General features: G+C 43.8%; 2 protein-coding genes across 2 annotated transcripts; both read left to right on the top strand.

Annotated features, from left to right (window-relative positions):
• Positions 1-23,474: 23,474 nt before the first annotated feature.
• On the top strand, positions 23,475-47,020 carry LOC149318915 (ribosome biogenesis protein BMS1 homolog). The gene is made up of 8 exons (XM_089507923.1): positions 23,475-23,601; positions 28,020-28,226; positions 30,887-30,966; positions 32,167-32,355; positions 34,756-34,898; positions 37,829-37,950; positions 40,817-41,013; positions 46,408-47,020. Exons 2-8 carry the CDS (start codon positions 28,148-28,150, stop codon positions 46,510-46,512), a joined length of 915 nt encoding a protein of 304 aa, XP_089364049.1. The 5' UTR covers positions 23,475-23,601; positions 28,020-28,147; the 3' UTR covers positions 46,513-47,020.
• A 762-nt stretch (positions 47,021-47,782) lies between these two features.
• On the top strand, positions 47,783-69,855 carry LOC149318914 (uncharacterized). Its single transcript, XM_089508364.1, has 4 exons — positions 47,783-47,928; positions 63,122-63,259; positions 64,225-64,320; positions 69,653-69,855. Exons 1-4 carry the CDS (start codon positions 47,883-47,885, stop codon positions 69,853-69,855), a joined length of 483 nt encoding a protein of 160 aa, XP_089364490.1. The 5' UTR covers positions 47,783-47,882.
• The last annotated feature ends 2,015 nt before the right edge of the window (positions 69,856-71,870 follow it).

Raw genomic sequence — 71,870 nt, 5'->3', positions numbered from 1 at the left:
AATAGAGCGCAAATTGGAAATCAACCTTCTTGGGGTACGATAGAAATGACACTTTCCATATGCTGGACTGTGGTCAGAGGCAGGCTTGGAGAAATCTGCCAGTCCAGTAAAATCTCATTGGTGGGCCAGGAATGTAAGATCATCAGGCTTTGTTGCCAATGACCCAAACAGGCAGCCAAGCAGCTACTCCCCTTGGGCAGCTCAGCGTTCAGACTCCTACCAGAACAGCCCATATGTAGGTGCTATTGACTTTCTTTGCTAGTCTTCACAGACCAGAGCAGAGTTCTACTAACCAAGGAGATTATCACACTATCTTTCCTGCCAGCCTTGGCACGAGCTGAAACTTTTTAAAACTTTTTTTAAATGGGTGTTACTGCACACCTCCGTGCCCAGTCTGGAGGCATCCCATACAGTTCTTGGCATCTCGTACTCAATCCGTACATCTCTGGCACTTTTTGAAAGAACCGGAAAATCTTTACACAAACCCAGGTGCCTAGCTCACCAGTTTTATTTAACCTGGGGGCAATCTTTTGTTATTCTGTTTACTGCAGATATTGATTAGCAAATCAATCAGTAAATGTTGTGTCATGCTCAATGTAAAACTCCTTTCAAAGGCAGAGTTGGAAGAACACCCTATGCTAACACAGGCTTAAATATTCAAAGACAGGACTAACAGTGATCTCTGACAGATATCATATCTTGTAATACCCTTTACTAGTCACCAGGGTAAGATGAATCACTGGCTGTAGGAAATCAACAGTACAGTAGGGGAGGGATTTGGGGGCAAGGGACTGGATTTAAGGCTTGGAGACCCCTATGGGAGGTATTACATCTTCCAGCACCCTTAATTTTTTTAAGGGTTGTCTGACAATAGTAGAAGTTTAAAATTCCAGCCTGTGAAGGACAGTCTGTCCCAAGGTCACCCAGTCAGTTGCATGTGTTGAATGGGAACTTGAACCTGGGTCTCCCAGATTCCCAAATGCCAAATTGGCATTATACAAACTTCAGGGACATTCTTAACAAACCAGAATGGGAACAGGATAAGATGAAGAGGCAGGGCTTAATTGGCCGTATCTCTAGTCTCCTTGCCAATGGAAATTGAATATGTTTGGGTTCAGCACAGGAAGGTGGGATCAAATACTAGTGATTTTTTTTTTTAAAATTTGAAATTAAATGTGATATGCAATACATGGCTCCACAGGATTTAGAGATCATTCTAGACCCCAGTCTCATGACATACCTAGCACAGAAAATAAACAGGTTTGCCAGATGGAAACAAGCAGCAGTGTAAAGAATCAGATATTTCTAAATAGTCAAACTCTTACAGTTAAGAGGAGGGGGAAATAAAAGAATTAAGAGCACCTGGTTTCCAACTGTCCATGTTACTGCATTTGTACAATATAGGCATAGATCACTAGGACCACTGAGAACTTTATCTAATTTGAAACTATGGCCTGTTACAGACTGCCAAAATAAAGCTGCTTCGGGTCTCTTTGGAGGTATGCTATTTAAATGATGCATGCATCCTAAGAATCCGGAAGCTGCACCAAAGCTGCACTCCAGTGCTTAGGAATGGAGTATGGCTTTGGCGCGACCTCCGGACTCTTAGGACCCATGCATCATTTAAACAGCATACCTCCAAAGAGACCCGAAGCAGCTTTATTTTGACAGTCTGTAACAGGCCCAAATGTATAAATAATTCCCTTGAGACTGGAGGTTTAGTACCAAGTGCATCCTCTATGATAGTTTCATAAGTCTTAGAATTTATGAAACCATCAGAGAGAGTGCACAAAAAGACAAAAAGTGGCAAAGCTAAAATGGGAGTAAAACCTGAGAAAGCCTTGTTTATGGCTGCTCCCAGGTTGTGGAACTCCCCTCCATACTATCTTTCCACAAAGATGTTGTTATTTAGGCAGGCCTTTTGAATTTTAATTATGGTGTTCTAGAGGGTGTGAATTGTTGTTTGCTGTATTTAAAAAATAATATTGATATTTAATTATTTTTAAATTGTAAAAATTTAAGCTTTGCAATAAAACGTTTAGCGGTTTTTATTTTTTTAAATATTGCAACCTGCCTTGGATACCATTTTGAGAGAAAAGTGGGATATAAGTTCAATAAATAAGTAAATAAATAAATACATAAATATGGTCTGGCCCTAGAGTCCATGGCTGTGCACCCTTGGCCCTCACATACTAATGGCTGTACGTTGTCCAGATTCTTGCAAAGACTGGATTTGTGGAGCTTGTGTTGATCTAGAGAAGCACTTTTGTGCTTACACAAAAATGTACACTCAGTTACATGTCACATAAAGTATATAGTATCAGTTATCTTAAATGTCTGTAGATTCTGTGTGTGTCTTCCAACTGTAATTTTATTTTAAAAGTTCATAAGCATTCAGAATATTTGAAGCAGGACAGAATGGGTTTGTTTCATACAATGGCAAATCATTTTGTCTGCGTTAGAGAAAATACACATTGTCTGCTGCCTGGAGCGACTGGCTATTGAGAAATAACCTCACACATTATCTACGTGTTAATAGGTCAGCCAAAGTCTTTGGAAATGCAAAGCATGCCAGCTAAGAGATTAAGGGTGGAGGAACTTCTATTAAATGCCCATTTCATCTGAAGGCACCTAGCCCTCTCCCACTTTGGGTCCTAAGTATTGTCACCCAGCTAATGATAATAATAATTAATAATTTGTTTTATTTATATACCGCTATTCCAAAGATCATAGCGGTGAACAGCAAGTTTGTTGGGTACTCATTTTAGTGACCTCGGAAGGATGCAAGCCTGAGTCAAGCTTGGGCCCTTTTGCTGGTCTTGAACTCGCAACCTTGTGGTTTTGAGTGAATGGCTGCAGTACAGGCATTTAACCACTGCGCCACCAGGGCTCCTGATGTCAAAGCACCCGCTGCCTAGACAAGGGACTGCTTCCTTTAAGGAGGCTTTTTAAAGGAGGAAAGTTACTTTTTACTCTCATCTCATTCTCTGAAGATGCCAGCCATAGATGCCGGCGAAACATCAGGAATAAACTCTTATAGAACATAGCTACATAGCCCGAAAAGCCCACCCCCCAAAATTGCTTTTTACTGCTGATCCATCTATCCAGAATAAATAAATAAATAAAGCCATGAATTTATTATAGCTGTGATTGTGCAGCTGGGTATCTAAGAAAACACCACTAGCAAGTGTTGTCCTTCTAATTGGATCTTATTTCAAAATTTGTGGGAGTTCCTCTCCTATTTCTAAACATTAAACATTTATGCAGATAAAATCCAACATTCTTTTATGAAGGATCCACTGCTGAAAGACTGCAGGTTATGCCAGTCCTTCAAAGTATCCCATGATTTTATATTGCCTTTGTTGGTGGCATTAGAGTGCCCTATGAAAACCCTGCAGTGTAGTCTAGTGTTGTGATCCAGTTTTCTGGTATGCTGGGGGTTTGGATGGAAACAGGGATGTAGTTAGGATTTTAGGAAGGGGGGGGCGGTCCAGACTAAGTGCCACCATTATAATGGGGCTTGGGTGTGGTGGCGCAGCAGCACACACCATTCATTTTTCTAATGGAAGGGGGGATCTGGACCCCAAGAACTCCCCCCCTTGGCTACGTCCCTGATTGGAAATATAGTGCAGGAAGGAGGGGCTGTCTATGGATCTGATTGTAGTAGAAGAGTATATTATCTATGTATGGAAGGCACTGTGTCCCGTTATATGTGTGTGTGTGCATGCTAGCACATACCAAGTACTGCAGGAAGAAGGAAGAAACTAGAAAAACCACCTCTGAGAATTCCTTGTGCAATTCTATAAAACTCATGGGGTCCCTGTAAGCTGACAGGCAGGTTGAATTCACATATACACACAATTAGTTGCTGCCAAGTCTTGTTGTTCCTGGACCTCTCTACACCTTTCCTCATCCAGATGGGCCTATGACTCATATCAGCACAGACAGAAAAACATGTTTTAGTCAAGCATTCCCTCAGAAGACTGATGCTAAGGGGGCTGTTGCAAAAGATATGAGACTTAGGGGTGAAGCAGATGGCCAAAAAGGAGCGGCCAGAAGCCACTGCCAGCCCACTTGCCCCGGGGCCATGGCAAACAAACATTATGGCCCCAAGAGCACCTCCTGCCACAGTCCCAGACAGGAGTGGAAAAGATCTACCCTTTCTGGAGCTACTTCTTTCCGCCTGTCTGTTTCGGGACTATGTCTGCAGCTGCATTGCAGAAATAATGCAGATTGACGCTGCTTTAACAACTATGGCTCAATGCTATGGAATCCTGGGATTTCTTTGTTGTGGCATCAGGGCGCTCTGACAGAGAAGGCCAAATATCTCACAAAATTACAAATCCCACACTTCCATAGCATTGAGCCATGGCAGTTAAAGCAGTGTCAAAATACCGTACATTATTTCTGCAGTGCAGATGAAGACTAAGTAACATTTTGTATTCTGGGCCATGGAATGGGCATTGCCGAAAGAAAAAATGGTATGCTGTTTAAATGATGCATGCACCCTAAGAGGCCAGAAACTGTGCCAAAGCCACATTCCAGTCCTTAGGTTGCAAGATCAGTAGTGAAATATGCAGCAGCCAGATTGGTGTCAGGGGTGCATTTTAGAGACCAGAATACACAGGTCACACAAGAATGGCACTGGCTTCCAATTTCCTTCCAGACTCTATTCAAGGTGCTGGTGTTGATTTAAATGACTTGGGGCCAAGATAGCAAAAAATACTGTCTCTTCCCATATGAGCCTGGAAGACATTTGAGAACTTCAGAGGACACCCTGTTGCCTATCCCAGCACCTGGTGAAGTCAGCTTTCTGGATACATGCAGCAGGACTTTCTATGTAGGAGCTCCTGGACTGAGGAATTCCATACCCAAGGAAGTTAGGCTGGCTCCATCTCTTTTTAGCTTCCAGTGGGAAACCAAACCAATGTTTTTTTTTCCCCCTGTAGAATAGTCAATGCTTGAAATTGCTTGAGACAATGCTGTTACAACTGTTTCCAAAGTAGATTCTGGGATTGTTTTTAGACTGCTTTCCAGAGTTTTTAAAGAGTATTTAAAAACTGCACACTTTGGCTTTTTGCTCTGTTATGTAGAAAGAGATGTAAAACATGAACTCATGCAGGAGAGGCAAGAAGATAGATGTTAGGTCTATGCTTTGTAACTGAAGAGGAGCTCCCAACAAGCTATTACATGTCCTGTGTTTTTAAAATATTTTTAATATTGTATTTTTAATTGGTTTTTATTTGTTCATTGCCTCGGGGGCCCTTGTGGATTGGGAGGTGATACAGAAATGCTTTACATAATAAATAAATAAAATCATTTAATAGTTTTTTGTGGGTTTTTCGGGCTATGTGGCCATGTTCTAGTAGAGTTTCTTTCTGACATTTCACCAGCATCTGTGGCTGGCATCTTCAAGAGAGTGCTTTGCCTGGAAAGAACGTCAGAAAGAAACTCTGCTAGAACATGGCCACATAGCCCGAAAAACCCACAAAAAACTATGGATGCCGGCCATGAAAGCCTTCGACTTTACATTGAAAATAATTTAAAATGAAAAATTATTTCTGATCAGCAGCAAATTCCATTCTGATTCTTTAGGCTGGAAAAGGGAATGCTTTTAAATGAACTCAAAATGTGAAGTGCTGCATTTGTTTGGCCTTTTGTTCTAAGGTACCAACCAGTTATGTAGAAACAGATGTGAAACATGAAATCATGAAGGAGGGGCAAGATATATGGTGTATGCTCCATAACTGAAGAAATACACATCTGCAGCTCCCCTCTGGCCATTAAATGCAGTGGTAATAGGCAGAAATCCATCACAAAGAGCTTTGTATTTCAGGAAAACTTTCACCTGCTTGAATAGTTACTTGTCCTGATGTTACTAATTTTCCTCAAAATGAGACAAGACTGGGCATGTTCAAGGGGGTATACTCTTAGACAACTGTTTTATCTTTTTGTAACCCTGTGAGGATTTAACAAAGATCACCGAGATTTTTGAAGTTACTTTTCGAAAGTAAGAGTTACAGTTGCCACTGCAAAGTCTACCCAAATAGTTAATTACCATTGGAATCACCTATCTCTTAAAAGAAATGCTTTATTTTATTGGTGTACTTCAAAAACAAAATGTGCAAGAAGCAAGACCACATGTAACCACACATGTAACCAGAGCTTGGAAAAGGTTGTTTTGCAATTATAGGCCTGTTACAGACTGCCAAAATAAAGCTGCTTCGGGTCTCTTTGGAGTTATGCTGTTTAAATGATGCATGCATCCTAAGAGTCCAGAAGCTGCACCAAAGCTGCACTCCAGTGCTTAGGAATGGAGTGTAGCTTTGGCGCGACCTCCGGACTCTTAGGACCCATGCATCATTTAAACAGCATACCTCCAAAGAGACCCGAAGCAGCTTTATTTTGGCAGTCTGTAACAGGCCATAGTAAAGGTTGAGGATTTTGAGAGTTCATGGTGGTGGAAAAATGTGAAAAGGACACATTCAAGACCTGAACAGGGCAGTTGTTGATGGGGCAGGGCTCTTGAGGCTCTCTCATTCATAGGGTCACTATAAAGAGAAGACAACCAGGCTGGAAATAAAATAAAAAGGAAGTTTGCACTGTTTCCCTCCAGAGACACCCAACTGGAACCCCAGGGTGGGAAATGCAGTCAAATAAAATTTCTTACTCTGTTTAGTATTGCTATTTTGTTTACCATTGCTCTTGATAAGCAAATAAACTGGTGTTGCAACCTATGGCTTTGGTCAGTTCATTTGAAAAGTACACAATTGTGTTGAGTTTTAGATAACCTCTGACATTATGCTTTACATTTTTTTTGTAAGCATATGGAACATTGTAAAACGTTCTTCCCCTTTAGCCAATGAGGTGCTAAGAAGAGACTGGGTTTAAGTCCAAACCAAAAGAAAGCCCAGTGGGGGATGGGAAGAAAAAGCTCTTGGAAATTAAACCAAAGTTGGGAAGGAGTCTGATCCGCCCTTCAGTCCTCATTGGAGGAGGAGGAGGGGTCAGGGAACCATACGGTCATGAGGTTATAAAAAGCAGGCCCCTGGCATTTGGCATGGCAAACTCTTCTCTGGAGTAAACTGCTTGCAACCTCTGAAGAACACTGCCATGCAGCCTTCCAAGAGGGATCATGCCACCCACAGGACAGAAGATAGTGAAGGTAAACCATTGAAATCATTTTACTTTTGGCCCTTTTGGGGCATGAATTGATATATATTGGGTTAGGCGTGTGGGGTCTCTTCCCTTTTTCCACTCCTGCTGCCCTCTCCAGCCAGCAGTAAAGGCTTTGAAGGGCCAGCAAACATGGGGACCCTGTTGAGGTCACTCTTGAATAACCTTAAATAAAACCACTCCCCAAATTAAGACCTCAACCACAAGCTGTCAGGTAGACAATGAAAGGACCTATGAAAGTCTGATCCTATACTTAGGAAAATGAAACAGAAGAACTGAATGGTGTTTAATGGGGCTTCTGCTCCAATGGGGAACATTAAGGTTGATTTTATTTGGGAAAGGGGGTCTAGCATTGTGAGGCATGGGATGCATTTTATAATTCCAAAGCACTGGATGTATTTTATAAGTGTGTTGGTTTGTTTCTTGCAGAAACCACCACTGCACCAGAAGAGCAGAGACTGTCTAGGCGACGGAAGCGGACCAAATATGAACCTCACCAAGTGGAGGCTCTGACAACCTCCTTTAATGCTCATCGCTATCCAGGCTTCCACGAGCTGAAGCGTTTGGAGGAAAACCTTGGCATCCGCGAGGATCGCCTGTCGGTAAGAAGAGGAGCAAAGATATTTCTCCTTGCCCATTCCCATCCTCACCTATATTCCCTGCCTAAGGGCCCAAACACACAGACCAAAATAAAGCTGCTTTGGGTCTTTGGAGGTATGCTATTTAAATGATGCATGCATCTTAAGAGCCTGGAAGCTGTGCCAAAGCCACAACCCAGTCCTAAGGACTTGAGCAGCTTCTGGCTTCTTAAGATGTGTGTGTCATTTAAACAGCATACCTCCAAAGTGACCCAAAGCAGCTTTATTTTGGCTTGTCTGTTTGAGCCCCTCTCTAGAAATGACTGGGCAGAAAAATCCTTCTCATCCTTTAGCAGCCACCACTGTGGCTGGTTCTCAGCCTAGCCTGGCATTCACAGTGCTTGAAAAGAGGCTGCAGAATGAGGCCTCTTGTTAATTTTAGAACCAATGGGAATGGTTTTATGGAAGAAGATTGGAGGGAGAGTGGTCAAAAGCCACCTTGTACACTATTTATTCTTCAGCAGAAAGTAGATAGGAAATGTACTCGATGGTGATTTTTAGAGAATTTAAATATCAATATTCTCTGTAGCAACTGCTGTTAATAGATAAGTCAAGACATATTTGTGTGGAGGGGCAGAAAGCAGGGCAACGCTGCTGAAAACAAGAAATACAGGAATCAAGTAGGGCAAATTTTATAAAATGTAATTCTCCTCTCTAACAGAAAAGAGAAAATGTAAGCAAGCCTCTCTTTGGGCTATTTCTGACTTTCTGCAGGGCTACTGTGCATTCACTAGAAAAGAGTAACTTTTGCACAGAAAAAGGGGAGGGGGAGGAAGGGAAAGAGTTAAAGGTAGGATCTTTCCTGGATACCATTCATGAGAAACCAGGTTTTGATTTCATTCAGTACTTAGAATGCTGAAATTGCTGGCTGGAAAAAATGGACAAGTTGTTTTCCTATCTTTCTGCTTTAGGTCTGGTTTCAAAACAGAAGAGCCAGACATCCAGAGTCTGCTGAGCCAAAGGCAGTAAAGCAGGAAAAGACAAGGAAGATGCCATCCCATAGAAGAGCTCCATCTAAGGGGGTTGCCTGCCAGACTACCTGGCCAGGAAACTGCAAGAAACAGCTGCAACCAGGACATTACTGGGGACAGAATCAGCTAGTGTACCAGCATTATTACTATCCATTTCCACAAGGGACTGTCCACCAGCATGAGAGTAGCCACTTTGTGACTGGACAGGCCACTTCTTCCTTTGGCAGTAATGTCAGCTTTGGTCCTTCAGTCCAAAATCTTCCATTTGGTTTTGGTGGCGCTGAAGACCATTCCTATATACAGTCACATCAGATCCAGCAGAACAATTATTCTTTGAACTCTTACTTTAATTATAACATCTACTCTGGTCAAGAAGACCCACAGTATTCTTTTGGAACCCCACAGCTGGGAGGGCAGGCCTATGTAGCGCAATACCAGGGTTCTGTTTCCTCAGCAAGTACAAGCAGCCTAGACCTAGATGATATGATTAGCTACATAGAAGAGGATGGTTATGCTCAGAACCCTTCCTCTGGAAGCAGTCCACTCCTCTATGGGGGAGCAGCACCGATGGGGATTGAACATAGACCCACAGGCACTTACAGCTATAGCCATTCTTCTCCTTCCTCCACTGCCCAGAGGCCAGGCTCTTCTCAATGGGGGACTCTGCCAAACCAGTACAGCCCTATTAATTACCAAGATGATCATGGCCCCATGTAAATAGCACTTGTGAATGTCATAGAGAGGGAAAAAAGCATTGTGTAACTGTCAGTAAAATTTTCTAATAAAGTCTGTTTTTGCTATTGAACTGTGTGGTTTTCCTGTTATTTTCATCTCTACTACATTCCTGGGCTAGACAGAAGAGATTAACTGCAGTAGCAATTAACAGTTAAATCTTCTCCTCAGTATATGAGGCAATAAAAGTTTTAATGCATCTAAAGTTGTTTTCCTCCTTCCTTCTCCTTTAAGATAACGGTATCTTTGCTTGGAGAATATGGGCTAAAATGGAGAAGATGCTGGGAAGTTAAAGTTAATTTTATCTACCTTCCAAATAAATCAGTTGGAGTTAAAAGTGCTTTGTTTTGCCATTGGCCTTGTCTATATCTTAGCCTTAAACTCACACTGGCCCTAATAAAAAGATTACTAACTAATACTGTAAAGATACTTGAGGAGAAAAGGTCTGTGGTGTCACTGTTTGTTCTCCTTTAAGTGCAAGTTCAAAATTAGCTGTATCTCAGACCAACATTTGCAGATATTGTAGATACCCAGACTTTCCTTTCACAAATCAAATTGCACCACGTGACATACTGAATGAAGCAACAGATCTGGAAATCATTTAATTAGAAGATTTCAGGGGTTTCTGAATTTAAGTAAATAGGAAAAAATGGGGTGGAGATCAACCTATTTTAAAAATTGTGAATTCTGGGGAAGTGCATATTAATAGGGGTTGCTTAAACCTTCTCTGGACATTTTCCCCCCTCTATGTATGTTGTGTGTGTGAGAGAGGTGTGTGTGTTTTGCCAGGCTTATGCAACAGGTCTTCTCTTGGATTCAGTTGCAGAAGACAAATGCACACATTGCTAGAGGAATCAATTTCTAATCATTTAGGGTGTGGGTGGAACCTTGTGGTTATCTAGATGTTGCTGGACTTCAACTTCCATCATCCCTCACCATTGGCTCTGATCCTTCTTTGAGGGTCTTTAAACAGAGATTGGATGGTTAGCTCTTGGGATGTGGTTGGATTAGGTCCAAAACACACTGCAATAATAATCCAGTTTGAGACCACCTTAACTGCCCTGGCTCAATTCTAGGGAATTCTGGAAACTATAGTTTTGTGAGACATTGAGTCTTCTCTGTCGGAGAGCTCTGGTGCCACAATAAACTACAATTCCCAGGAGACTCTAGCACTGAACCAGGACAGTTAAAGCAGTCTCCAAGTGGATTATTTCTGCAGTGTGTTTTGGACCTGAGATGGCTTTCCCAACCTTTCAGTGCCTTTGCCTTTGCTAGTTGAACTACAGCCACAGGAGCATCCTTATCTACATTTTCTTTCCTGAGTGAGCTGGCTTGAGATCCAAAATACTGATATTTGCTTTTGTTTAGCCAAACCTTCCCCTGAACAAGGAGACCAATAAAAGTAATGGAGGGGTCGGGGAGTGTATGCTGAAAGATTATAGGCAATGGGCTCATGGGGCCTTATTAGTAACATGTTTCCTGTCGTATGTTTTAAATGGCTTTATATTTTTTAAATTAGTACATTTTTAATTTAATTTAATTTATTCTTTTCACTGTTATGCCACCTTTCTCCCAGAAAGGGACTCAAGGTGGCTCACAAATAAAATCATTTAAAACTTTACAATAAACATTTAAAAGACAATTAAAATCAACTAGTTAAAAACAGTATAAAATTACAAAAAATATACAAGTTAAAAACATAACTAAAACACACACCCTGTATAAAAGCTTCCTGACATGATTATACATTAAAAGCTTGTCTGAATAAAAACATATTTGCTTGCTCGTAAAAGGAAAGTAGGGAGGGGGACGGCCTAGCCTCCTGTGGCAGAGTATTGCAGAAGGTGGGAACAGCCACCGAGAAGGCTTTCTCTTGTGTCTTCACCAATGTGGCGGGACTGAGAGAAAGCCTTCTCCCATAGATCTTAGGACCCTTGCAGGTTCATATGGGGAGACACAGGGCCCGTACAGACAGGGCAAAACAAAGCTGCTTCGGGTCACTTTGGAGGTATGCTGTTTAAATGACACATGCATCTTAAGAGGCCAGAAGCTGCTAAAGCTGTGCTCCAGGCCTTAGGAATGGAGTGCGGTTTTGGTGCAGCTTCTGGCCTCTTAGGATGCATGCATCATTTAAACAACATACCTCCAAAGTGACCTGAAGCAGCTTTATTTTGCCCTGTCTGTACAGGCTTACAGTCTTTCAGATACAGTTGGCCCTTCTTATACACGGATTTTTTATACACGGATTCAAGCATACACGGTTTGAAAATGTTCCCAAAATGTATAAATTTACCTTGATTTTCCATTTTTTCTAAGGGACACCATTTTGCTATGTCATTACTGTATATTTAATGGGACTTGAGCATACACGGATTTTGTTATACACGGGGGATCTTGGAACCAAACCCCAGCGTATAACAAGGCTCCACTGTAGTTTGAATTTAAGCTGTCTAGGGCTTTATAGGTCATGACCAGCGCTTTGGATTGTGCCCAGAAACAAACTAGTAACAACTGGAGCTGTTTCAACAAGAGAATTATATTCTCCCTATTACTGGCCTTGGCCAGAATTCTGGCTGCACATTTTCAATCCACTGAAGTTTCTGAACAGTTTCCATTTTTTAAACTTTTTTTTAAAAAACTTGTTATATTAATGTGATGTTTTTCACTGTGCTTTTAAAACTGTACTGCTTAAAGCATTTTGAGCCACCTTGGGTCCAGTTTACCTTAGGAGAAGACAGCATATAAAGAAATAAAGTCATAATAAATAATCAAGTTACTTGTGGGGACTGCAGTTCCCAGAATTCCTCTGTACAAGCCAAATCAAGTGAACGTTCTGAAAGTGTCTTTTTCCCAGGGTTTCAGGATCCTTCTTGGAATCTCAAAGGTTGATTCCTTGGTAAGACAGGTAAGGACTCCTTATCCCACCTACAGCAAATTCCCTTCTATGCCACTTGCCTAGCCCTCTGGGTTTTGGAAAGCTCTGGATCATGAAAGGGCTGCATCAGAAAAATCCTTATTGCCCTCTTGCACTCATATTTATCATCAGGAAGAATTAGACTCCAAGAAGCATTAAATATTATAAAACTTCCTTTGAAATTTGATTTTTGTTCTCTCCAACCTGAGTCCTTCCAGGTAGATTGAGAAAATAAAGAAAGCAAGTCAAAGCAGCATTAAAGGGAAACTGATAAATTATTCAGCACCTCCAAAGGGACAGTCAGATACATCCTCCCTCTCTCAGCCTGAGGAGATCTGGGCCTATGGGGGATGATATTCTATGTGACCCCCGGATTAGGCACCCTGAAGTGTTCCTGGTTTCTTTCTAGAGATTAGAGGTTAGGGTTAGGCCTTGTAATATATTACACGTGAGGCTTGGCCATTGCTTTAACTAGCCCTTAAAAAATGGTTTCTGCACTGAACTTTCCCATATTCCTTATCAACTGCCCATCTGTGTTGCCTACACACCTCTACTGAGCTGCTTTTATTCTTAAAACTCCTTTCTAGTTAGCCAGGGTTAGGCAATGTAGTATATGTTTTCAATGTACGCTTCAATAGAACCAGTAAAGATTTTTTTAAAAATATGAAACTTGCACATTACCTGTAAGCCTTATTTTTCCAAGGCTACAGCCTCAACAGACTGGCGATAAAGGCCGGCATCGGGCGGAGTGGGGTGTGGCATCTGTATGACGCATGCCCCGACTACATCCCCATTCTGATGTGACACTTCATGTTCCACCGGGCCCCATGGTGCTTCTCTGGCACTGCGTCCAGATGACAAAGGAGTGCTGAAAAGCTGTGGTGCCAGTGGTTATGGCGCCCTTTCAACAGCACAAAAAGGAATTGCTTTTTGTGGCTCCATTGTGCACAACAGAAAGGCCAGATTGGGGCTATGGCATCTAGTTGCCACGGCCCCAATTCAGTGCTGAAAGGGGCAGCTGCAAGCTGCCTCTTAGGGGCAGTCTGTTCAGCCCCTGAGTGCTATCGTTTCATAATATGCTGAAGAACGCTTGATTCTTAATTGGACAAGTCTTCATCTTTCCCCTGGGAACCCACACTTCATCCAATACTGAGCCAGAGGTTGTAATGCAAGAAAAGGCATAGAAAGGTTTAAGAATGGAACCAGATATGAGATATGCACAGTTAAGCAGCAGCTCCAGATGAGTCCCTTAGCCAGGCTCCCCAGAAGAAATGCTCCTACCAAGTACAGCAGTGGGGACGGCAGGAGCCACAGCCAACTTCAGCACCAAGGCCAGCAACTGCTACTCATGAAATAGCTGTACCAATTGCAGTGGCCACAGCAGCAATATAACCAGCAGTAGTAGCTCCAGCAACAACACTCCCAGGAGCAGATGCAGCCACAATACCACCAGCACTAGGCTAGGAGGAACAACGGGTTCAATATCAATAGCACTGGCCACAGCCCTAAACTTTAGACTGAAAGATGACACAATGGAAACTGGGAAACTAGAGGATGCAGAAGGGAAGGAGGAAACAGAAGAAGCAACAGAACGTGGAACCATGAACTACCACCTGCAGTGCCCCTGGCAGCAATATGGGCAGTATGAGTTCCAGCAATGAAATCCTGAGGAACAGATGCAGCCACAATACCACCAGCACCAGACTAGAAGCAACACTGGGCACAATACCAACAGTCAACACTAACCACACCAACAAGTGCAGCCACAATACTCTGTGATTCATCTCTTTATAAATCTGCCACACGTGTGCATGTTGCCTTGATAGATTAAGTGCCTTGAAACCAAGCTGGATAGAAGCTGGCCAGCATGTAATCGCTGGTTCAGCTTTTGTCCAGTTTGGGGGCATGTGGCATCTAAACACCATGCTCCCAAGCCAGCAAGAAGCTGGCTTTACCGAGCCATCTGTTTCAGCCCTTTGTTTATTTTAAGGGTTTCTTCTTTCCTGTTGAAGTTGTTTAAGTGTTTGTGGATTTCATTGGCCTCCCTGTACATTCTGTCCTGAACGCTGTTGGCATGGTCCAGAATTTCAGTGTTTTCAATAGCATTTTATGCCCAGGGTTGTTTATAATGTGTTCTGCTACTGTTGGTTTTTCTGGATGACCCAGTCTGCAGTGTCTCTTGTGTTCCTTGCTTCATGTTTGAACACTGCATTTGGTGGTCCCTATGTAGACTTTGCAGCTGCACAGTATGTGGTAAACCCCTGTAGCTGTGAGAAGATGCCAGCCACAGATGCTGGAGAAACACCAGGAATAAACTCTTCCAGAATATGGCCACATAGCCTGAAAAACTCACCCAAAATGATGGATGCTGGCTGTGAAAGCCTTCAACTTCATATTATCCATTTATTTATTTACATTGGCCTGTTACAGACTGCCAAAATAAAGCTGCTTGGGGTCTCTTTGGAGGTATGCTGTTTAAATGATGCATGCATCCTAAGAATCCGGAAGCTGCACCAAAGCTGCACTCCGGTGCTTAGGAATGGAGTGTGGCTTTGGCGCAACCTCCGGACTCTTAGGACCCATGCATCATTTAAATAGCATACCTCCAAAGAGACCCGAAGCAGCTTTATTTTGGCAGTCTGTAACAGGCCTTAGTATTCAACCTTTCTCCCTGGATGGGACCCAAGGTGGCTTACAATAAGTCTATCAATTAAAAGCAAATACAGTTAGAATAATGACAATGATAAAATACAGCACACTCCAGTTAAAACGTGATCTGCAATGGGAAAACACTGTAAACGTTTTGTCCATTTTCCTTCCTTCCTCTTCACTTTTCTCCTGCATCTTATTTAAATCAGGCCCATGTTGTTTAAATCAGGCCCTGAGAAAGAAATTTTAAAAATAGCATAGAAATATATGGATATCTGTTGTAATGTTAATGTCAAGCGAATGTACTTATTTCTAGATCTCTTACTATTGTTCAAATGCAATAACATCCAAACAATGATATCTTTATTGGTCCAACCAAAATAAACAATTACATCTTGCATGCTTTCGAAGTAACACTGGATTCTTTATTAGGCAAACAGGAGAAAGAAATTGCAGATGTTAGTCCTAGGCCTGTATTTTCTGATTCTGGTCTTAGTTCAGATGGTAGGGAGGGCTATCTGCAGACTGGCACCTCCCCCTTTGGCCATGCAGTCACTGGTAGATTTTCAAAAGAAATTCAATGTCTATTTGCAATTCAAATATTTGCAATTCAAAGAAGGCATTTCCTTGGATTCCAGCATATCTCCTTGTTTGGGTGTTATTGGATTTGTGAAGCCACAGGCTCCTATGTAGGTAGAGAACACTGAATATCTCAAGACGTATTCATGTTTTGCATCAGGAAAACTTTAGGTGATCTAGAGGCAAAGCATACCAATCAGTCCCAATATTAGAAAAAAATTGCTTTACTTTTGTTGGAAGCAGAAGCCTCAGATGGCACTCTCTTTTTCCATAGGATTCCCCTGTGACAGCTCAAATGTGGTATCTTGAAATCCAAAAAACATCTAGGGATAGCCGTGTTGGCCATATAGCAAATCCAATAACACCCAAACAATACCTTTATTGGACCAACCAAAATGCACAATTACATGTTGCAAGCTTTCGAAGTTACACTGGCTTCTTCATCAGGCAAACAGGAGAAAGAAATGCTTCCTTCCTTTTGTGAAGCCACAAGCATTGTTGAAATGGTTCTTTGTGAATTCTGTTCTGGTCAAAGAGGGTAAGATTTGTGTGTATGGAAACATTCTGCCTGGCATATTGAACAACTGACTACCTGAAAACCATATAATTATCAAGATTTCAGGGGTATCTAAATTTAGCTGATTTTCTTTCTCTTATGCAAACTAACCAGATTAAAACTGTTGAAAATAATCAGGCAAAAAAAGGGAGTGGAGAACTACCTGTTTTAAAAACCCTAAATTTCTGGTGAAGTGCATATGATTAGGGATTCCTTGAGCCCTGTCTGTTACCTTTGCTTGCTAAAATACAGTATAGTCATAGGAGTACCTTTATCAACTTTCTTTCCTGAGCAACTTGGCTTGAGATTCAAGGGGCTGATCTTTGCTTTTGTGCTATTGTTTAAGTAAAACCTTCCCCTGAGCAAGAAGACTGATAAAAGTAAGAGGTAACCTTTTAGTTCTGACAGATTACAGTCACTCAGCACCTATATCTTGTTACACACTGGTGCCAGCTAGTTTTGCTTATGCTCTCCCTTTCTGTATTTTTTAAAATGTATCTCATAGTGCTGAGTTCAAATCCGCACAAAATAGACAAAGCTGGTTAAAGTAGAATATTTTTCATTTAAGATATGGCCTCTATATCAGAACTAACATTTAATTTAATTTAATTTAAGAGGTGGAAGATAAACTAAAAACCATCTGAAAATTAGGTAGCCCAATCTAAGCAGCTTCTTCTCTGAAGCACAGATTAGTTCATGTTACTAGACATGATACATTTGCATCACATTCTTAATCTTGCTGCATTTCAGTTTTGTTTTCCATAGCAGCGTGGTATAGTGGTTAGTGCATGATACTCAGGTTGGCATGTCCCCTCAGCGATGAAACTAATACCCATAAACCAGACATAGGATGCATTCACACTGGAGAAATAATCCAGTTTAATACCACTTTAACTGCCACGACTCAATGCTAGGGAATTCTGGGAATTGTAGTTTGTTTTGGCACCAGAACTTTCTGACAGAGAAGGCTGACTGTCTCACAAAACTACAGTTCTCAGAATTCCCTAGCATTGAGCCAGGGCAGTTAAAGTGGTCTCAAACTGGATAATTTCTGCAGTGTGTTTTGGACTATTGTCTTTCCACCTAGTGCATTCTACAGAAAGGGTTGTTCTGAACATAAGGTGGACAAGAAGCGGGACATCATGTCCATTGCCTTGAACTCATTGGAGAAAAAGTGTGCCATGAACTAGCCAATAAAGAAATTACAGTCATAACATAGGTCTGCAATGGGAAAAAAAAGCCTTTTCAATATTGTAGCTGTTTTTAATGTATTCTGGGGCGCTGAATTTGAAAAAACCAACAGACATAAAAATAGTGCAACACAGATCTTTCACGGTAGTTTTGATCAAATGTGGATGCTGATGTTCTAGTGTGATTTCTTCTAGTGCTTTTGGACTAATTTCTTTGCTTCACATCAGCCAATTACAGTGTGTTTTAAAGTCTGTTAGTAGACTTTAACCCCTTTCTTACTGCTTTCTCTACCCTGCAAAGAAATCTTACTCAGTCATATATTACAAAATAAAAACATCAAAGCAAGTTTTGGAAAAAAAAACCTGTATGTGATGGAACAAATCTGAGGTCATTTTGGGATTTAGAACACCAAATTCCTATAAAACAACAATGCATTTTAAAAGAAGTTTTGATGACCCTCAGTTTTGCAGGCCTGTGAAGTTAATTAATAAATTAATTACTCATTCCATTTTGCCTCCCAGTCACCATACTCCATGCACCTTTGTTATATTTTCACCTGAAAATGTTGTACAGATTGACTCTCCCTTATCTGGAATTCTGAAATCCAAAATATTCCAAAGTCCAACAATTGTCCACAAAGGAGGCAGAGATAGTGAACCCTTTGCTTCCTGGTGGCTCCATGTACTGTACACACACTTTGTTCTATCTACAAAATAATTGTATATATTATGTATAAAATTACCTTAAGTCTATGTTTATAAGGTGTATACAAATGAATTTCATGCTTAGACTTGGGTCCCATCGCCAAGATATCTCATTATCTATATTCAGATACTCCAAAATCTGAAAAACTCCAAAATCCAAAACACTTCTGCTCCCAAACATTTTGGATAAGGGAGACTCAACTTCTACTTGCAGTCTCGGTGACTTTGATGCCCACTGATCAGAAAAGAAACCAAGCCTTAAGAATATTTTTCATTCATCATAACTCCTTTGATTCCCTGCTTAACCATGAAACACAGGGAGTGACTTTGGGCAAGTCACAGTCTCTCAGCCTCAGGGGAAGACAAAGGCAAACCTCCTCTGTACAAATCTTGCCAGGAAAACCCCATGATAGATTCACCTTAGGGTCTCTATAAGTCAGAAACTACTTGAAGGCATACACAACACACACACACACTTCCTTTGATCTCAACTATCCTTCTGATATTTTTGCAGGCTTGTTGCCTTAGACACAAGCAGGACAATTTTCTTCAATTGTCAAAAAACAATAGAAGGGAGAAAGAGGAAGCAAATCATGCCACCCCACAAACCTCCCCAGAAAGACCTCCCTCCCAGAAAATCATGACATCTGTCCTCCTGGAATGCTGTAGATTTCTTAACTGGGGCCTCTTCTCTGCTGTATGTCTTCTTTTTCCCCACTTGATAACTATTGTCCACAGAAACATGGGGATAACAGTATCTCTTTTCTTCTAGGGGTGAATGTTAATGAATGCCTTTATAAATGGGCCATTTATTAACTTGTGGAGGGTCCTAATCTCTCCTGATAAAAATAAAATGAGTTTTTAAAGTGTAGATATATAAAAATAAAATCAAGAGAATTTCTTTCCCTGCCTTCAGGCAGCACTTGTTTATACAAGTCAATACCAAGAAGTCAATACCAATATACTCAGTCAATAACAATAAGTTCTTTATTATGTGTATATTTTAAAGCCACTTCCTCTTAAAAGTGAAAAGAAAAGCTCAGATAAATTTAATTTGTAGGTTGTAGAATGTAATGCAATAGTAACCTCATGCTCTCAGCCTCAGGAGAAGGCAATGGCAAATCTTCTCTGAACAAATCTTGCAGATAAAACCCAATGATGATTTCGCTTTAGGATCGCCATAAATCGAAAACAACTTGGAGGCACACAACAATAATAAATCTCATATTTACAATTACTTCTGCAGATTACTTTTTCTGCCTGTAAACAGGCATTCTAAGGTTGGGGAAAATCTTTTTCACATTGCAATCATCCTTTTTTTATGACAGGTTGAGCTAAAGATATGATATGGTTAACCATTGCCTTTTAACTGATTAACTAACATTTGATTGCTGCTTGAGCCTTACTGTAGGTGCCCTTTCGGGACTAATGTGGGAATGTGAACTTAAGAAAGAAATAAAAATTGTTCATTTAATTATTCATTAAATAAAGGTTAATAATAATAATAATAATAATAATAATAATAATAGCTGAGAGTAAGTTGGAGTGCAACAGCATCTGGATGATTCTCACTCCTGGAAATCCAGTATGCCGTTGCATGCAGATTTGTTTTCCTTGTGCCGCAGCCCTAAGTGTTAAATATTTAAAAACTGTAAAGATACAGATCTTTAAAGGTGCCGATAGAAATTTGGCATTGTTACTGTGTGGTTAATCATAATCTTTACATGAGTTTATCAGCTGATAACTTGATGAAATTCAGCTATGTTTGCTTGTGTGTGTGCGTCTTCCAGTTGCCTGTCGACTTGTCAGTTACTTGAAGACAGACAACCAATATTTGAAATGATTAATTACTCTGTAAAAACTGATTTGCTTAATCAAATATATTTATTTACTGAGATGACAACGCATCTCTAATATACATGCAATTGGTTGCTGATTAATGTTATTTCTGTCTTTGATCAGGGTGACTAGATGTTCTCCTTTTCCAAGACATGCCCTACCTTTCAGCCTTCTGTCTATGAGGCATTTCAAAATGTCGTCTATTTTGAACTTGACTAAGAAGCATGAGTTTACATTTATATTCATGTTTTAAACTTTTATTTGGTAATACCCTACATTTTCTTGAATGTCCTCCATTTTGCGGTGCCTTGTCCTCCTTTGCAGTTAGGACATCTGGTCACCCTGATCATACTTTATGCAATAATTTTTTTAGTGTGATATCATGTAGGAAATAGCTGTACCTGGTTACAGTTGGCATAAACTTTGGCCTTAATTTGAAATCATCAGAATTATAGCACTTTGAGACCACTGTATCTGCTATATGGCCCATCCTATGGAAATCTGCGATCTGTCTTTTAGTGAGACACTAAGGTTCAGAACACACTGCAGAAATAATCCAGTTTGACACTGCTTTAACTGCCCTGGATCAGTGCTAGGGGATCCTGGGAATTGTAATTTGTTGTGGCACCAGGGCTCTCTTACAGAGAAGGCTAAATGTCTCACAAAATTACAGTTCCCAGAGTTCCATAGCAGTGAGCCAGGGCAGTCAAACAGTCTCAAACCAGATTATTTCTGCAGTGTGTTTTGGGCATTAGTTTTCTGCAAGGTAGGTTAGAGGACTGCCATCCAGCTTTCTAAGAAAAGACATCTAACCACAAATCTCAGGATTCCCTGAATATTTATGGATTGCCTGCTCCTTGGCTAGTTTTAAATTTGAACTGAAGCCATTCTTGTTTCCTAAGGCATTTGGAATTTTGCATTAACATTGTTTTATAATTTTATATTTGATTATGTGTCAGTTGCTTCTATAGTATTGTATTTTACTTGCATGATTTGTTTATAATTATTGTATAGTTTTTATTGTATCCTTAGTTTGTACACTTCTGGCGGGATTTAATGTTTTGTTTCTGTAAAGGGCATGCAAATTTATGACACTATATAAATAAACAATAACAACAATAATAATGATAGTCAAAGTGCTGTAACTGTGCTGTGTGGATAGTCTTTCTCTCCACATTTCCACACTACCCTCTTATAGTGCTGGCTGCTATTCCACTTTTACTGCTAGTGCTCTGGCTCCCTCCAGTTGCATTCTGGGATTTGTAGTTCAATGAGGCCTAAGAGCTCTCTGGCTGAGGATTCTAAATGCCTCTCCTTAAACTGCAAATCCAAGAATGCAACAGGAGAAGGCAAACAGAGCAGTTAAAGTGGAACAGCCACACTGAAAGAGTGCAGAGCAGAAATGTGGTCTGTATGTGCCTGCCAAGCCTGGTTAGTATTTGGTTACAGACCATATTCCATAGGATTTTTGTAGGCAAAGAATACAGTCATTACTTTCCTCTGGCAATTTAGCCTACAGCACACAGTATTCCCTGGTGGTCTCCCATCCAAATACTAACCAGACTTGACCCAGCTTAACATCCAAGATCATACAGGTCAGGTGCCTTCAGGATATTTAGATCTTAGTGTGGATACACCTTTTCTTAATTTGTTCTGCTTATAGAGTGGAATGTTATACAGTAGAAAGCGTATATCTATGGAAATGGAGAGGATGAGGTGCTGCAGCTCCTGTTTCTGCATAATCATGATTTAGTAGTTCAAACTAATAAAGGAACAAAGCAGATGGAGAGAAGAATAGAGTTTCCAGGGATGGGAAATGTGTGGGGGAAGCATCTGGTTATCAGAGGCAGGGCAGCATCTAGACTGCAGAAATAATGCAATTTGGTTTATCTTAAACTCTGTAGCTCCATCCTATGGAATCCTGGGATATGTCGTTTTACTTTTTGTGTGTGGTCATTTCTCATTATTTGTGTATCTTACATCACAATTATTTTCTTTACACTTATACTTCCAGTTAATGAATTATAATCAATATACTTCTAATATAACTTTTTAAAATCCTAAATCAATCATATCTTCCTTTCTTTACAGAGTTTAGTTTACTTCTTATATACACAATGTCTTCCGGGAAGTTCCGACGGACGTGCCTTCTTTTCCTCCTTATTTGTATATCTTGTTTTTCTTCTTTTCATTATTATTTCCTCTTCTATTCTTTCTCTTCCTCCTTTTATTCTCATATATATATATATATATATATATATATATATATATTCTTTAGCTTTCTCTGGTGAAGAGTGCTGGTGCCTCACAAAACTACCAGTCCTACATATCTGAGGAAGTAGACTTTAGTCTAGCAAAGCTCCAGCTGCCACCTTCTTTCAGTCAGTCTCAAAGGGGCTACAAGAGCTGTCTCTACATTATTATTATTATTATTATTATTATTATTATTATTATTATTATTATTATATCCAACTGATGCATCTGAGGAAGTAGACTTTAGTCTAGCAAAGCTTCAGCTGCCACCTTCTTTCTCTCAGTCAGTCTCAAAGGGCTACAAGAGCTGTCTCTACATTATTATTATTATCCAACTGCATCTGAGGAATTAGACTTTAGTCTAGCAAAGCTGCAGCTGCCACTTTCTTTCTATCAGTCAGTCTCAAAGGGGCTACAAGAGCTGTCTCTACATTATTATTATTATATCTGAGGAAGTAGACTTTAGTCTAGCAAAGCTTCAGCTGCCACCTTCTTTCTCTCAGTCAGTCTCAAAGGGGCTACAAGAGCTGTCTCTCCATTATTATTATTATTATTATATCCAACTGCATCTGAGGAATTAGACTTTAGTCTAGCAAAGCTGCAGCTGCCACTTTCTTTCTATCAGTCAGTCTCAAAGGGGCTACAAGAGCTGTCTCTCCATTATTATTATTATTATTATACCCAAGTGATGCATCTGAGGGAGTAGACTGAAGTCTAGCAAAGCTTCAGCTGCCACCTTTTTTCAGTCAGTCTCAAAGGGGCTACAAGAGCTGTCTCTACATTATTATTATTACAGTATATGCAACTGATGCATCTGAGGAAGTAGACTGAAATGTAGGAAATCTCCTGCTGCCTATTTCTATCTTTTTTAGTCTCAAAGGTGGTACAAGATCTCTCTAGATACAATCCCAGGATCGTGTGGGATGGAGCCATGGCAACTTAAAGTGTCGTCAAGCTGCATTATTTCCACAGAGTAAATGCACCTATAGTAGTTGCTCAGTCTTTGGTGCCCCAAATATCCCTTTCCTTCTAGTACGGAACCAATGATTGCCGGCTGCTGTTTCCGGGGGGAAGGTATAAAGGAACGGACGCGTTCTGTTTAAGCCACATTTGGTTGCCATGGTTTCCCTAAGCATTGCCTTTTTTTGCCAACGAGGCTGTTGTTTCCGGGAAGTGGGGGGAGAGGAATGGGAAGAAAACAAAACTGAGCCCCCCCCCCCCCCCGTGGCTCAGAGTCCGGCTGCCATGGTTCTCTATGGGTGTCGCAAGTAATGTCTTCCCCCATGGTGGCGGAACTAAGTGTCGAGGGTTGCTGTTTCCGGGGGGAAGAGAGTGGGAGACGGAACACTGGGGCACATGGTCTCTTTCTTGGGAAGAAAAGGGACGGAGAGGAGCAGAGGTGAGTCCAGGCTGCTTCGTCCTCCATGTTATGACGTTGAATGGCGGCGGAGTGGGTTGAGTGTCGGACTCTGGGTTCGAATCCTGGCTCAAGGCATGGAAGCCCATTGGGAGGCCTTGGGCCAAGTCACACTCTCTCAGCCTCCTCTGAGCAAACCTTGCCAAGAAAGCCCCATGATAGGCTCGCCTTGAAAGGGCTCGAAGGCACACAACCACAGCAGCCCCACTCTAGACCAGTCTTTCCCCCAAACAGTGCTCTTTAAGGGAAGTCTAGGAAAGCTCATGCTGGCAACTTCTTTCTTTCACTTAGTAGATTGCCATGCTGCTCTTAATAGTGCTGCTGTTCCGCTTTTCTGCTCTGGCTGCCTCCTGTTGCATTCTGGGAATTTGTAGTCCAATGAGGCCTAAGAGCTCTCTGGCTGAGGAGTAAACTGCAAATCCCAGAATGCAACAGGAGGAGGCAGCCAGAGCAGTCAAACTGGAATAGGAGCAGTATAAGACTGTAGTGAGGCAGTCTCCTTAGTCTCAAAGGTGCTACAAGTCAGTGGTCCCCAAACTGTGCTCTTTCAGGGGATTTTGGACTCCAGCTCCCAGAATCCCAGGCTATTGGCCAACATGGCTGAGGCTTCTGGGAGCTGGAGTCCAAAATCTCTTACAAGGTACAATTTGGGGTACTGTAATTCTCTCTCTCTCTCTCTCTCTCTCTCTCTCTCTATATATATATATATATATATATATATCAGTGGTCCCCAAACTGTCCTCTTTCAGGGGACTTTGGACTCCAGCTCCCAGAATCCCAGGCTATTGGCCAACATGGCTGAAGCTTCTGGGAGCTGGAGTCCAAAATCTCTTAAAGGGGACAGTTTGGGGACCACTGCTCTAGGCAATTCGGCACTACGTTCTTATAGTGCTGCTATTCTACTTTTACTGCTCTGGCTGCCTCCTGTTGCATTCTGGGATTTGTAGTTTAAGGAGGGGCATTTAGAATCCTCAGCCGGAGAGCTCTCAGGCCTTACTGGACTACAAATCCCAGAATGCAACAGGAGGCAGCCAGAGCAGTAAAAGTGGAATAGCATCACTTTAAGAGAGTAGTGCAATAATGTGGGCAATGTGAAGTGTTAATGGAGGGATAACCTTAGCTCTGGTCCATGTAGCGAGTGCTGATCGTTGGGAATGGAGGGCTGTGCCCAGATTATTGAGGCCAGATCCTGGCCCTGATTCTGCAGGTGGGAAACAAGGGTGCAGATTCCCCAGTTTTGCCATTCTCAGCTAGAGGAAAGATTATTGTTCTGTGCTTGCCAGTCATTTCTGACTTATTGCCACTCTATCATCATCAGCAAGAATTGCACATAGGACTTTTGTTGTCGTGTGCCTTCAAGTTATTTCTGACTTATGGTGACCCTAAGGAAGACCTATCATGGGGTTTTCTTGGCAAGATTTGTTCAGAAGGGGTTGGCCATTGCCTTCTCCTAAGGCTGAGAGGATGTGACTTGCCCAGGGGCACCCAGTCGGTTTCCATGGCTGAGCTGGGATTTGAACACTGGTCTCCAGAATCATCTAATACTCAAACCACCATGCCATGCCTCACCCAGAAAAGGGCTGCAGCCCCGCTAAGAGAGCAGGGAATTGCTATAATTTGCAAGACAAGGCCTGTTACCATTCTGTGAAATTAATGCAGTTTGACCCTACTTTCTTATGGCTCTGTCCTATAGAATCCTGGGATTTGCAGTTTGTTGTGGCACCGAAGCTCCCCAGTGAAGAAGGCTATCTTCCAAAACTAAAAATCCCATGATTTCCATAACATTGAGCCATGACAGTTAAAGTGGTGTCCATCCTCATTAATTCTGCAGCCTTAGTTGATTTATTGTTGCAGTTTGGCAAGGAGTTAGGGTCTGTGTACTTACTTACTAGATTGCTGCACTACACTTTATAGTGCTGCTATTCCACTTTTACTGCTCTGGCTGCCTCCTTTGCATTTTGGGATTTGCAGTTCAAGGAGGGACATTTAGAATCCTTAACTAGAGAGCTCTTAGGTCTCACTGAACTACAAGCCCCAGAATACAACAGGAGGCACCCAGAGCAGTAAAAGCGGAATAGTAGCGCTATAAGAGTGTAGTGCAGTAATGTGGTTAGCTAGTATTCTCTTTCTTTCCCAATTATTGTCGTACCAGGGCTCAGTAACATTTATCTAAAAGTGAGTAGACTACATTAAATATTCATTATCCTTTCATAGGTGAGAAGGAATAATCCTCATTTCATCTTTATCTGGGGATAGACCCTTTAATTAAGACTAATGTCTTAATTTCCCAAAAGAAAAATATTTTTGCTCCCTCACTCTGTATTTGAATGACAAATTAGTTGTTACTTAATGCAAAATACTTAATAACATCACCAAGGTCTCAGGTTTTGGCCCATAAACCTCAGGATTTGGGATGGTCCTGAACTGAGAGCCCTAGTCCAGATGCTGGGCTACAGCACCCATCATCCCTCACTGATTATGCTAGCAATTGGCTATGCAGTCCAGCAAGATCTGGAGGGCACCATGTTTCCCATCTCTGATCTATACATTCGTACACTTATTTGTACAGTTATTCTCACGTAACATTCAACATGTGTATAATATACACAGACTGCTAATCTGCACCTTTGTACAGTTTTGTTTTGTTTTTTTGCATATAAAGGATGCTCATCAGGAATTTCTGAGGCCTAGCTATGAAACAGAAATGGCTACACCAGGAACTCCACAGAGGAAGTGTGCCTTTGTTAGTTCTGCTGGAATTCTCACCAGTTTTTGATGCCAGTGACATTCTTCTGGGTTGCTTTTCAAGAGGGACCTGAAGGCACAGTTTTGCACTGGCACCAGTCCTTCCTGAAGCAGTGAACCCAGAAGGTAGAGTAGGAAGATGCCTGTTTGATATTCCAGACTGTTGGCCTGGGGTGTCCCTTAGGACTCAGTTTTGTCCCCCCTAACATATACATGAAACCAATGGGAGAGGTTGCCTGGAGTTGTGGTGTTCAGTGGCACCAGTGTGCTGATACATTCAGCATTCTTCTTTTTCCATGGAATTCCAAGGAAGCTGTTCCATGGAATTAAGCCAGTATCTGTTGTTAGTAACAGAGTAAGCCAGTGTCTGTTGTTAGTAACAGAGCAGATGAAGGCAAACAATTGTAGTCCAGATGTTCCTGGTTGGTCAGAAAGCAGATAAAAGAATAATAGGGATCCAGTCTGTCCTGGACAGAGTTACACTCCTTCTGAGATTACAGGTTCATAGTTTGACTGTATTCCTGGTTTCAGTCCTGAAGTACAGGTTTCAGAGATGGCTGGGAGTGCATTTGCTCACTTAAAGCTAGCATAGCATGTCAGCTATGAACGGTCCTAGGAAAGTCAGATTTGACTGTGGTGCAACCTGCTTTGATTACATCCCTATAGGATTACACATGCTGTGTGGGCGCTACCTTAGAAAACTTTTAAAACTTCATCAGATCTAAAATTCTGTGGTCAGATTGCTGGATGGGGCTGGTTATATGAACTCCTTGTCTTGTCTGCCTGGCAGACTGTATCTCTCTATATGAGCCTGCTTGAATTTTAAGATCTTCAGATGGCTTTCTCCATATTGTGAGTAAGGCAGAATATTAAATAAATAAATGCTGTGTATCATTTTCCATACAGAAGGGCATTTCTTTCCTGACAAGAAACCTGTTGTGAAAATAATTCTTTCAGACTGCAATCCTACATACTATCAAGAAGTCCAAATAAGGATACAAAGGTTGCTAGCAGGTTTCTTCCATGTAGTAAGGGATGTTTTGCATTACAACTCCCATCTGTCTCATTCAACATAGCCAGTGATTACAAATATGGGGGATTGTAATTCAAAACTGCTAAAGGGCGCTGGGCTGGGAAAAGCTGCTCTGGAGTTGACAGGGCTTCTCCTCTATTTCACATCCTTTAGCTGAGGAGTTGAATATAAAGCATAGGAAAAGCTACTTCCACTAACATGTCTTTGATTAATTATATAAATAATAAATACATACCTTCTTTAAAATCATTGAAAAAGATACTAGATTATATTGGATTATAAAATTAATACAGTATTGGAGACAGAGTGAAAGAGGAGGTTATTTAGATTGTAAATTGGTTTGGCAGTGGGATTGTTACAAAAAAAAATTAGTTTGCTCATATTTTCATTCATGTCATTTGGGAAAATGTGTACAAAATGTCCACATGTTTTCACTCATGAATGCTGACTAGCTGTACATCTTGAAACTAGAGTCCTTTACCAAGTACTCAAGATTGCTTTGCATAATGATAGGAATGCGTTGGTATTAATAGTTGTTGAAAGGATTTGGTTTCTCATCTATGTGATAATAACACCTTATATATAATAGATATTTTTGTTTATTTATTACTTCTATTGTTAGCTGTGGTAATAGCTGACCATTGAGAGAAAGCATGGAGGAAAATGACAAGAAACGGCATAGCAAGAAGCACAGTGGACCAAAGGCTGGGAAGAAAAAGAAGCGTCACTTGAAAGATTTAGGACTCGAAGATGAGGAAGATGCCAGGAAAAGAAATCCAAAGGCCTTTGCAGTTCAGTCTGCAGTCCGGATGGCCAGAACATTCCACAGGTATATTGCAACTTGATTTTGTTATTCTCACAGTATTCCTCTCCCTGCCCCTGGTAATGTTTTAGAGCAGTGGTTCCCAAATCTTTTTGGGCCACCATCCCTTTCCTCTTGGGATACAACCCTAGGCCCCCCCATGCCTATTTCACAATAGTATGTCTACTGTTTTGCTGCAAATTTAAAACCACTTATGTTGCTTACTACTCCCTTTGCACCTACTCACCTTGGGAGCAGCAACTGAACAGGTGGCTGTGTAGCAACCAAGAAGCCTCTTTCCTGTGCCAGCCTTTCGGTAAAGGCTGGTGCAGGCGAAAGGCTTCTCAGTTGCAGCTTGACTGGTTGCTTGGTTGCTACTCCCTTTGCACCTGGTCGTTGTCATAGCAGCAGCCATGCAGCTGGCAGAACAGTGCCAGAGAAGCATCTCACCCATTCCAGCCTTGTGGCAAAGGCTGATGTGGGCAAGAAGCTTCTTGGTTACTGCTCAGCCAGCTGCTTGATTGCTGCTTCCAATGTGACTAAATGCTGTTTCTGTTATGGTTCATGCATGCATTTTTGTTGTATTTTTATCCTGTTCTTAAGGGAGATCAGAGCATTGTTTTAGCCTTGCATTAAGTTTATGTGAGCTTATATTGAATGACTTGCTGAAAGCCATGCAGAGAGCTGGGCTCCAAGCCTAGCATGTTATCACTGTATCACATTGGTTCTCATAGTGCTTTATAAGATTCCCAAGTAATGTCTGTATAATATAAGAATGAATAAATATCTCAGTGTAACTGATGGCATAAAGTATTCTATTAGAATTTTGGGGTGCTATGGCAGTTTTTAGGATTTGTTTGTGGGGTGGTGAATTATTTGCATAGAACCAGTGGATAAACAACAGCTAATTTAAAGTAATTTTAATGTTTAAATACAGGACTCAGGATCTGAAGACAAAAAAGCATCATATTCCTGTGGTTGATCGCACTCCTTTAGAGCCTCCCCCAGTGGTAGTGGTTGTCGTTGGCCCTCCAAAAGTTGGAAAGAGTACCTTGATCAAATGTCTCATTAAGAATTTCACAAGGCAGAAGTTAGTTGAAATCCGAGGTCCTGTAACAATTGTGAAACAATAGTTGTAGCTGTGGTTTGTCCGTCCAGCTATAATTATCACAAGCTATGAGTTACAAATTCATTTTCAAATCATATTTTTTTATTCAGCTCTGTTGGCTAAATTATATGGTTTATCAGCTGTCATAAATAAGCTTCCTTAATCATAGTTTGATGTAATTTATTAATTTGAGACACAGTCAGTAGCACTAATTTCCTGCAATGTAAACTGAAGACACCACCCATTGAGAAGCTGTTTTATCAGGGTTGCAGAAACTATGGCGGGATACAGACCGCCCAAAAAGTGCGATCTGCCGCCGCCCTGGTTTGCTGCGCGAGGGAACCGCAGCGGAAAAACCGCATGGCTCCCTCGCACAGCAAAAAGAACCCCCAAAAAGCGGGTTCTTTCTGCAGCGCCATATGACAAAGGTGCTGGGACGTGCGGACGCTACATGTCCATCACGTCAAAATGGCGGTGCCCGTATGTACAGGGTGCCGCCATTTTGACGCCCTCGTCACGTGCGAGCAGCGAGTCGCATTTGGAAGCGCTGCACCTCGCATGTCACGACAGCGCACCGTAGGGCCTGTCTATCCAGCGCCAAAGTTTCTTCTAGCTTTTTCGAACCAAAGAGGAGAAAGGAGCACTACTGGAAGTGAAAGATATACCACTGTAAACTGAAAGAAGGGAAAATTTTGCATTTTCCAAACCCATATTAAGACTTCTACTACCAGTCCTATTGGTAGTCCTACCTAGGGTAGATCCATTGAATCAGTGTGGGTTACACAGGTTTTTAATTTCTATTCAGCAGTGGATCTACTGTACTATGGACTAACAGTAGGATTCAGGTCTATCGGAAAAATCCAACCAGAACTGAATGTTTTAAATTCTGTTGGTTTAATGCAAAAATTGTGTGTTTGCTGAATTCTCCTGTTGAGATCATTGTAATTTTAAGGAATAAGATACCATCAGTCTTCCTTATCCATAGATTCTGCAGCCACAGATCCAACCATCCATGGCTTACAAATATTCACACATACACACCCATCCGAAAAGCAAGTTTTGATTTTGCCATTTTATATAAATGACACCATTTTACTATGACAGATTATAATGGGACTTTAAGCATCTATGGATTTTGGTATCCACAGGTGATCCTGGAACCAAACCGCAGTGGATACTAAGGGCCCACTGTAGTTCAAGGCTTTCATCTGATATCTAAATGTTATAAGTAATTATCAATTAAATCAGACATGGGAATTGTGCACCCTGCCATATGTTGTTGACCTGAGTATCCTTGCAACATCTGGAGGGCCACAGAGCCCTCACACATGAAAGCAAATATTGCAGAGAATGTCACAAGGGTGGCATCACTTGGAAGGATCTAGCATTGATTCCCACCCATCCTGCCTCAGGTGGGGGAATGCATTTCATGGCAGTGTGGCTTTCCTTGAACAACAAAATAGTTGCAGCCCTATGTATAGCTGTCAGTTAATTCTATATTTTTACAACTAGAAAGTTTTCTTTTACTTTATTTAGTATTAAAAAGTAATGTTTTCTGCTTCTTTTGTTTTCTTTACAGGTAAAAAACGTAGACTAACCATAATTGAACGTGGTTGTGATATTAATACAATGATTGACCTGGCTAAAGTTGCTGATCTGGTATGTTGATACATTATTTGATGAACAGGCTTATAGCATGTTTTCTTGCTATTAAACCTACATTGGAAAAAAAACGTATGCTAATTCCTAGATGTGTATGATTCAAATTTTTATATAGCGTTGGTCTCTATAGATAGTAGTTGTGTTGTGTGATCCTTCATGATTACTCAGAATAAAGTTGGACATATGTTCTAGTAAAAACAAGAAAGAACTTTCTTGCACATTAAATATGAATAAATGGGTTGTAATAAGTGCAGAGAGAAGGAACTGAAATGCAAAAAGATCACTCAGTGATTTTGCTTTAACAATGGTTATTTTAACATATAGTGATGAGTGGTAACTAGACATTCTTGTGTTGATGAGTTGTTTAATTCAGTGTTGTGGTGGCTCTATCCCTAATCAGGTAACATAATGTAAAGTTGAATCTTTTGATGGATTCTTGTTTAGTCGTTTCCCTCATGTATGTGATTGAATCCCATTCTTAACTTTGGACCCTAAAATCTTTATCTGTGAAAAAACTTCAGCATAATTGTTCCACATAAATCAGTCCACTGTATTATAGTTAGGTCTTACGATTGCATTATTCCTTTTTCGGTTTTATTTGTTCAAATTAATCTTCCACTTGGAAACAATTATTTGCCCTTATTTAACCTGCTTGTTACAATTCTATTTTAAGCTTACTGGGAACTGTGGCCAGAAGATGGACACAGATGATGTTTTCTAACATGAAAAATTCCTTAGATTAAGAAAAAATATATTATTTCAGAGTAAGAGTAGAGTTGTGTTTTTCTTATGCTGCTAAGAAATCTAGATGAAAATCAATGAAGCTAAAAAAGACTAACTGAAGAAGTGTATAGTCATCCACATTATACATTGTTGACAACTTTGTATTTTCATATACATGTGGGAAATGTCCCTGCAGTGACCTCTGTTGGTAGTATAACTAAGGTTATATATTGCAGTTATATATATTTTATTTGAAAACAAAGAAAGAGCTATTTATATTCACTTGACCATTGTTCTTTAAATCATTGTATAAATTCTTCCCTCTATTAATTTTTCCAGAATGCTAGCGAAATGAGATTTCTTCCTTCTGAAAATCCCCTTGGAAACTGTTATTTTAAACTGAAAACATGTTATAGCTCATTGTTGGTACATTCATTTTTCAATTGACTGTTGATTTTTTTATTTCTCTCTCAGGTTTTGATGCTAATTGATGCTAGTTTTGGATTTGAAATGGAAACATTTGAATTTCTAAACATTTGCCAGGTACATGGCTTTCCCAAAGTAATGGGCATTCTTACACACTTGGATACCTTAAAAAATAACAAGCAGCTTAAGAAGACTAAAAAGAGACTAAAGCACAGATTCTGGACTGAAGTGTATCAGGTATGATCTTGCAAGAATGGTGCATAAATGAAGTGCCCTGTGTGAAGTAAATCTGAAAAGGAGAAAGACACAAGTGCCTATATCATTTGAGTGGGCTTTGTAGTTGCACTTAGAAGTATAGACAGTGACACTAATAAACAGAGTTCTACTTCTTTGGGTGATTTTTACACTATTTAATTTGATTCTGTCTTGAAAATGTGTCGGCTTTTATAGCTGAATGTGTATTTATGGATAAGATCAATGACTTTTTTATTTATATTTATTAAAATGTTTATACCCAGATTTATATCAAAGTTCTTGAGGCGGCTTACAAAAAGCATTAAACTGGGTTAAAAAAATAAAATTAAAATAAAAAAATATTAAACTGCAGCAATAAGCTACAAAGTTCAATATTTGAGAGGATTATTACATCATATGTGGCAATTATCCCTAAGAATGCAAATAAATAGTTATATGGAACAACTCTCCATTAGTGGCATCATTTCTCTATATTTGCACATTAACTTGTAACAGTGTTGTTTATGCTTGACTGTGGCATAAATCCCGTTGTTGATTCTAATTAGTCCCATCAATTGGCTTTACATAAGTAAAGTATTCATTCAGCAATCAGTTAATTGAGTCTACTGTAGTTGAGACTAAAAGTTACATTCTGGTCAGTTGTGGGAATTGGAAGCCCTTTACCCATGTTAGATTATAGCTCCCAGCATGCCTCACCAGTGATTATTTCAGTTTAACCACATCCAGAGTGCTGCCCATATAATTATGCCTTAGTGACATGCACTTAATCCCCTCCAATAAGATCTCAGCAAGAAATGTTGAATGTTGTGATCTATATAAAATATGTGTTGCCTTGCTTATTTTACTGTAGTTTTTACCCCCTCCTCCACCCCTCTTATTTTACTAGAGCTTCTTTTTTGGTTCTGTTAATCATGGGGTGAGGAAAGATGAACAAGAAATTGTGTAAGGCACTGAAGCTTTATTCTTCTAATCAATGGCGGGATACAGACCGCCGCTTTGCGGCGGTCTCCCGCCGGCGCCATTTGCTCCGCGTGGGAGCTGCAGCAACCAAACCGTGCAGCTCCTGCGCGGAGCAAAAAAGAAGCTCCATTTCGGAGCTTCTTTTTGCGGCGCCTTTATGACGTCGCGAGGCGCCGCTGGCGCATTCGCAACGTCATAGGCGCCGCGACAAGTCTGGACGCTATGCGTCCAGTACGTAAACATGGCGGCCCCCATGTGGAAGGGGTGCCGCCATGTTGTACGTATTCTATACGTACTAGGGTTAGGGGGGTGCATAAGCACCGCCCCTTCCTAACCCTAGTACGTATAGAATACGTACTATATGGCGGTTTGTATCCCGCCAATAAGTCTTATAGACACAGAGATGGTTTGTGGTGGAAATATTCCTTGTTGAAATAAAAAAACTATAGAAAGATGGAGTCACCTTTGTCAGCCAGAGAGATGGTTTTTGAAATAAAGGCTTGGAGTTTAGAGAAACTAGAGCAAAGGAATAATGAGTGCATCTTGACGTGGATGGAAGCTGGCACCAGTAAAAAGACATAACATAAACTACTGAGATAAGGACACATAGTTGACATTCAGAAGCAAGGTTAGGAGGAAAGCTACTAAATTCCTACAGGAGGGGGTAAGGAGTGATGATGCAGTTTTAATGTATGCATGTATTTCTGTTCTGATTGTAAGAATTCTGTATGTTTAAATTGTAATTAGCCAATCAGGTGTATAGAAGAAGCTTCTTTGTCTTGAATAATATAAAAAGAGCCATTTTGTCTTGTTCGGGGTCTCAGCTTTTGGAACTTGAATTCCACTGAGTTCATTGTTTTCCTTTGTCGACAATTGGAAATAAACTTATGGATTTTCAATTACTAGGTCCTCTTGCCAATTCTAATTGCTCTGCAAATCCTAGAAATTTAAGTTTCCTGAAATTTCTGTTACAGTTTATCCATCACAGTAAGCCAAGGAGCTGCAGAAAAGATGTTCACCTGCAGTATGTATGTATAAGAGTACAAGCACTGCTCTGGTACATACTGCAGGTGAACAACTTTTCCGCAGCTCCTTGGTTTGCTGTGATGGACAAACCTTCTCTGTGTCTGTAAGGCCAGTCAGAGTTTCTGTGATTCCTTGCCTTGTAATCATATATGAATTGAACATTTGTCTGGCTTCTGAGGCCTTAATAAGTACTGCCCACACAATTTCCAGCATATTGTTGCAGTCATTCATGAGGGAAAAGGATGAAAATAATACACCATTATCTTTGTCTAGAATTAAAGCAAGCACATAATCCTATGTTCTGTGCTAAGAGGAAATCACAGCCTTCCTAGAAAACTAAGTAATGCATTGGTGCAATGGTAATGAGAGAAATATCTTTTGTATTTGTTAATATAGGGTGCCAAATTATTCTATCTCTCCGGGATGGTACATGGAGAATATCAAAAACAGGAAATCCACAACCTGGGACGCTTTATCTCTGTTATGAAATTTCGTCCCCTTACTTGGCAGACATCTCATCCATATGTTCTGGCAGACAGGTAATGTTTGTATTAATTTTGTTTGTGTGGAGCCTTCTCTCATGCTAGATTGTTTTTGTTACATGAAATTGCTGATACGGTACAAACTTTTATTATTGACTTTCAAAGCCCTCCATGGATTGGCCCCTCCTTACTTATCTGACCTTCTTTCTCCTTACATTCCTACTCGCACCCTCCGCTCTTGTAGTCAAGGTCTTCTGTCACAGTGTAGGACTACCACTGCCCCCTTCCAAATTCGTCCTTTCTCACTTGCTGCCCCTTACTCCTGTAACCTTCTTCCCCCACATGCACACCTCATCACTTCTCTACCCAGTTTCAAAACTGAGTTAAAGACTATATTGTTTAGAGAAGCATTCCCAGAGGCTAGCCCCTCTCTGAACCAGGAAGCCTCCTTTTAACCATTAATTAAGAAGCCAAGCACTTCCTCCAATCCATCTGCCTTGGTCCAGGCCTCAGAGGTGGAGAACTGCTGGACCTGATCCCATTCCCCACCACCACTCCCTTCTCCTTTTGTGTTGTGTCTTCTTAGATTGTAAGCCTGAGGGCAGGGAACTGTCTAACGAAAAGATTGTATGTACAGCGCTGTGTAAACTTACAGCGCTTTATAAATAAAGGATGATAATAATAATAATAATAATAATAATTTTATACTTGCAGAGAGAGTGAAGTTAATAAAATCTTTCAGTGCATGGGAATTGTCTAAATGGGCCAGAGCTGTTACATGTACGCTGGGAAGATATGGATCTTAACTGTAAATAGCAATGATCTCAAGTGCTGTAAAGTTAACACTATTTGGGGCAGACAAATTAGTTAACAGCTGAGATGCACAAATTATCAGCTCACATGTTACTACAGAGAGAGATGTAAAAATAAGATGCTTAATATCATGAGCCTGAAAGTAGTGGTGGGAACCATGTCACTCTTCAGATTTTGTTGAATGGGAGCCCCCATCAGCCCTAGTTAGCATAGGAGTTAATGGCTGACAACATGTGGAGGGCTCTCATCCCTGTTCATAGTTAAAAATCCTGCTAATGTCAAGGTCGTGCCAATTTAGATTATTATATTCCCCTCAGTTTTTAAAATTGCAATTACCTCTATTGTGACTTTCGGTATATAAATTTTTCTAAAGAAAATTATGAGTAATATCCAAGTGAACTGTATTATGTTTTTTCAGAATGTTTCAATGTATAATGAATTAACAGTATCCTTCCCAAATGAGCAGAAGTGGCAAATGGCTCTTTGGGGCAGAGGGAGGCATGCCAACTGGATCACTTGCTTCCTGCAATCTTTCCCACACAGTAATGGATGATAGATTCCCTTTGGGCAGGAAGGGAAGGAAAGGGCAGTCCAGCAGGAGTACGCTCTGAGACGCTTTACTTCATTCAGCTTAAAGGGCTGTTTTTTCTTCAAGTCTGGAGAAGGGGAAAGGTTTCTGTGGCATGCATTTCCTGCCCATCCAAGTGTTCTAAATACTGGGTCTAAATACACCTCATAGACACACAGACAAATATATTTGAGGCATGGGTTAAACTTGAGGCATAGCTTCACTCTTCCAATCTAATATGTGTATACTTCCGAAAGTATCTTCAATCAAGTATCTTCTTAGCAATTGTAGATAAAGGTAAAGGTAGTCCCTTGACATGAATGTCTAGTCGTACCCTACTATAAGGACCAGTGCTCATCTCCGTTTCTAAGCTGAAGAGCCAGTGTTGACTACCTGAGTCATTTTCGGACATGTGGCCAGCATGACTGCACTGAATGCTGTTACCTTCCCACCGAAGTGATACCTATGTATCTACTTGCATTTGCATGTTTTCGAACTGCTAGGCTGGCAGAAGCTGGGACTAGTGATGGGAGCTCACCCCATTATGCAGCACTCAGGTATTGAACTGCCGACCTTCTGATCTTACAATAGTCAGAACTGGTGTCTTAAATACTAAGGCACCACATCCCCTTTTAGCAATTGTAAAGTATCCCAATTACCTCCCTGCATTATCTGGTGCCTTTTGTCCAGTAATTTGTTCAGAAGTGCACTGTATTATCTGGTAGTGCCACTTCTACTGAGATTTCTCTGCACCTGTCTGAAGAAGTGTGTGTTGGAGCACAACTTGAGCTATGCATTGTCAAAGCAGAGGGAGGTGTTATACCTACCTTAGATCTCTTTTGTCAGATGTAGAATGAAAGGGGTTTCTGACATGGTGGCTTAATTTATTAAGAGACATTTCATCCCTTTTGCCCGCTCTCTACTATAGTGTCTGCCAAGCTGTTGTCCAAGTGCTTTCAGGGTAGATTTGATTAATTAAAATCACTACTCAGAAACATTCATTTTAATCACCCCCCCCAAAAGGGCAGCCTTCTTCACTATAGGCCTAATACATATTTACACCTCTCATAGTCACAGAAGACTCATTCTTGCGGGTATAATTTTAATATTTACAACCAGATGAAGGTTTCACTTTTAGAATAACAAGTTTTCAGGTTAGTTTTACTGTTATGTATAAAAAAATACTGATTTGGTTATACTATTAGAAACATGTCATAGATAAATATGCAATTATCATGATGTGAATTCAGTTTAATAGGTTAATCATTCATATTTGGACAACTTTTGTGCTGAACTTTATTGGAAGGAGAACAATAAATGTTACCCTGATAGTAATAGTTTGTATAGTTTAACTTAACTAAAGCTATAACAATATAGCTTATATGTTATTGTATTTAATTTGACTTTTGTTGTTCCCGTGCCTAAAATTGAGATACAGTGCCTAAAATTACAAATAAGAAAGGTTACATGGTAAAATTCAGGTTCTTGCTGAAGATAAGAAGGGGCTGTTATAAGTGAGGGCTATCTATGGTATCAGGTTATACCATGCTAAATTTTCCTATTTCATTCTTTCTGAAAAACTAAGTTATTTCCTTATATCCTGTAGAATGGAAGATCTGACAAATCCAGAAGATATCAGAATTAATCCAAAATGTGACAGGAAGATTTCACTTTATGGCTACCTAAGAGGAGCTCACATGAAAAACAAAGGCCAAATACACATGCCAGGTTGGATATTATCATTTTTATTTTCTTATTTATATTTTTTTATTCTCAAAGGACCATCTTGGACTTTAAAGGCTTCCCATAGAGATGATTTGCATACAGCTTGATTCACTGGAACGCATATGGAACCTTTACTTTTTTAAATCTGCATTTCCTCCCTGTAGCTATGTGGCAGGAACAATAATTCAATTTCACATCCCTCCATTCAGTAAAATGTTTTGCTTTTATAAAGAATTTACAAGAAATTAAGTAAATATTACTATCTCCAAATTGTAGGTTTGGGGGTAGAGTCACTGATATTGCAGTCTTAAGTCCCATTGGGCACATTGAGACTTACTTCTGAGTAAATATGCATAGTTTTACATTATAAATTGCTTGCCCAAAGCCTCCCAGTGATTTAATGGGTGAGGTGAGAACTGAACTGGAAATATCCAGCCATGCTGCTCAGCAAAGCAGACAAAATTTTGCATGAATACTGGAAAGTATTTTCGCATATAAAATATCTAGGACTCTTTTATGGGAAGTTTGAAAAGCCATTCTAGAGTTTGAAGTGGTAGAGTAAGGAATTGTAATTAAAAATGGAAGAAGATTTAGTGGGAAATATAATAGAATATAACAGCAGAAAATGTGATGATCTCAGTAGACCAGGACCAAAGAATACTAAACTATCAAAAACAAGGGCAACACAATTCCAGTCATTTTCAAAGTCTTTTGAAATCCAATTACAGTTCTCCCTCCATATTTGCAGGGGTTGGGGGAATGAGACCTCCACGAATATGGAAACATCGTGAATAACTCCGCCCCCACTCATAAGCCAGTTAAAGGGAAGGGTGAGTGAGGGAAGAGGAGAAGGGCTGAGTCCTCCTTTTTTCCCCACCTTCCTGTCCCTTTCATTGGCTCCCTGCCCCTTCTCCCCGATCCTCCCTTGGGCAGCCGATCCTCTCCCCGATCCTCTCCTTGGGCAGCCCGGGGAAGAAAAGACAAGAGGTGCCTTGTCCTCTCCATGACCCTTCTCTTCCCCGATCCTTTCTCTGGGCATCCCAAGGAGAGGATGGGGAGTAGAAGGCAAGAGGTACCTTGTCCTTTCCAAGACCCTTCTCCCCGATCCTTTCTCTGGGCATCCCAAGGAGAGGATGGGGAGAAGAAGGTAAGAGGTACCTTGTCCTCTCCAAGACCTGTCTCCTCTGTGATCCTTTCCCTGGGCAGCCCAGGGAAAGGATGGGGAGGAGAAGGCAAGAGGTGCCTTGGCCCCTTCAAAACTCTTCTCCTCCCCAGTCGTTTCCTTGGGCTGCCCAGGAAGACGATCATGGAAGAGAAGGCAGGAGGTGCCTTGGCCTCTCTGAGACTCTTCTCCTCCCTGATCTTCTCCTTGGGCTGCCCAGGAAGACGATCATGGAAGAGAAGGCAGGAGGTGCCTTGGCCCCTCTGAGACTCTTCTCCTCCCCTGTCCTCTCCTTGAGCTGCACGGGGAGAGGATCGGGGAGGAGAAGGGTCTGGGGGGGGGGGGGCAAGGCACCTCCTGCCTTCGCCTCCCCGATCTCTTCCTGGATTGCCCAAGGAGAGATTGGCCAGGGAATGGGAGGAGGAATGCCTGCATTAGGAGCCTTGACCTCACGAATAATCGAAACCGTTAATCTCAAGGCCGTGAATATGGAAGCCTGACTGTATGTGCATTTATGCCAAGGGAAGCAAAGGGTAGAGCATCAACCCACCATAGCTCTCCATCCCAAAAGTTTTATTTCCCATATGGCAAATTGTACTTCTAAAAGTCTCATATGTGTATGTGATTTGTTATTCAAATGTAATTTTGTTCTCTGGGCTTGTATTCTAATATAAAATGCTTCTGAAAATCAGTTTTTAGAAGTAAGAGGACTGTCCCTTGTTTCTGAAACAAAAATTGTGTGTACAGTGGTACCCCGGGATACGAATGCGCCACCTTACGAAATTTCCGGGTTACGAAGAAAATCCATTCAATTAATTGTTTCCGGGTTACGAAGGTTATTCCGGGTTACGAAAAAATTTTTGGTGCTTTTTGGCGCGATTTCGCACGAAATCGCGGCTTTCGCTATTAGCGCCTATGGGCTATTCGGCTAGCGAAAGTTTCCGGGTTACGAAAGCGGCGGCGGAACGAATTAATTTCGTAACCCGGGGTACCACTGTAATGGGTGAGGTGAGATTTGAACTGGAAATATCCACGCTTAAGTTCAGTACTTGTAGCTACTATGCTACTTAGCAAAGCAGGCAAAAATTTTGCTTAGATATTGGAAAGTAATTAAAATAATTTAGGGTGGTTACATTTAAACAGCAAACTTGATCTTTCAGAAGCTTGTCGGCATGCATTTGCCATCTGGGCGTGAAATAAAAAAATGGAGGGAACATAAAGTACTAAGGAGTACATAAATTGTCTCAGGAGTTAATTTAAGTTAATTTATTCTATAGAATGAAGAATATATATATATATATATATATATATATATACACACACACACACACGTGAAGAAAATACATACAGTTCTTAAATGAAGAAAAACAAATTTAAGTATATACATAGTTGTAATTGCTCCATTTTTCTATGTGTTAAAGGAATGCATTATAGTGCTTAATATTGTAGTCTGCTTTATTTGTTCATATGGAATAGGAATATGAGAAATTAATATTTAAACTGGATGCTAGGATGAAATAGGTAGCAGTGTACCAATGGTCAGAATTGACAGCCGCAATCTATGTGTATCAGATTTCTGTATCTAAAGCATTATGGGAAATCTAGCCCATATAATGCTTCACTGACATGATATTACTGTCATGGTGATTTTGATTCATGAATGGTTACTTTTAATAACATTTCCCACTTCCATACCTTTCCCATCAGGTGTAGGGGATTTCACTATAAGTGACGTCAGTTTTTTACCAGATCCCTGTGCGCTTCCTGAGCACCAAAAGAAACGTTCCTTAAATGAGAAGGAGAAGCTGATCTATGCCCCATTATCAGGTGTTGGAGGCTTAGTATATGACAAAGATGCGGTTTATATTGACCTTGGGGGAAGTCATGCTCATCAGGAGGAGGAGGTAAGGCTTTAAGGCTCTGGATTTATTCATTATTCTCTAATAATCCAGTACTAATTCTTGTACAGTATTGAAGAAATCAGTTCTAACTATTCTTGGTTTTCTATCCCCATCTGCTTGATAAATCATCTTTTTTGTACAGAATTAATCTTTATGGGGGAAATCTGTAATATTTTGTGTCTTGTATGAATGAAAGTACAGTGGGCCCTTGAGATCTGGTAGGGTTTGGTTCCAGGCCCCCCCATGGATATCAAAATCCATGAGTGCCCAAGTTCCGTTAGCTGCAGTGGCATAGTGAAATGATGTTCCTTATCTAAAACAGCGAAATATTGAGAATACTGTGGATGGTTAAGAAGACAAACAAATGAGTTCTAGAATAGATCAATCTAGAACTCTGTGGAAGCTAAGAGGTTGTACAGACCGGCAGTAAGCACCAGCATCGGGAAGGCATGGGGGTGTGGTGTTTGGACAACTCATGCCCCATCATGCGTAAGCTCAGAAACAGGCAAGAGGCCCTCCCTCCACCCCAAACATCACTGTTGTGGCATTAGAGGGAGAGAAGAAGAGGCCACATCTGCTGGACTTACTCTCCTCTCACACTGCCATCCCCCTTTCCTTTTGCGTCATGTCTTAATTAGATTATAAACCCGAGAGCAGGGAACTGTTTTTTGTTCTTTTATTTGCATAGTGCCATGTACTGCGATAGTACTAAATAAATGAATAAATAAATCTGATACTGTCAATACCAGCTATAACTATCCTTCAGCTGAGACTTCATATACTGCTCAACAACCATCCCTGGTACAGGCTCCTCACCATTATCATTAGTGACTTTCTCTGTTAAAGAGCAGTGGCAACATCATTTGTTAGAAAGTGATTCTTATGCTGGATCTCTCCATCACTCACTTCACTGATGCAAATCTCAACACTGACCCCAGATGCTGTCTTGGAAAAACACTACCTTTGACCTTGAATTACTACTGTTGTCCTTCTGATATGGATGGTTAAAATTCTTCACTCCAAATGTAAGCAGCAGTTGCCTTCTGCAGATGATGCAGTACTTTCCATGGTCCATTCAATAGCCAATATCCTTAATGTTTAACCCTTGTAATCCTCTTTGGAGGTCTCAGAAGATTATATTGTTGTTCTGTATCTGACCATTGGGTACACAGCCAGATACTCCTTCAATACTCCCTGCTCTCCACTGTTCACTAGTGGCTTTCAGATGACAGGGCTGCAACTTAAAGGTGGGATTGCAGGGTGAGAGGGAGCTGCAGAGAAAGTATACACCTCTCTCTGATGCAGAGTCTCAGCCTCTATCAGCTCTCTTATGGGACTGAAATGGTGGTGTTGATGGAGGACCTGCTTCAGGATCACATGGGGGACAGGACATCATTGCCCTGTCCCTGTCCCATGCTTATTGTGGGAAGTACTTTCACACAAAATCACACTTATTGGGACATTGTCCCATCCAGAAAGCATGATTGAATGCGATAGCGCGAAAGGCTATCTCACTAAATTCCACTGATCTCATGAATGAAGTGGAGAAGTGAGAAAGCCTTTTGTGCAATCATGTTCAATCGTGCTTTCTGGACGGAGTAAAGACACCCGTCCCCATGTGATAAAGTCCTAAAAAAGATGTGGCTAAATTATTCTTTCCTGGGATTAGTAACATCTCAGAAGAACTGATAAATCAAAAAACCATGTAGTTAATTCTACAACACTATTGGATGCTGTTGTGTCGTGGAGATATTCATGACATTGAATGATAGCTCTTGGATAATGTTGAAGCTGTGCCTTTAGTTTGTTTAATTCTCATTGGGATAAGAAAACACCCCACTATTCAAACAAGTTAAAAAAAATTATCCTGGTGGAAGAGGGTTAAACAGATATGTGCTCCATGCCAGATAAACAACTGACTTTAATTTATTTGAAAGATTGCTGAGTGGATTCTTTTTTCTCCAGTTGGCTACTTAGGTGAATTAAATCTTCTTCTCCACATGCAGCAGTTATGTCATGGACACTGGTGTAGGCAGAATATAGCAGGATGAGCATACAGGAAAAAGTGTAATATTACCTATAATAAAGAAAGTCAAGTTCTGTTCCATTTGTAACTTACACTGGAAGAGCAATGATTTATTAGTTCTGGAAGCAGGCAAAAGGGACGACAAATGGGAAACAGTGAGCCTGCCTCAAGAAAGCAATGCTTGTATAACTTCTTTATGAAAACTGGAGAAAACTGGAGCTTCCGGGCCCAATACAAAGTGTCGGTTATTACCTATAAAGCCCTACATGGCTTGGGCCCGAGTTACTTGAGGGAGTGCCTTCTCCCACATAATCTGCCCCACACTCTCAGAACATCAGGGAAATATTTATTAGAATGTCCGAGAGTGAGGTTGTCAACAACTCACAAAAAGTCAAATACACCGACAGCACCTACTCTCTGGAATAATCTTCCTGATGAAATCCGAGCTTGCTCCACTTTGGATGCCTTTAAAAAGGCTCTGAAGACACATTTATTCCGACTGGCATATTCGTCTGACTCTCTGTAGTCACTATTCTTGATAGACTTGCACATCATTGACTGAAAAGATTTTTGGCTGTGTGTTTTTATGTATATTGAGATTTGTGGATTTTTTATTTTTAACCTGTATATACCTATATTCTTGTTGTACACCACTTTGATCATTGAAAAAAGCGGTATATAAATAAATTATTATTATTATTATTATTATTATTATTATTATTACCACCTTAGGTCTGGTTTTGGGACCAAGATGGCCTTGGTAACCTTCACAGATAACTATTCACAGAGTTGCTAGGTTTTCAACAGCAATATGGAGCATCTGAAAGTCATGACATGCAGGATTGACATTCAGCTGGCAACAAATCCTATTCTTGTCATACTGGAGCAGCACATGGCATTATGATGCCCTAGACGCTGCCTCCAGGCTGGCACTTTGTGCCACTCTGTACAGGCTCTACAATAACAACATCCACAAAACAGTGATACCTTTACTGGCCAACCAAAATGCACAAAATACACTGGCTTCTTCATCAGGCACAGATATTAAAAATCATGCAGGAGAGTTGTGCCAGAGTTCTGGCCAATGTTTGAGCATCATTTGCTTACTTTGGTTGTTCTTCATTTGGGATCATGGAGCAAAATTAATAAGAGTTTTTAGCTGGAAATACATAACAATCCTGAGGTGGAATTTGTCCTTATATTTCTGGAATGACACTTCCAAAGACTTTTTGAGGACAACTGGACAATATTTCTATGGGTGGGCATCATGCAGCCTTCCAGAATTTGTTGGATTGCAGCTCCCAGCATCCCACACCATTGTCTTTGTTCCCAAACTCAACCTAGAGTTTTAGTCCGATATCATTTGGAAGAATACATGATTTCTACTCATGCTTTACAACACAGCCATTCTCCAGCAGTAAGATGAGCCCAAGAGGGGTTTGATTTCTTCTGATTAAGTCCTGGAAGACTAAAATAACCCTCACTCAGAGAAGTATGGATCCAGTAATGCAAATGGCTCCCAAGAGGTAGAGATTATAGGAAAGAGAAAATGGCATTAGGTACAGAGAATCATAGAGTTGGAGGAGACCACAAGAACCATCCAGTCCAAACCCCTGCTATGCAGGAAATCACAATCAAAGCATCCCCAACAGATGGCCATCCAGCCTCTGCTTGAAGACCTCCAAGGAAGGAGACTCCACTACATTCCAAGGGAGTTTGTTCCTCTGTCGAAAAGCCCTTACTGTCAGGAAGTTCCTCCTAATGTTGTGGTGGAATCTCTTTTCCTGTAGCTTGCATCCATTATTCCGCATTCTGTTCTCTGGAGCAGCAGAAAACAAGCTTGCTCCCTCCTCAATATGACATCCCTTCAAATATTTAAACAGGGCTATCCTATCACCTCTTACCCTTCCTTTCTCCAGGCTAAACATACCCAGCTCCCTAAGTCGTTCCTCATAGGGCATGGTTTCCAGACCCTTCACCATTTTAGTCGCCCTCCTTTGGACACGCTCCAGTTTCTCAGTGTCCTTTTTAAATTGTGGGGCCCAGAACTGGACACAGTATTCCAGGTGGGGCCTGACCAAAGCAGAATATAGTGGCACTATTACTTCCCTTGATCTAGACACTATACTTCTACTGATGCAGTCTAAAATTGCATTGGCCTTGTTATCTGCTGCAGCGCACTGTTGAGTCACGTTCAACTTATGGTCTACTTGGACTCCTAGATCCCTTTCACACGTAGTTACATTCAGCCAGTTGTCCCCTATCCTATATCTGTGCTTTTTGTTTTTCTGCCCTAAGTGCAGTACCTTACATTTCTCCGTGTTGAATTTCATTTTGTTAGCTTTGGCCCAGTTTTCTAGTCTCTCTTCAGAGTCAAATTCCCATAACTCAAATGGTGCAACTAAGGATGATTGAATGAAGCCACCTTCTGTCCAAACTTCACTGAGTTCCAGATTTCAATACGAAGACTGAACATCCAGTTTCAACATAGAGATTTACTGTCGTGGGACTTTTGGGAGAACACCCACACTTTATTTTTGTAGCCTCCTACACACCACTGAACTGGTTATTCCCAGCTATTGCCTTCAGGCACCTCTCTTTGCCCTATAAAATCCTTGGAAAAAGCCTGGTTTTGCTATCAGCTGCCTTTCGTGATCCGAATTCACTGTGATTCCTGCCTTGATCTCAGACTCACCAAAGCTATGAAGGCACTACTGAGCATTTTCCTCTTCTTGGCCATCATTGCTCCAGGTGAGTAGCAACCAGAAACTCAATATTCTTCTCATGGTCTCCAGAAAGGAAATACTTACTTGGTTCATAGCAAGCCAGTTGAGAAAGCAATAGATTCCAACTCTTCAGAATCTTTTTTAATGATCAGTTTTGGAGACTTTGCAGAAAATTGAAAATGCTGAGGTGCCACCATTTAATGAGAGATCACCATGTCACCCTCCCTGCATTGTGTTACTTTTTGTCCTGCATGATTTTTTAAATGCCTTCAGCTATGTAAACATGTATCATATCAAACATGAAGAGGGCCCCAAAGCTTTAAGTTCTTGCAGTCTTTGCACTCTAAGCAGAAACCTTGGCCATTGTCATTGACCTTATGAAGTCTTCTTTGTAGCACTAATAGTTGTTCAGTAGTCTTTGCTTTCTGCAGGACCACCTTTATACTACAGTGCATCATGTACTCGTATTGTAACATGAATGACGTCAAACATGAAGTAAGTCCCTGACCCTTGGAAAGAAGCAATTGAGATGTTTGGGCTCCTGTAAAAAAAGCCCTGTCAATTTCCATGAACCCTCTGAATCCTGTCATGGATTGCTCTTTTTTCGTGGCACTGAGTTTTGACAATAATCTCTCTTTTCTGCAGGGGAACCTCTGCGCTGCATTGGATGTGTTGGCCATTTTCTTCATAAATCCAGCTGTCAAATGCAATCAACTGTGTATTGTAATGCCAACAAAACCATGTGCATGAGTGGTGCTATGCGCACAAATATGAGTAAGTAGGAAGGTTTTTCTTTCCCTTTCCTTTTTCATGTGTACATTTTTTACTTTCAGTTCAGGAAAAGATACACCAAATTAGGTTTCCAAACTGAATCTTCTTCCTCATGAATGAGAGTTAAGAAATGTTCCCATCCTTCTACATCTTTTGTATGTATGGAACGCTTTACAGGATATTGCTTCCTCTGTGACTTTTATGATGCTCCCAAGTAAATATTCCTTCATCCGGCTTTAGAAGGCATGGGAAAATGTGGATCTTTCTTCTAGAATAGATGTTGACCACTTTGTAAACAACTGAAATCTCTTTATGTGCTATGTCTCTGAAAAAGGTATTAGCAAACATCCTAAAGATGGTTGCTATCAATAGTGTGTATCGTAACTAGTTTCCATGAGGAAGTCCAGATTGGGAATAAAATGTTTTTTTCCTCTGAGGAAGATGGTAAGAATCTATGGATATGAGTAATAAAAAATTCTCTCTGGTGCATGTGTTCCTTCTTGAGTATTTAGAGGATTCAGGAGGTCAACAGACCACCAAAAAAGGGGTGCCTTTCAATGCTAGATCGGGGCCACAGCAACTACACTCCGCAGCCCTGATCTCTGCTTTTCACAGTGCAAAAAGGAGCAGCAAAAACCAGCTTCTTTTTACGCCCTGGAAAGTGACACAGCCGCTGGCGCATGGCTTGATGGCCTGCGGGCAAAGTTGGGGCATGAGTCATGTGGACACCACATGCCGACTCTACCTGAAGGCTGGCCTTTCTCACCAATCTGAACAGTCCCTCATTGTGGGTTTACAAGTGTCAAGGAGGTATATTTCTTATTCGTGTTTCTGCCTTTGCTTAAATGGGCTTAGAAACCCTTTTCAGCCTTCTGTGGTCAACACATGAAAGTCATTAGAGTTGTCAGGGGATATTGGGTGGTTCATCCTCACCTTTGCATCTCTCTCTCTCTCTCTTTTTCTCTCATGCACAACTCACGAGAGAGAAAGGGAGAGATAGAAAATGATTTCAAGCAACCTGCCCTTTTCTTTACTAAATTCATTACCATACAATATTCAATCAATCAATTGTATTTATGATCTTCTACCAAAGTAAAGTATCTAGTATTTAATTTGTCTATTTAAACTTAATAACCAATATTATGAGACATTTCAAATAATCAGATGATTAACTTGTGGGTTTTTTTCATGCACCTAATTGTATGAAAGTAATTATTTCATATTTTTTATCACTTTTAATAGTTAGAGCTAAAAAGACACATATAAAGTATGCTACTTGTGTTAAGCCCGGGGATTTTATTCTTGGAGATTACAGCCTTACTTCAGCAAACAACAAATACTTTCACTACATGGCTGGTTCTTGCGATACTGATAAATGCAACACAATTCCTGAGGGTAAGTTCCTGCATCTCTCTGGAAACTACTCTGTATTTTGCACTCCTCCATCTGTTATTGGATCCAAAGTGTTTTTGCCTATTCTCTATGAAAAATAATTTAGAAATGATTCAGAGGCTCTACATAAATGTTGGCATTGGGGCGGATTGGGGGTGTTGTGACCGCACGCCACACATCCTGACAATGCCCCCATGCTGGCGTGACACCATACACCCCCCCACACAGCAGGAGGCATCACGGTGCACCAAAAAGCTGTGGCTCTGGTGGCTCTGGCGCCCTTTCCATGGTTCAAAATGGAGCCGCTTTTGGCTGCAGAAAGGCCAGGAAAGGGGCAGCGTCCCATCACTCCTTTGGGACTGTCTGCACAGTCCCATAGTCAGTCCTACTAAACTCACAATTTGGAGTCTTATACCTAGCCGCTAGGAAATGAGAAGAGGCCATTCTATGCCAAGGTTGTTGCTTCGTCTTGCTTGGGAAACTAAATACACAGAGGGAGCCTTTCTTATAAATGTAATGGCAAAGAGTAACTGAAGTATAATCTAATAGAAACTCAGGGTTTGTTAATATTATTAAGGAATGTTGGCCTAGTTGTACTGTAAATCTATCCAAGTGAGGTTATTGTCTCATGGAGGAAATGCTCCATTGCAGGGGGGCAGATAATAAAAAAATCCAGGATATTCCTTCTTGTATTCTGCCCCTTCCTCTCTTTTGGATGACAGTGTAGTATATGTGCCATGATCCTATCATGATGTAAATTTCTGGCTCATGATGAAAATTTCATGTGGCAAACCTCACACTTCTTGAATCAAGAATCAAGAAACCAAAGTTCTGTACATTGAACAAAGAGTGCTGTGATTTCTTCATATGTCTATGTTCCTGTCTAGCAAAAAGTAACTAGCTGAATGGCTCTAATATCCTGGAAGACTGTATCTGATTTACAGGACTGAAAGAAGACCTCAAAAGCAATGCACTCAGCTTTTCTGCATGGAATGAGGAGAAGGTTTATTTACGCTTTCTTGAAAATGCTACAGACAGCTGAAATACTTAGTGAACCAGTCACAAAAGCATGCACTTCCCTAAAAAAAAGGTAGCGCAACACTGAAACAAGAACCATAGTCATGCAGCATTACACTTTCAGCTGCTCCACAGTTTCTGTGTGTGTGTGTATGTGTATATATATATATATATATATATATATACACACATAAATATACATATACACACATGCATATATATACACACACAAACACACACACACATATACACACATACATATACATATACACACACGCATATATATATATATATATATTTACACACACACACAAACTGTGGAGCAGCTGAAAGTGTAATGCTGCATGTATATGCTTACACACATATCTTTGTGTGTGTATATATATATATATATACACATACATATACATATACAGACACCCGTGGGAACGCAGGGAGGGTGTCTGGCTCCTGATCCTGCTGTTTTCCCATGGTCCCCGGCACCCACGGGAAAGCAGGGAGGATGCCCGGCTCCTCCCCCCGCTATTTTCCCACGGCCCCCGGCACTCGCGGGAAAGCAGGGATGTCTCCCCCCGCTATTTTCCCACGGCCCCCGGCACTCGCGGGAAAGCAGGGATGTTGTCCGGTTCCCCTCCCGCTATTTTCCCATGGTCCCAGGCACCCGCAGGAAAGCAGGAACAGTGCCCATCTCCTCCTCCCACTATTTTCCCACGGCCCCCGGCACCCACGGGAAAGCAGGGAAGATGCCCGGCTCCTCCCCCCGCTATTTTCCCACGTTCCTCGGCACCCGCGGGAAAGCACGGAGGTTGTCCAGTTCCCCTTCCGCTATTTTCCCACGGTCCCTGCCACCAGCGTGAAAGCAGGGAGTGTGTCAGGCTCCTCCTCCCCCTATTTTCCCACAGTCCCCGGCACCCGCAGGAAAGCAGGGAGGGTGCCCGTCTCCTCCTCCCGAGATTTTCCCACGGTCCCCAGCACCTGCGGGAAAGCGAGGAGGGTGCCCGGCTCCGCCTCCCGCTATTTTCCAACGGTCCTCGACACCCGCGGGAAAGCAGGGAGGGTGCCCGTCTCCTTCTCTTGCTATTTTCCCACGGTCCCTGGCACCCGCGGTAAAGCAGGGAGGGTGGCTGGCTTCCCCTCCGGTTATTTTCCCACGGTCCCTGGTACCCATGGGAAAGCAGGGAGGGTGCGCCTCTCCTTCTCTCGCTATATTCCCACGGTCCCCGGCACTCGCAGGAAAGCAAGGAGGGTGCCTGGTTACTCCTCCTGCTATTTTCCCATGGTCCCCGGGACCCTCGGTAAAGCAGGGAGGGTGGCCAGGTTCCCCTCTGGTTATTTTCACACGGTCCCCGGTACCCGCGGGAAAGCAGGGAGGTTGCCCGGTTCCTTTCCCGCTATTTTCCAACGGTCCCTGGCACCCACGGGAAAGCAGGAATGGTGCCCGGCTCCTCCCCCTCTATTTTCCCAAGGTCACCGGCAGGTAAAGAAGGGAGGGTGGCCGGCTTCCCCTCCGGTTATTTTCCCACAGTCCCGGTACCCACGGGAAGGCAGGGAGGTTGTCCAGTTCCCCTCCTGCTATTTTCCCACGATCCCAGGCACCTGCGGGAAAGCAGGGAGGGTGTCCGTCTCCTTCTCTCGCTATTTTCCCACGGTCCCCGGCACCTGCGGGAAAGCAGGGAGGGTGGCTGGCTTCCCCTCCAGTTATTTTCCCACGGCCCCTGGTACCCGCGGGAAAGCAGAGAGGGTGTGCGTCTCCTTCTCTCGCTATTTTCCCATGGTCCCCGGCACCTGCGGGAAAGAAAGGAGGTCGTCCAGTTGCCCTTTCGCTATTTTCCCACGGTCCCCAGCACCCGCGGGAAAGCAGGGATGGCGCCCGGCTCCTCCCCCTGCTATTTTCCCACAGTCCCTGATACCCACGGTAAAGCAGGGAGGGTGGCCAGCTCCTACTCCCGCTATTTTCCCATGGTCTCCGGCACCCGGGGGAAAGCAGTGAGGTTGTCCATTTCCCCTCCAGCTATTTTCGCACGGTCCGTGGCACCCGCGGTAAAACAGGGAGGGTGCCCGGTTCCTCCTCCCGCTACATTCCCAAGGTCCCTGGCACATGCAGGAAAGCAGGGAGGGTGCCCATCTCCTTCTCTCTATTTTTCCACGGTCCCGGCACCCGCGGTAAAGCAGGGAGGGTAGCCGGCTTCCCCTCTGGTTATTTTCCAGCGGGCCCCGGTTCCTGTGGGAAAGCAGAGAGGGTGCACGTCTCCTTCTCTCACTATTTCCCCACGATCCCCGGCACCCGCGGGAAAGCAAGGAGGTTGTCCAGTTGACATTTCGGTATTTTCCCACGGTCCCCGGCACCCGCGGCAAAGCAGGGAGGGTGCCCGGCTTCCCCTCCGGTTATTTTCCCATGTCCTCGGCACCCGCGGGAAAGCAGGGAGGTTGTCCAGTTCCCTTTCCGCTATTTTCCCACGGTCCCAGGCACCCGCGGGAAAGCAGGGAGGGTCCCGGCTCCTCCCCCAGCTATTTTCCCATGGTCCCTGGCATCCGCAGTAAAGCAGGGAGGGGGGCCGGCTTCCCCTCCGGTTATTTTCCCACGGTCCCCGGTACCTGCGGGAAAGCAGGGAGGTTGTCCGGTTCCCCTCGTGCTATTTTCCCACGGTCCCTGGCACCCGCGGGAAAGCAGGGATCTAGTCCGTTTCCCTTCCCGCTATTTTCCCACGGTCCCTGGCACCCACGGGAAAGCAAGGAGGGTGGAGGAACCGGGCACCCTCCCTCCCTTCCTGCGGGTGCCGGGGACCATGGGAAAATAGCCGGTGGAGTAGCCGGGCACTCTCCCTGCTTTCCCCCGGGAGCTGGGGACCGTGGGAAAATATCAGGAGGAGGAACCGGGCCCCCTCCCTGTTTCCTGCGTGTGCTGGGGACTGTGGGAAAATAGCCGGTGGAGGAGCCGGACACCCTCCCTGCTTTCCCGCGGGTGACGGGGACCATGGCAAAATTACGGGAGGACAAGCCGGGCCCCTTCCCTGCCTCCCGCGGGTGCCAGGGACCATGGGAAAATAGTGGTAGGAGGAGCCGGGCACTCTCCCTGCTATCCCGCGGGTGCCAGGGACTGTGGGAAAATAGCGGCAGGAGCAGCCGGGCACCCTCCCTGCTTTCCCGCGGGTGAAGGGGACCGTGGGAAAATAGTGTCAGGAGGAGCCGGGCACTCTTCCTGCTATCCTGCAGGTGCCGGGGACCATGGGAAAATAGCGGGTAGAGTAGCCGAGCACCCTCCCTGCTTTCGCCTGGGTGCTCGGGACCGTGGGAAAATACCAGGAGGAGGAACCGGGCCCCCTCCCTGTTTCCTGCGGGTGCCGGGGACTGTGAGAAAATAAGGGCATGAGGAGCCGGGCACCCTTTCTACTTTCCCGCGGGTGAAGGGGACCTTGGGAAGATAGCGGGAGGGGGAGCCGGGCACCATCCCTGCTTTCCCGCGGGTGCCGGGGACCGTGGGAAAATAGGTGGTGGAGGAGCCGGGCACCCTTCCTGCTTTCCCGCGGGTGCCGGGGACCGTGGGAAAATAGCGGGTTGAGCATCCGGGCATCCTTCCTGCTTTCCCGTGGGTGCCAGGGACCGTGGGAAAATAGCGGGTGGAGGAGCTGGGCACACTCCCTGCTTTCCTGCGGGTGCCGGGGACAGTTGGAAAATAGCGGCAGGAGGAGCCGGACACCCTCCCTGCTTTCCCGCGGGTGAAGGGGACCGTGGGAAAATAGTGGGAGGAGGAGCCGGGCATGCTCCCTTCTTTCCCCTGGGTGCTGGGGACCGTGGGACACTAGCAGGAGGAGGAACCGGGCCCCCTCCCTGTTTCCCATGGGTGCTGGGGACCGTGGGAAAATAGCAGCAGGAGGAGCCGGGCACCCTCCCTACTTTCCCGCGGGTGCCGGTGACCATGGGAAAATAGCGGCAGGAGGAGCCGGGCACCCTCCCTGCTTTCCTCCGGGTGCTGTGGACCATGGGAAAATAGCGGGAGAGGGAGCGGGACACGCTCCCTGCTTTCCCGCAGGTGCCGGGGACCGTGGGAAAATAGGCAGGAGTGGGAGCGGGACACCCCCCTTCTTTCCCGGGGGTGCCGGGGACTGTGGGAAAATAGCGGCAGGAGGAGCCGGGCACCCTCCTTGCTTTCCCACGGGTGCCGGCGACCGTGGGAAAATAGCGGCAGGAGGAGCCGGGCACCGTCCCTGCTTTCCCCCGGGTGCTGTGGACCATGGGAAAATAGCGGGAGAGGCAGCGGGACACGCTACCTGCTTTGCTGCGGGTGCCAGGGACCGTGGGAAAATAGCAGGAGGGGGAGCGGAACACCCTCCTTCCTTTCCCGGGGGTGCCGGGGACCATGGGAAAATAGCAGGAGTGGAAGCGGGACACCCTCCCTGCTTTCCCGCAGGTATCGCGGACCGTGGAAAAATAGCAGGAGTGGGTGTGGGACAACCTCACTGCTATCCCGCGGGTGCCGGGGACCGTGGGAAAATAGCGGGAGGCGGAGCGGGACACCCTCCCTGCTTTCCCGCGGGTGCCTGGGACCGTGGGAAAGTTGCGGGAGGGGGAACGGGACACCCTCCCTGCTTTCCAGGGGGTGCCGGGGACCATGGGAAAATAGCTGGAGGGGGAGCGGGACACCCTACCTACTTTGCCGTGGGGGCCGGGGACCGTGGGAAAATAGCAAGAGGTGGAGCGGGACACCCTCCCTGCTTTCCCGTGGGTGCAGGGGACCGTGGGAAAATAGTGGGAGGGGGAGCGGGACAGCCTCCCTGCTTTCCCAGTGGTGCCGAGGACCATGGGAAAATAGCAAGACGGTGAGTAGGACCACCCTCCATGCTTTCACGGGGGTGCCAGGGACTGTGGGAAAATAGCGGGAGGGGAGTGGGACAGCCTCCCTGCTTTCCCGTGGGTGCCGGGGAGCGTGGGAAAATAGCGGATGGGGGAGTGGGACACCCTGCCTGCCTTCCCGCGGGTGCCAGGGTCTGTGGGAAAATAGCGGGAGGGGGAACGGGACACCCTCCCTGCTTTACAGCGGGTGCCGGGTACCGTGTGAAAATAGCGGGTGGGGGAGCGGGACACCATGCCTGCCTTCCTGCGGGTGCCAGGGACCGTGGGAAAATAGCGGGAAGGGGAGCGGGACACCCTCCCTGCTTCACCAGTGGTGCCGGGTACCGTGGGGAAATAGTGGGAGGGGGAGCGGGACACCCTCCCTGCTTTCCTGCGGGTGCCGGGGACCGTGGGAAAATAGCGGGAAGGGGAGCGGGACACCCTCCCTGCTTCCCCGCGGGTGCTGGGGACCGTTGGAAAGTAGTGAGAGGGGGGGCGGGACACCCCCTTCTTCCCAGCGGTGCCGGGGACCGTGGAAATATAGTGGGAGGGGGATTGGGACACCCTCCGTGCTTTCGCAGGGGTGCCGGGAACTGTGGGAAAATAGCGGGAGAGGGAGGGGGACACCCCCTGCTTTACAGCAGGTGCCGGGGACTGTGGGAAAATAGCAGGGGGGGAGCGGGACACCCCCTGCTTTCCAGCAGGGTCCGGGGACCGTGGGAAAATAGCGGAAGAGGGAGAGGGACACCCCCTGCCTTCCCACGGGTCCCGGGGACCGTGGGAAAATACTGGGAGGGGGAGCGGGACACCCCCTGCTTTCCCGTGGGTCCCGGATACCGTGGGAAAATAGAGGGAGGGGGAGCGGGACACCCCCCTGCTCTCTCGCGTGTCCCAGGGACCGTGGGAAAATAGAGGGAGGGGGAGCGGGACACCCCCTTGCTTTCCCGCATGTCCCGGGGACTGTGGGAAAATAACGGGAGGGGGAGCGGGACACCCCTGCTTTTCCACTGGTGCCGGGGACCGTGGGAAAATAGCAGGAGGGGGACCGGGACACCACCTGCTTTCCCGCGGGTCCCGGATACTGTGGGAAAATAGAGGGAGGGGGAGCGGGACACCCCCCTGCTCTCTTGCGTGTCCCAGGGACCGTGGGAAAATAGAGGGAGGGGAAGCGGGACACCCCCTTGCTTTCCCGCGTGTGCCGGGGACCGTGGGAAAATAGCGGGAGGGGGACCGGGACACCACCTGCTTTCCCGCGGGTCCCGGATACCGTGGGAAAATAGAGGGAAGGGGAGCGGGACACCCCCCTGCTCTCTCGCGTGTCCCAGGGACCGTGGGAAAATAGAGGGAGGGGGAGCGGGACACCCCCTTGCTTTCCTGCGTGTCCCGGGGACCGTGGGAAAATAACGGGAGGGGGACCGGGACACCACCTGCTTTCCCGCGGGTGCCGGGGACCATGGGAAAATAGCGGGAGGGGGACCGGGACACCACCTGCTTTCCCGCAGGTCCCGGATACCGTGGGAAAATAGAGGGAGGGGGAGCGGGACACCCCCCCTGCTCTCTCGTGTGTCACAGGGACCATGGGAAAATAGAGGGAGGGGGAGCGGGACACCCCCTTGCTTCCCCGCGGGTCCTGTGGACCTTGAGAAAATAGCGGGAGGGGGAGCGGGACACCCTCTGCTTTCCCGCGGGTCCCGGGGACCGTGGGAAAATAGCGGGAGGGGGAGCAGGACACCCCTCCTGCTTTGCCGCGGGTGCCGGGGACCGTGGGAAAATAGCGGGAGGGGGAGCGGGACACCCCTCCCGCTTTCCCGCGGGTGCCGGGGACTGTGGGAAAATAGCGGGAGGGGGAGCGGGACACCCCCTTCTTTCCCGCGGGTCCCGGGGACCTTGGGAAAATAGCGGGAGGGGGAGCGGGACACCCCTCCTGCTTTCCTGCGGGTGCCGGCGACCGTGGGAAAATAGCGGGAGGGGGAGTGGGACACCCCCTTCTTTCCCGCGGGTGCCGGGGACCTTGGGAAAATAGCAGGAGGGGGAGCAGGACACCCCCTCCTTTGCCACGGGTACCGGGGACCGTGGGAAAATAGCGGGAGGGGGAGCGGGACACCCCTCCTGCTTTCCCACGGGTGCTGTGGACCTTAGGAAAATAGCAGGAGGGTGAGCGGGACACCCCTCCTCTTTCCCCATGGGTGCCGGGGACCATGGGAAAATAGCAGGAGGAGGAGCGGAACACCCCTGCTTTCCCGCAGGTACTGGGGACCGTGGGAAAATAGCGGGAGGGGGAGCGGGGCACCCCCTGCTTTCCCTCGGGTTCCGGGGACCGTGGGAATATAGCGGGAGGGGGAGCAGGACACCCCTCCTGCTTTCCCGCGGGTGCCGGGGACCTTAGGAAAATAGCGGGAGGGGGTGCGGGACACCCCTCCTGATTTCCCGGGGGTGCCGGGGACCTTGGGAAAATAGCGGGAGGGGGAGCGGGACACCCCTCCGGCTTTCCCATGGGTGCTGTGGACCTTAGGAAAATAGCAGGAGGGTGAGCGGGACACCCCTCCTCTTTCCCCATGGGTGCCGGGGACCATGGGAAAATAACGGGAGCGGGTGCGGGACACCCCTCCTGCTTTCCTGCGGGTGCCGGGGACCGTGGGAAAATAGCGGGAGGGGGAGCGGGACACCCCACCTGCTTTCCCGCGGGTGCCGGGGACCGTGAGAAAATAGCAGGAGGAGGAGCGGAACACCCCTGCTTTCCCGCAGGTACTGGGGACCGTGGGAAAATAGCGGGAGGGGGAGCGGGGCACCCCCTGCTTTCCCTCGGGTTCCGGGGACCGTGGGAATATAGCGGGAGGGGGAGCAGGACACCCCTCCTGCTTTCCCGCGGGTGCCGGGGACCGTAGGAAAATAGCGGGAGGGGGTGCGGGACACCCCTCCTGATTTCCCGGGGGTGCCGGGGACCGTGGGAAAATAACGGGACTGATGTCATGCAGAGGACTGGATGTTGCCTCTTCCAGCCTCTTCTCTGCCCCATACCACCTTCTTTGAGACTAGCAAAACCCACATGTTTCCTGTGAGGCCAGCAAACTCCATGATATCAATGGGTGCACTGAAGCGACTGCATTTGATAGGAGGATATGTGCTTGTGTGTGCGTCTGTGCCTTCAAATTGCCTGTTTACTTATGGTGGCCTTATGAATTTATCTATGCAGGAACTGGTTCTGGAAAAGAAAAACAGATCTAACTTTAATCTCTGTAGGATATCCTACAGCTGATAAAATTTCCATTTTGCAGTGTTGCATCTGCTGAGGAACAGGAATGCATTGCCATGTGAATCATTTGAACCTTGGTGGATATAGGCGAAATTAGATCTTGTATTTCAGAAATGCTGTTCAGTCTCCAGGGCCCACTTTCTAAGGAAACCAAACCCCAGGGAAAAGCTAAAATCCCTGAAACATCTCACTGATCAGGAATTGGATGTATTCACACATGTTGCATAGATTCTCTTCCTCCACCTGCTCAAAACATCAACAACAACATAGGGGATCAGATACAGTTGTTCAGGTAGGCCATGGGAATGGCCTATCCTTATGGCTGCTTTTTCCTCTCTCTGTTGTGAACAGGAAGCTGATGAGGGATCATTGTACTCCAAACTCAATACTGTGGAAGCTCCATACTTTCAATACTGTGGAAACGTGATAAAAGTTTCCCCACTGTTCTCAATATCCAGGATGAAACAAGACAACCATCCCAGCCCTTAGAGCCTCCATTACATTAAATAATATAAGATGTGCCTACTATTCTACAGCTGTCTTGCTCCATCGGGAATTTTACTCATTCTCTGCTCCAGGAAAAACCTTGCTGCCAAAGGCATAAATCCACCAAACAGCGATACTTTTATTGGCCAGCCAAATGCATAATATACATGTTGCAAGCTTTCGAAGCTCCACTGGCTTCGTCATCAGGCAAGGTGTTAAAAACCATACAGGAGACAAAGGAATACTGAAGATGTTAGCCATAGGCCTGCATTTTGCTGTTTCTGTTCTCAGTTCATATGCTATGGAGGGGCATTACTTGCAGGCTTTCACCTCCTCATTCTGGCCACATGGCTGCCAGGAGATTCTTAAAGTCCAGGAAATTTAACATCTATTTGCAATGCAAAAAAGAAACCACAGAGAACAGTTCTGTAGCTAGAGCATATATATATAGATAGGCAACCTGTGCCATCGGATGACCCCATGAATTTCATAGGGTTTCCGTAGGCAAGGAATCCTCAGAGGTAGTCTTGCCAGTTGCCAGAAATATAGCCTGCAGCACCTAGTGTGCATTGGCAGTTTCCCATCTAAGCACTAGCCAGGGCTGACTCTGCTTAGCTTCCAAGACAGAATCTGCTGCCTTCAGGGTATTTAGTTACTGTAGGAGCAGGTACCAAATGCAAATCCATTTTATCTTCCCAACAAGAGATGTTCAAGGTATTTTGCTACATGCGTTAGGCAAAAAATGCCTACCTTGTTCCATGTTCAAAGCCCAACTAGACTGCCAATTGAATTTTAATTGGAAATGAATTTTAATTGGAATTGTAACTGGAAACGAGGCAATACCATCCATCATAAGTGAGGGCAGAGGACTAGGGGTTTTTTTGGAGTCAAATGTAGAGTAAGTCCCTTGTGCAAATGAATCTTTCCTCCCATGTTTTGCTGTGTCCCAGTATTTGCCCCTCAGGTTATTGCAGAACTGTAATAATAATGACAGTGCCTTTGGCTACAAGTACAGGAACTCTGTCATCCTAGAAATGTCTCCCCCCCCCTCTTTCTCTGGGAAATTGGAATAAAGAGAGAAGACAGAGAAAGAGAACAATTTCCATAAACCAAAGTGTTAGCCCAACCCAACCCGACTTCTCACCTATATAAGATGAAGCCTACAGATAGAAGTTAAAAGTTGATTCGTTGACCAGGATATCTTGCGATTCTTTCCATTCAAATCCATGCAATGTCTATCTGCTTTCCCTTTTCCTTCTTTCCCAAATCTGACCCCTGCAGACAAGGAGCATTTTGGATTTTGGAGTGTCTGTATATGGTTTCTATAAAGCGGCTGCATCACTGATACGAACTGACAAGGGATGCAATTCTCTATTCATCTTCTTCTCAAAGGCAGCAAATGAACAATAGAAACAATTTCCTTCCCACTGTGAGCAAAGCTTTTGAAACCTATTTGCAGTTTGGGACTTTTTGGGTACTAAATTCATACGCTGTTGTTTCACAAAGAAAACATTTCCTGCACCGAAAAGGCTATTTCTGCACAAAACAACAATAAGTGATATTTTGTGCAGTATAAGTTCCAGACTGCAGTGATTCAGGATTCCTTTTGTCAGGGTTTCTTGACACTCGAAAACATGTTTTCTGAACATTACTTTTTTCCCCTGTGGTTTCCATCCCTAGAACTGGCACATAAAACATGCCAACACTGCTTTTTGGAAACACGCAAACTGGTATTTTTAATACCACTGACAAACTGCACTAAGTGAATATTATGTAGTGCATCAGTGGCCACAACACACAGGATGGCTACAAGGGCAACCAAAGGAGAGCATTCCCCCCCCCCCCGAAATAAGAAATCTGCCTCCCCAAATGAACTTTTGTTCAATCCCCAATTTTCTATTAGGGCCCAGCATGACAGACATTGAAAATCATTTACTCCTGAAGCTCTTACATTTGCTGTGTATGCATTCCTGTTAAGTCACTTCGTCTCTTTTCTTTTGAATGACGGAACCATGCTTCTAAATGCTTTCCTGAAGTTTTTAGTTGCCGCGGTGCTAGAAATTTGGGGACAGAAGGAACATTTCAGGAGGAGGAGCAGAATTCTTATTGCAAGCAACGTTCTCATTGTGGAGAGCAATGCAATTCCAATGTGAAGTCGAAGGCTTTCATGGCCGGTATCCATAGTGGTATCTTCAGAGAGATGAAGATGCCAACCACAGATGCTGCTGGCAAAACATCAGGAATAAACTCTTCTAGAACATGGCCACATAGCCCCAAAAACCCATTAAAACAATGCAATTTCAGTTCATCTCATTCATTCCTGCCCCTACAAATTGAAAATAAAATGAAAGTGACGACAATGCCCCTATTTTGCTCTCCCAAGTAGTTGAGAGAAGAGGCTGAACTGAAGGAAAGAAGGAAGAATGGAAGGGTACTGAGGATGTGTAGTCACTCACTTTGTTGTTACAAGGGAAACTGGGTTCGCTCCAGCTTGTAAACTCAACACCTCTGTTTCTTAGCATGAAGGAAAGCCCAGAGGAGCACTGATAACTTCATTTCTGGGAAAGAGGCTGGACGATTAACAGCAACAGCGGCAGAGACGGAAAGCCCTTCTTTGCTGGACTAAATGCAGAAATAACTCGGTGCCCTTGAACAAAATGAAGGCACATTTTTACACATCTGGAGGAGGAGATTGTTGCCAACAAAGTGTGAAACGCATAACTATTCTTGGAGGTTTGTCTTAATGTCACCATAAGTTGGAAACGACTTGAAGGCACACAACAATAAATGGCAGCCACATAGAATAAAAGATCAAATTGCAAGTTTTCTAACACAACATTTTTCAGCAGTCCAGCTTAAAGAAATATCCCATAGCTCCACTGCAGTTTTCCAAGCTTATGCCTTATATATTATCCTCAAAGCTGCATTCAGGATTCTACTTATGTTCAGCACAGCCGCAAAAGACCCAACTTAGTGTAATGGCCTGAGTGCTTGACTCTTGGGAGATGAGGGTTCAAATATCATGGAAACCCATTGGGTGAAGTGCGGCAAGTCATAGTCTCTCAGCCTAAAATGAAGGCAATGACAAACTCTCTGGAACTGCTATGATAACATGCAGAACGGCATGGAGAAAGTCAGATCTGTTTCACCTTTTTTACCCGTTGTGCAGTAAAGTCAATAACTCACATATTTCACACTGGATTACTGCTTTATGGTTCAAGCAATCCATGATTTTGATGAAATGATCTATAAGTGCAATGGCTTCTGCATGTAGCAACCTCACTCATAACTAGCACAGGGCATAGAACATAGATATTGACCAAAATCCTGCGACGTGAGTCTGGAGTGCAGGTTTGCCGCATTGTTTAGAAATGAATACAAGACTCATGAGGCAGGCCTAGCATGAGATTGTGGAAGGGATTTTTGGTGACATGTCACAAAAGTTGCAGGAACAAATCTAATTCACTTTCCAGGTATGCCTCCTCTCAACCAAACTAGGCATGGAAGGATTATTTGGCAGCAATCCATTATCTTCCTGGAAAAGGTTTCATCCATATTCATCATCTAACTTTAATTTCTGGTATAAATGTGATAGATCATTTCGGAAAGCATGCAAGCTTCATTTTTAAACTTAATTTCTGCAACCAGTTTTTTTAATTAATTAAACTGAAAAAAATGAAAGTTTAATCTAACTTGATGTTTAACCACATGTTGCATGACATACGTCACGTGGTGTTAAAACGTTACTAGAACGCAAGTGGTCCTACGTCTTCCCTCCATCTCTGCTTTTATTTGAGAAGGAAACAGTAGATTTTGGAAAATCCCATTTCTCATCTTGCCATGCGCTGAAAGAAAAGGAGTGAGGTTGAAATAGGTCAACACAGGCAGGATGCAATTTACAAAAACCTTTATGTATGAAATAAAAGTTAGGCCCACTTTATCACACTCCTCATCCTCATCAACCATATGCAGACCATTGTGAAGTGGAAGGCTTTCATGGCCGGCATGCATAGTTTTTTGTGGCTTTTTCGGGCCATGTGGCCATGTTCTAGAAGAGTTTCTTCCTGATGTTTCACCAGCATCTGTGGCTATGGGCATCTTCAGAGAAGGCCATGCAGACCCTATGCAGACCATGCCACTCTCCATTAATAATGTTCCACAACATTCTCCGAAACCTTTTAAAGAAAAAGGGACCATCTATTGGTTTGAATCCTCTTTTTGTGTGATTCCTTCTGCTGTTTTTAGTTTTGCATGTCTTTCTTCCTTCTGTGTCTTTTTTCTTCACTCATCATGTCCATCACATATAACACTTCCTCATCCAAAATTCTCTGATCCTTTCTTTTTCATGCACCCCTGAGCACCACATTTCCCTTTTCCTGCTCTGCTTGCTTCTTATTTTTTGCTGTGTGTTGTACTTGTTGCTCATTGCTGCTGTCATTCAACATGAAGCAGAAAGTCTCAGTCAGAAGAAGCGGTCAGTTCCCACACTAAACCTTCCCTCCTTCGTAATAAAATAAACTCTCCCTAACCCTATAATAATGGGAAAGAGTCATAGACCTCCCCCTACTGGTGAGATCTTGTGTATTTCTGCTTGAATAGTGATGTTGTGTGCCTTCAGGTTGTTACTGACTTATGGCGGCCCTAAGGCAAACTTATCATGGGCTTTCTTGGCACGATTTGTTTAGAGGAGGCTTGCCACTGCCTTCCCCTGAAGCTGAGAGTATGTAACGTCTCCAAGGTCTCTTGGAAGCTTACAGAATACCTACCTCCCTGTCCCATTCCAGATCCATGTTCAGATAGAGAAGCATGGAGGGGGCACAGGATTCAACTAACTAGTTAAATTCTCGATTGACTGGCATCCTTGGCAGGGATAAGTGGGATATCCAGACAGTCTGACTCAGTGGCTCCACCAACTAATTCAGGATCCTCAACAAATGATACTGTGGAACAACCTCCTTCGGAGGAAGGAGCACCAATGGAAGAGCCTGGCATAGGTGAGTCCTTGTTTGTACCTGAGACATAGCAGGAAGCGATGACATGACCATGGAGACCCTAAAGTCAACAGGCTGCTGTTGTATCTCCTGGCTTTGAACAATATATTTGGCTCCACAAGAAGGTGGGTGACCAACTTCTATCCAATCCCAATTACAAACAATGCCTAATAGGCCAGCACAACTTCCAGGGGCTTCTAGGAATATTCAGTGTCTCCTATGTTTGGACACACATCTCTGAGAGTGCAAAAATACTGAGGTTTAAGATGTCCTGTCCACTTATGTCTTTAAAGAAACAATACCTAGCCAAGGTTCATTTCTGTAGCTTATCTTGAAGGTGCTTAAAACTGTCATCTTGACTATCTTCCCTTTAAAGAAGTTGTAGGAAAGGCTTGCTAGAAAGAGCTTCACATGACTCACAGGGATGAAAACAACAACAACACTACAGACAAACTGTACAATACCAAACTCCATCAACACACTCCAGTGGAGGAGAAAAATGCTAACAGGTTTGCTATGACTTCTCATAGGAGGACAACTGAGTAGAGAACTCAAGAGAAAAATGCCATTATATGTAAACTTTATATATGATTGGCTGACCAGAGTGGTTCTTTTACAGGCCCAGCTCTTGACTTCAATGGGCGGCAATGCCCAAGCTGTTTCTCAGATAATGTGGGAGAATGTGAGAATGCCGAAATCGTCAGATGCTATGGAGATGAGACCCAATGCATTGATCTTTTTGGCACAATTAATGTACGTGAGTAGAATTGTCAACTAACCAGAAGCAAAACATACTGTTCACTGCAAGAAACCCTGGTATGGAACAACGGCAGAAAGGGGATTATTTGGAAGACAGTTGAAGAGGAACCTAAATCTGAACTGGAAGGAACATTAGGAGGACCTTCCTGAGAGTAAGGGCTGTTTGACAGTGGAACACACTCCTTCCTCAGAGTGTAGTGGAGTCTCCTTCCTTAGAGGTCTTTAAACAGAGGCTGGATGGCCATCTGTCATTGGGGATGCTTTGATTGAGATTTCCTGCATGGCAGGGGGCTGGACTAGATGGCTCTTGCGGTCTCTTCCAACTCTATGATTCTATTATTCTAAGCCCTAGACCCACCAAAGAATTTCTCCAGCCCTCCCAAACTGGTCACATTTGCACACAAAACACCATGTTTGCCCCCAACCTATTATCCCATGTACCCCCAAAACTAACCCCAGCTCCAAATCTTTGCCTAAATCATCCAACAATGAAACTGGAAATGGTGTGAGGTCAGTTCTGATCGCATCGGGTGCACCGCTGTAGCCGGAAACAGTTGTGAGAAATGCCCCCAGCTCCCTCCTTGGTTGATACAGATCCCAAATATTCCTACAGCTCTAAAGGAACAAGATCAGTGTTTCTCTTCCTCTCTCTCTGGAAAACACTAGTGGGAATGGAAGGTAGTCCCTGCAGTTTGGTCATGAAGCATTTCTCTCCCTGCAGGGCCCTTTAATAGCCATAGCATCAAAGCAGGGAGTTGGACTGAATGGCCCTTGTGATCTCTTCCAACCCTATGATTCTATGATCTTAGACTTTTGTTCTTGAACTTCAAAACTTTACAGCTTTTCACAGTCATGTCCTGAGGCAGTTATGTGTTTTGTATATTTCTACATTCCTATTTAGTACAAATACTAAAGCCTTCCTTCCCAGTGACTTGTACAAACATGGCTATTTCTCTTTTCCAGGTGATGCTGGTATGCGTTACATCCGTTTCCAAGGCTGTGCAACACCAGAACAATGTGACATGACAGAGGAAGGAATAGAACCCAGTTTGACCATGAGTGAGTTCATGCCCATCCATGTCGAATGTAGTGATGCTCAGCCTTCCTCAGATTAGCCCAATATTGAAGGGTAGTTATGGGGAATCAAAACCTTCCTCCTTAAGAATCTCACTGTTTGTCTGCCATCCTCTTGGTTAGTCCCAACTGGAATAGACTTATTCAACATGTTGGTAAATACAGTTAATTCAATGGGTCTACTCTAGTTAGGACTAACAGCAAATTTAGACCTTTGTGGTATTTAGGCGGCTACTGGATAGCTGAAATCTAGAAAAGGTGGAAAGACAGAGCAGCTCATGCTCAGTGCTCCTTTTTTGCATTTGGTGAAGGTTAAATGAGATCTAGGAGGCAAAGAAACAAGGTTAACAATGTCAGTCTTGAAGCTAGATATATAGCTTATATTTTAACTGAATCACAATAACAATAAATTGATGCAGCATATGAAATCTGTGTCCCATTTCTGGTTTTGTTAAGCAAAGATATTGAAGGGCAAGGGGAATAGCTCGAAGTACTTGGTACCAAAAGGGGAACACATGGAGAAAGCACTGAAATGCAGCTGAATCTGAAGAGTAGCAGCTTTCGCTTAGGAGGCAATGTACATCAGTGTTACTCAAAATGGTGGTCCTTGGACCATTGATGGTCTCTGACCTATCTGCTGCTGGTCCTTGGAGAACTTCTAGGGAAAAGCAATTGTAGCCATTGGGCACAACTACGGTATTGGTCCCTGATATACTGAGGAGGAAAAAAAATCCTGTTAGTGACCCACATCAGAAAGCATAGAAAGCCATGGTGTAGATGGTCATATATCAGAGATTGCTTTGGAAACAGAATAAACACAAGCATGACTCCTATACAGTGTTCAACATTTGAAGAAGTAAACATAGACCCAGCCAAACCAGCCTTACTCCATTTCCTCTTTCTTCCACCAGTGCAGCTATTATTCTTATCTACTAGTAATAAACAATCAAATGTGTATAATATGGAGAGTTCCCATCCCTAATGTTGGCTGTCTTAGGCTTTGTGACACCATCCTCAGGGTTCACAGATGAGCTACTTCAGGCTCCTGTGACAAGCCATATGCTTATATCTTGCCAATAGTCAGTCTTCATGTTGAGGGAAATGGCTTCATCTCCCTTATGTTCTCCCAAGCTCACTGACTCAAATATAACCAGGTAGGTAATATCTCTTTACATTTTTTTCCCCTGATGCAATATTTGAATTGGACACTTGAGGGAATCAGAGACCAGACCTATCTGTCCTTCTTTCCATGTTTTTTGAGGAGGAAAACAAAAACGCAACAAAGGTCAAATGAACTCAAAGCATATTTTGTTGTTTGTTTGCAAGGTTTATCAATGGAAAGCCCATTGTTTCTCAGTCAGAGATTCATTTCTCAATCCGCCTACACTAACTATAGCATTCCACTTCTCAAGCACTGATGTAAATCCGAACTCAGTGGGTCTTTAAGAGAAGTGAGGGATAGAGCCAACATGGGCCACTCTGAGCAAAGCCCAGGGTCTCTCTCTTTTTTTTTATTACTGTCACCAAGTATGAGGTTCATTTTGCTTGATAGACACATCTTTCCATCATTCCAGCTAAGGATTACTGCGCACACTGCTTATTTGGGAATGGTTCCTGGAGTAGGAGCAAGTGCCAGGGACACAGTACTAATGGTGGATTGTGAAACTGGTATTTCACTAGGGCTCCAAGTCCATTAATGGGAACAGGTGAAACAGTTGACTGGAAAGCCATCCATATTTGTGCCAATATTGCAAGATTGTCAAGTCTTTGAGGGCCATCATCTTCCCGAACTTTCCTTGGCACTGTTATTTAAGTCTCCCTCTGGCCTCAAGAAACCTACCCATGAGGATAGAGAGAGGAGATGCTATATCTTCCTAGCCAACATTGGCACATACTAAGATCCTTCTTTAGGCCAAGCAAATCTATGGAACGCAGACCAAATCAGCCACTGGGAATAACAGGGTACAAAAGGGTAGGAGTTTTACAGCCTGAGAAGAGGAGTTTAGGAGGGCTTACCTTAAAGGGGATGAGGATAGAGGTGGGCAAAAAGGCCATGATGTAATGTTTCCTTTAGAATAGTAAGGCTTGGGTGGAAACCATTGCTTGTAAATAGAGGAAGCAGAAAATACGAGGCTGAAATCAACAACAAAGCATTTTGAACTGTATACAGAAAGATAAGTTGGGGGGGGGTTTCATGTCTTCTACCACGAGAGGACCATACAATCAGATTTTAAATAGGTTGTTTAAAAAGGATTTAGGAAAGAAGATAGCATTGATGAGAACCAGTAGACAAACATAGGCCTGAATACTATTGTTAATCTCAGCTAAAGGCTATAGAATCAATGTTTGCAGTCCCAGTAAAAACAATCATGTCATTTATCGCATTCACCCTCCACCAAGGTTGCCAGAGAAATACTGGAGAGTGCTTCTATATCTTTAAAGATTATGTTTATGAGTGAATTTACACAGTTGTAGAGAAGGAACACCTGCTGATATTCCAGCTTCGCTTCTGGTTAACTGCTGTCAAATCAGCTTTTGGCCACCCTATGAATGAGAGACTTCCCTATCATCAGTCGCCCTGCTAAAGCGTTGCAGACTCAGGCCTCATCTAAGCAGGCCTAGGACATGAGAGGTGCTGAGGACAGTGGTAAGAGCCCCATCCCCTGCTTCTACTGGGTCCTTACACCTGTTAAATGAGTCCAAAGTAGGATTGCTGGATGGAACAATACGCAGGGATCCTCTCTCTTTAATGCTTGGGAAGAGGGACATTCAGCAGCAAAGTAACAGATGTGTTCCTTTTAGTCCTGTATAATCATACATATGCATGTACAGTATTAAAGTCCTGGCGTTAGAATTTGCAGGTGTTAGCTGCCCTTGAGTTGATCCTGACCCATGGCGACCCTACCCTCCACCGCTATGCTCAGGTCCTGCAAATTCTTGCCCATGACCTTCCTGATTGAGTCCATCCATCTGGAATGCCATCTTCTGCTCCTCCTTCTGCACTCTACCCGTCTTAGCATTATTGTCTTTTCTAGTGATCTGTGCGTTCTTATTAGGTGGACAAATTACGACAGCCTCAATGTCATTTTAGCTTCCAATGAAATTTCAGGCCTGAGCTGCTCAGGACCCATTTGTTTGTCTTTTTGGCTGTCCATGGTATCCTAAGCACTCTTCTCCAGCACCACATCTCAAAAGGATTAATTTTCTTTCTGTCTGCTTTCTTTGTGGTCCAGCTCTCACACTACACATGCGCTCTACATGGGGCTACCTTTGTACCAAGTTTGGAAGCTTCAACTGATCCAGAATGCTGCAGCCAGACTGATCACCAGAACACCGAGATCAGAGCATATTACACCAGTATTGGTGATGGCGAATACAGGCGCGTTACAGACCGCCCCTTTGGGGCGGCCTGTAGGCGCACCTTTTCCCGCCGGATCGGGGCCTCAGTGGCCAGAGCGGCAGCTGCTGAGGCCCCGATCCGCCGCTTTCCGGGCTGCAGGGAAGCGGCAAAAGGCCCCTTCCCCACAGCCTGGAAAGGGGTGTCCTTGGGGCTTCAAGCCCCAAGGACACCCCGCGGCGGCGGGGAGAAGGAGAAAGGGGCCGTTTGGCCCCTTTCTCCTTTGGTCCGCTGGGCGCAGCCATCTGAAGCCTGCGCCCAGCGGACCAAACCAGGAAGGAGCTCCGAAACGGAGCTCCTTCCGGGGTCGTGGAAAGGGTGCCCTAGGCGCCCTGCCGCGACCCCAATACGTCACAACTGCGCCGCCTCGTTTGGAGGTGGCGCGGCCGTGACGTATCGATGACGGCGGCCGTGTGAAAGGGGGATAAAAAGTCAGTCTGCTCTGCCCCAATTGACAGGAAGACTGAGCCCTTTTGCATCAGGCAACCACCTCCATGTCTTTGCATCAGGAAACATTTTAAGTTGCTGCTTTGTCTCCATGAATGTCCACTGGTGCAATTAAATGTCCCTTTGGGGTTAGGATGGAGCATTCCTTTGGGCTCGGGTTCATGTTGTGGTGTCTATATGCAGGGTCGAATGTGTGCACGTTCCCAGAAGGAGCACACTTCTTTTTAGTCTGGCTCCCCTCCTTCCTTTAGTGTGGCCACATCATGGTTTCTGGCCACTTTGGGGTTGTGCATCATTTAAATACCACACCCCCAAAGCAGCCTGAAACTGCTTCTTTTGGCCCATCTGTTTGAGGCCACAAACTCCTTGGCTATATCTGTAGCTCTATGGCTATATATACACAAACATAGAGCTGCCTTGATTCCCTATATTGGGAAAAGGTGGGATATAAGAAAATAATACAGTGGGCCCTTGTTATCTGCTGGTGTTTGGTTCCAAGAACCTCCATGGATAACAAAATCCATGGATACTCAAGTCCCATTAAATACAATGGCATAGGAAAATGGTGTCCCTTATATAAAATGGAAAATCAAAGTTTACTATTTGGAATTTGTACTTTCCTCTGAAATATTTTCAAGCCATGGATGCTTGAATCCATGCTTTAAAAAATCCGTGCTTTAAAAAATCTGTGAATAAATAATAATAATAATAATAATAATAATAATAATAATAATAGTGGTTTTCAGAATTTTGCCCAAGGTTTGAAAAAGTTATAGGGAGTTTTATAAAAAAAAATAAATTGACATATTTTCTGCAGGATACAGGTTAATAAAATTGAATAGTAATGTATGCAAATGCATTTACTTTCTTTAAGTCACTGCAAAATTAAAACAAATTATATCTATCTACCTGTTTATCTTCCTGAACTGTTGTGGTTTTTGCAACTCTATATTTACTTCTCCCCCCCCCCCCGCCTCAAAAAAATCACTTCTTCCATGATCTAAAACCAGGAGTATATGTAAAGGATAGAGGCTCCCACTCACAAACCAGAATGATTTGGGAGTAACAATGGGAGAACCTAGTTCTGGTTTCTAGAACATTTGCCCTTTATGTTCAGCCTTATAAGCAAATCTCCCAGCCATCCATAAAGGAAAAGGAGGGCGACAATGATAAGAAAAATGCAATGGTGTGGCAGACTCTTGTTTACTCTGCTTCTGCCAAAAGGATGGCAAAGGCAAAAACTCACCATCTGCTGCACACATTCCAGCCATTTAGCTTGGATGTTAAAGGTATAGGAACAGTTAAGCACCACCTTCAAATGCCCCATTTTGGTCCAGAAGGAACAGGAGAAACTCAGCAGCACATATACTATAGCATAGAATACAAGGATATCAGATATTCAATGCTGCATTTATTGATTTGGATCTTGTTTCTAAAGAAATTTAACTTACACCCCATGTCGGATTTCCCTAGCACTCCCAGTTCCCAGTGATCCGCTCCCCTTTATGGTCTTCTTCACATCACATTCACCCTCCACCAAAGGCCAAGCCCTTCTCAGCTCCAGACACCAGGAACACAATGGCTTCCCACCAATCCACAAATGCTGGACCCACAGGAAAGCAGGAGCGGCTCTTCTTGTTTATTCTTCAGGTCCTAGCTCAGATGAAGATTCTTGAGCATCAGAGCATTGATTTTTGTTAACTGTAACAGCCATCTCCAGATTTATCAGAATATTAAAACCTTTTGGAAGTTTACAGAAATCCTCGGTTGAGCAGCCTTTCAGTGTTATGTTCTTTTCCCCACCAAACACTGTAAGAGATAAAGAGTCATGTTAAGTAAGGAGAGATGATGTAGCTTCACTTTTACTTGCATTGGGGTCCCATCATTTTTCATTTTTTTTCTAGTGCCCTACAGTAGGGATTGGAAAAATATTAAAAACATTCAGAAAATGTCCAGAAAACATGTTTTTGAATGTTGAGCGATTAGATTTCCACATCAGCAGCAATCTGTATTGCACAGAAGGGAGTGCAGAAGCAGCAGCAAAAGCAGCAGATTTGATAATTGATGTGGTCTTCAGTGCATTTCTTTCTGTCTTGCAAACACCTGCAATTCAACCACAGTCTACACACTGAGGAACCAATTACCAATGAGCTGAAACGTGACTTGCCTTTTGCTGGGGAGGGGAAGGCGCCCAATGAAACACAAACACAGCAGTTGGAGGTAAAGGCCACAACTTTATTAGCACAGCGCAAAGGTAGGGTTGGCCCAAAGCATAAGGTCCGGATCTGGAGCATCAAACAACACCCCAGTTGATTCATGCTAGGTTGCTTGGCCCTCCAAGCTTCGGGATGACATGGGGCAAAGTAAACGCTCTTACGCAATTGCACAATCCAACGGTGGTATCTGTTAATGCTTTCTGTTAGTGCTTTCCAGGGCCCTGTAACACTGGATTGGGAGTCCTTTGGACCTGGCAGCACTGAGTGCATGCGATGTGGCCACTACAGGGCCCACATTGCTTAGCTCAGTGCTCCTGGATCCAAAGGACTCCTGATCCAGTGCTACAGAGCCAGATCCAGGACCTATGCTCCCATCCACAAAAGTTGTGGCAAGACACCCAAGCCCAGGGAGGGAAGGTGGGAGAGCTGAGCAAAATGGCTCTGAGACACATGTGCCAAGGCCTTAAAAAGGCCTATCTGCCAATAGAGAGCCTGGGATGATGGAGGCACCGCCCCCAAGCTCCCTGCACCAATGGGCTGTAACCCAGGCATCTGGGCCAGCCAATCAGCAGCCACCGCAACAGCAAGGCAGGCTGGGATATGTGGTTCCAGCTGCCAGCGAAAGGGCCACTCCATACAACCAATAGCAGGCGATCCCGCCAGTGAATGGGCTACTGGGGTGGAAGGCCCCCACCCGTGGAGCTGTCATTGGAGGAGTCTGGTTCAGATTATGTGTGTGCACATGTGTGTTAAGAAGCCCTGATTAGCATAATCTTGAACTGATGGGAATCTTTGCAATTCTGGACTTATTCTGTGCAAAATTTGCATCTGGATGTTTTATCCTTAAAGAGTATTTTCTGCTCAGAAAATGCTGTAATATGGGATTAATTCCACCTCAGATTCACAGATGGATGATTTGCATGGAAAAACATTTTCTGCCAGGAAAAACAGCATTTTCTACACAGGAAATAACATTTCTGAAAATTTAATACAATGTTCTAATCGTAACGTATTTTCATCTGCAAAACTATTCTAGTTTCAAACATCACTTTGCAATACATACTCTGCACACTTAGAAACCAAGGATAAATCCCCAGAAAGCTGACCCGTTTTTGGTTATTAAACCTCTACATCGCATAAACAAATCTACTCACCGAACTTAAGTTTACCACGAAAGTCTATGCATCGATTCTCACTCAGACGACAGCTGACAGTCTCTGTGCTCTCACAGTTTGCTTTGTCTTCATTATAGCAAGCCGGACACTGCAGACCGTTAAAGGTAAGCTCTTCATGATCTGGCACTGTGAAAATGAAACCACATGGTCAGGACATAAATCCCACTTATTTTTCATGTCTTGTGATAAATTCCAGTTCTCAATGTCTTCTTGCTGAGTTCTTAGGGTTGTACAAACAGCAACCGCACGCCATGGGCCTGATCCAGACCTTCCAGTTGCAAAAAGGAGCTGCAAAAAGTT

The sequence above is a fragment of the Sceloporus occidentalis genome, unplaced genomic scaffold, assembly GCF_023333645.1.
Source record: "Sceloporus occidentalis isolate IW3139 unplaced genomic scaffold, rSceOcc1.0.p SCAF_2, whole genome shotgun sequence".
NCBI lineage: Eukaryota > Metazoa > Chordata > Lepidosauria > Squamata > Phrynosomatidae > Sceloporus > Sceloporus occidentalis.
This window is presented reverse-complemented; position numbering and strand designations above follow the sequence as displayed.

What these genes read in the sequence shown, in the direction of transcription:
- LOC149318915 (XM_089507923.1), top strand. Translation starts at nt 28,148, where the DNA reads ATGAGGAAGATGCCAGGAAAAGAAATCCAAAGGCCTTTGCAGTTCAGT. An exon ending in TGGCTAAAGTTGCTGATCTG is followed by an intron (nt 30,967 to 32,166) that starts GTATGTTGATAC and finishes TTTCTCTCTCAG; the next exon opens with GTTTTGATGCTAATTGATGC. An exon ending in CCATATGTTCTGGCAGACAG is followed by an intron (nt 34,899 to 37,828) that starts GTAATGTTTGTA and finishes TATATCCTGTAG; the next exon opens with AATGGAAGATCTGACAAATC.
- LOC149318914 (XM_089508364.1), top strand. Translation starts at nt 47,883, where the DNA reads ATGGCTGGTTCTTGCGATACTGATAAATGCAACACAATTCCTGAGG. An exon ending in ATGCAACACAATTCCTGAGG is followed by an intron (nt 47,929 to 63,121) that starts GTAAGTTCCTGC and finishes GTTCTTTTACAG; the next exon opens with GCCCAGCTCTTGACTTCAAT. An exon ending in TTTTGGCACAATTAATGTAC is followed by an intron (nt 63,260 to 64,224) that starts GTGAGTAGAATT and finishes TCTCTTTTCCAG; the next exon opens with GTGATGCTGGTATGCGTTAC.